Source organism: Setaria viridis, chromosome 6 (assembly GCF_005286985.2).
Source record: "Setaria viridis chromosome 6, Setaria_viridis_v4.0, whole genome shotgun sequence".
Lineage (NCBI taxonomy): Eukaryota > Viridiplantae > Streptophyta > Magnoliopsida > Poales > Poaceae > Setaria > Setaria viridis.
The window spans coordinates 27,389,099-27,461,001 of record NC_048268.2 but is presented as its reverse complement, the minus strand read 5'-3'; the positions used below and the strand labels follow the sequence as shown (position 1 = coordinate 27,461,001).

General features: G+C 48.1%; 1 protein-coding gene and 2 pseudogenes across 1 annotated transcript; 1 reads left to right on the top strand and 2 right to left on the bottom strand.

The window, feature by feature from the left end:
- Window positions 1-22,412: 22,412 nt before the first annotated feature.
- Window positions 22,413-22,957, bottom strand: LOC140223233 (uncharacterized; annotated as a pseudogene).
- Window positions 22,958-52,394: 29,437 nt separating this feature from the next.
- On the bottom strand, window positions 52,395-57,052 carry LOC117861869 (uncharacterized). Its single transcript, XM_072294764.1, has 5 exons — window positions 56,911-57,052; window positions 56,224-56,712; window positions 54,985-55,243; window positions 54,816-54,942; window positions 52,395-53,261 (listed from the first exon to the last, which is right to left on the bottom strand). Exons 2-5 carry the CDS (start codon window positions 56,697-56,699, stop codon window positions 52,627-52,629), a joined length of 1,497 nt encoding a protein of 498 aa, XP_072150865.1. The 5' UTR covers window positions 56,700-56,712; window positions 56,911-57,052; the 3' UTR covers window positions 52,395-52,626.
- A 3,852-nt stretch (window positions 57,053-60,904) lies between these two features.
- On the top strand, window positions 60,905-71,459 carry LOC117861868 (uncharacterized; annotated as a pseudogene).
- The last annotated feature ends 444 nt before the right edge of the window (window positions 71,460-71,903 follow it).

Genomic DNA, 71,903 nt, shown 5'->3' with positions numbered 1-71,903 from the left:
TGCGCATCTTGTTTCTTCCAAACTGTCTATATCTGTTCGCCGCGTTTCTATTGCAAGTTCTTCATCGTAGTGCTCAACGGATGGTGATTGCCACATTATGTCGGCGGGTAATATGGCTTCCGAGCCATATACCAGAAAATAGGGTGATAGTCCCGTAGTCTTGCATGGTTGGGTACGTAGGCCCCACAAGGCATTGGGTAACTCTTTGAGCCATCGGCCGCCTTTGGTGTTGCCGACGTCATGTAGTCATTTCTTCAGAGCATCGAGTATCATGCCATTAGCACGCTCGACCTGACCGTTGGCTCGCAGATGAGCAACCGAGACATAGCGGACGTCGATGTCGCTGTTCTTGCAATATTCCCAAAAGTCGTGATTATTGAAGTTTAACCCGAGATCTGTGATAATCCTGTTGGGAAAACCATAGCGGTGTACGATTTCATCCAAGAAGTCGAGGACTCGGTCTGCCTTGGGGCAAGTGACCGGTTTGACCTATATCCATTTGGTGAACTTGTCGATTGCCATGAGTACTCTGTTGAATCCTCCTGGCGCAGTTGGTAACGGGCCAATCATGTCGAGCCCCCAGCAGGCAAATGGCCATGTTGGAGGTATTGTGACTAGCTTCTAGGCCAGCATGTGTTGCTGTTTTGTGAAGAATTGACAACCTTTGCATTTCTGAACCAGTTGTCTGGCGTCGGCCAAAGCCATTGGCCAGTAGAAGCCCACTCTGAAAGCCTTGCCAACTAGTGTCCTTGAAGATGCGTGGTTGCCGCAGATCCCTCTGTGAATCTCTTCTAGGATTTCTTGGCCATCTTCTCTGGTGATGCACTTCATGAGTACTCCAGATGATGCACCTTTCCTGTAGAGCTTGTCTCCGACTAGAACGTAATTCTTTACACGTCGGGAGATTTGCTCAGCTTTATTCCTATCGGATGGTAGCTGGTGATCTTTGATGTAGTCGATGAAGGGTGTCCTCCAGTCGACCTCTATCATCATGATTTCTCGGGAGACGCCAATAGTCGGGACAACTAGTAGTGTGACCTGTTCAGGTATGGACGGCTTGCGTAGTTCGTGTACGAAAATTCCTGCTGGAACTTCTGCACGAGTTGAGCCCATTTTGGATAAAACGTCGGCGGCAACGTTATTGTCGCGGACGATGTGATGGAACTCCAAGCCGGAGAATTTGTTTTCCAGTTTACGGACTTCTTTGCAATAAGCGTCCATGTTGTCCTTGTTTCAGCCCCACTCGTCGTTGACCTGGTTTATGACGACTAGGGAGTCGCCGTACACCAGTAGTCGTTTGATGCCGAGGGAGATGGCGAGGTGAAGGCCGTGTAGCAGTGCTTCGTACTCAGCTTTGTTATTAGATGTTTCCCAGAATATCTGTAGCACGTACTTGAGTTGGTCTCCCTTGGGGGAGATGAGTAAGACGCCTACGCCAGCTCCTTCAAGTTTGAGGGATCCGTCGAAGTACATTACCCAATGTTCTGGTCATTCGACTGGAGTTGGAACTTGATTTTCGGTCCACTCAGCTATGAAGTCGACCAAAGCCTGAGACTTGATGGCTGTCCTTGGCTTGAAATTCAAAGTGAGAGCACCGAGTTCAACTGCCCATTTGGAGATTGTACCCGTGGCATCTCTGTTATGGAGAATTTCGCCGAGCGGGAAGTCGGAGATGACTGTGATGTTGTGCTCTTGGAAATAATGGTGCAGCTTCTGGGAGGTGAGCAGAATAGCGTATAATAGCTTTTGTATCGGTGAATACCGAGTTTTGGAGTCCGAGAGTACTTCGCTGACGAAGTAGACAGGTCGTTGGACCTTGTAAGCGTGGCCCGGTTCAGACCGTTCGACTACTATTGCCGTGCTGACGACATGAGTAGTAGCGGAGATGTATAGGAGCAAGTCTTCGTTCGGCGAGGGAGCGGTGAGTACAGGAGGCTTTGACACAAAGTCTTTGAGTTGTGTTAATACCTTGTCTGCCTCTTCCGTCCATTTGAATTTGTCCTGGCATTTGAGAAGCTTGAAGAAGAGTAGTCCCTGTTCTCCGAGTCTCGAGATGAACCGGTTGAGAGCGGCCATGCAGCCTGTGAGTTTTTGCACATCCTTAATGCTGGCTAGTGCCTGCATGTTTGTGATGGCAGATATCTTCTCTGGGTTGGCCTCAATGCCGCGATGGCTAATGATGAACCCGAGTAGTTTGCCGGAAGGTACTCCAAAGACACACTTAGTAGGATTGAGTTTCCATCGAAAAGCACGGAGACTGGAGAAAGTTTCCTCCAAGTCAGCAATGAATTCCTCTCGGTTCCTTGTTTTGACGACAACGTCGTCGACATAAGCTTCGACATTGCGATGAAGTTGTTTTTCAAAGCACATCTGTGTGGCCCTTTGATAAGTCGCTCATGCGTTCTTTAGTCCGAAGAACATTGTTTTGTAGCAGAAAGCTCCAAAGGGTGTGATGAACATTGTTTTGGCTTGATCTTCCTCTTTGAGGCTTATCTGATGGTAGCCGGAGTAGCAATCGAGGAAGCATAGCAAGGCGCACCCGGCGGTGGAGTCAACCACTTGATCAATCCTGGGTAGCCCAAAAGGATCTTTCGGGCAGTGTTTGTTGAGGTCGGTGTAGTCGACACAAATTCTCCATTCATTGTTTTTCTTACGAATAAGCACAGGATTGGCGAGCCAGTCAGGATGGAAGACTTCCTTGATGAATCCTGCCGCGAGTAGCTTGGCTAACTCTTTTTTGATTGCTTCTCGTCTGTCCTGAGCGAATCGACGTAGTCATTGCCGTTTTGGAGTAGCTTTGGGATCGACGTTGAGGGAATGCTCGATCAGTTCCTTGGGCACACCTGGCATGTCAGCCGGCTTCCAAGCGAAGATATCATGGTTACCCCGAAGGAAACTGACGAGCGCGAATTCCTATTTCGGATCTAGCCCTGTTCCGATCAGGGCTGTCTTGGAAGGATCACCGGTCTGGAGGTCGACTGACTTGAAGTCTTGCTCACTGGCAGGTTTCACTTTCGTGGATCCCGACTTGGTTTCCGGGATCTCAAGTTCAGTTGGATGAAGCTTTTTTGAGGCTGTGAAGATTTGCTGCATGGGACTAGGAGATTGAGTAGTCGCAGCAATTTCCATGGCTTCGGTGTCGCATTCGTAGCATCTCCGGAGATCTCCTCATAGCGTGAGCTCTCCTTTGGGACCTGGCATTTTGAGTACCAGGTAGACATAATGTGGTATGGCCATAAACTTGGCTAGTGCTGGCCGTCCGAGTATGGCGTGATAAGATGTCTCGAAGTCGACGACCTCGAATCTGATGTACTTGGTGCGGTAATGTTCCTTAGTTCCGAAGGTGACTGGAAGGACAACTTGTCCCAGTGGTATGGCCGTGTTTCCGGGCACAATGCCGTAGAAAGGTGAATCCGTTGGGGTAAGCATTTCGGTGACATCGAGGCACATTTTCCTTAATGTTTTGGCGAAAATAACATTGAGGCCGCTCCCGCCGTCGATGAGTACTTTGGTTAACTTTGAACCTACCACGACTGGATCCAGGACTAGTGGAAAACGGCCTGGTTCTGAAAATTTCGTCCATTGATCTTTTCTGCTGAAAGAAATTGGAACTTCCGACCACTTTAGCTGTGTGGGGTCCGTTGGCTCGATGGCCATGATCTCCCTGAGTACGAGTTTGTTAGCTTGCTTGGATGCAGTGCCAGGAATGCCACCAAAAATGACGTTGACGGTTTTTGAAGCTGGTTGGAAATCGCCATCCTCATCTTTGTCGTTGCCGGCTTTGTTTTTACCCTTATCTCTGTTTTTGGCGTACTCTTCAGGAGTTGGTGGTACGGGTAAGTCTTGCATGACTCGGCGCATGTTGTAACAGTCTATTGCGGAGTGCTTGCTAGTCGGGTGCCATGGGCACTGCTTTTTGAGTAGCTCCGTGAAGGTTGGTCCTTCGTCGTTTCTGCGATTTCCCTTTTTTCCGGAGCTGGTCATGGCAGCAATGGTGTTGTCGGGTTTCCTTTTGCGATTGTGGTTACCCGAATAGGAGTTCCGAGCATCGTTATGCCGAGTTTTATCTGTTTCATTGTTGTGGATGTTGTCGCGTCCGCGGTTACGGTGGGAACCGAACCGTTCTCGTTCTTTGTCCTCTTCATCGGCCCACTGTTGCACCATGAGTTTGAGTTCTTTGACATCGGCTGGTCATCGGCAACCGAAATCTAGGTATGTTCGTCGATCATAGAGTCCATTTTGGAAGCACTCAATGACGTCTGCTTCGGAGATGTCCACTATAGTAGCCTTCTTTTCGAAGAACCATCGCAGATAGTCGCGCAGGGTCTCGCCCTCTTTCTGCTTAATTTGTCTTAAGTCGATCTTGTTGCCTGGTCTAGCCATGGAGCCGGAGAAGTTGTTAGTAAAAGCCTTTGTCAAGTCTGCCCAAGAGTCAATGGACTTGGGTTTGAGTGACTCGAGCCAGGTCAGTGGTGCGAGTTCCATGCATATGGGGAAATGAATGACTTTGGTGTCGTTGTTACCCCTGGCTGCTTGGACGGCTAGCGAGTAACAGCATAGCCATTGAACTGGGTCTTGCTTGCCGTCGTACTTGGTAATGCCGGTTGGTTTGAAATTTTTGGGTAATTTTGTTTTCATTACCCAGTTTGTGAAAGCAGGAAAGTAGTTGTAGCTGTCGACTTCTCGTTCGCGTCGACTATTGAGGATTTCTCGTAGATCGCTGAAGTTGGACATCTTGCGGACCTTCCGAGTAGGGCGAATACTTTTAACCGAGTTGGTGCAGCTGACTTCACCCACATCCTTCTGTCGGGTAGGAGCTTTATGCTTGCTTGGACCTTGGCTGTGTTGCCGGGGTTGGTTGACTGCGTCATCGTTTCGTGGGGCAGCATTTTTATCTGCAGGCCCCCTGCTTCCATCTTGATGCGATGTAACGCGAGGAACGGATGGGATTAGTGATTCTTTGTCGAGTAGCTTTTAAGCTTGCTCCGCGAGTTGTGCGATTAGTCCGATGCCACGCTGCACGAGTTGAAAGGTTGATTGAAGCGATAGCTGCGAGTGGAGTATTGTGCTCCTGAGCCTGGACTGCGTTGAAAGCCCGTTCAAGATTTGTAATAGGAATATTTGTAGCCATTGACTGTCGTCGCTCAGCTCGAGTGGCATTGCGCGCCCTTCGTTGGTTGCGCTGTTCGGAAGTTTCATTGTGAGGGGCGTCAGCTGTAGACTCATCTTCAGAGATGTAGTCGACTTGTGCTAATCGCCTGGGGGTTCTGTTCTGGCTAGTGCCCGGTATGTTATTCTAGGTAATAACAAGTACCTTCTTGTCTGGGTAGTAGCTTCCGGAGCTTGATGTTGCAATTTCTGTGTAACTTTCTTCACGGTTGGAAGTGAGTGGAACACCTTCTTGAAATGGTAAGTTGTCTATATGGGCGACAAGGCGTGAGTCGTAGTCACGGTCGAGAAGAGATGGTCGCAATCCCAGCCAGTGGACGAATCTGCCTTGAGATGTCGAAGTTATTACCAACCCTTGGGATGGACCAGATAATGATATCTCTGGTGAGTAGGATGAGTCGGAGTCAACATCTTCATGCCCGAGGTCGACTCGGGTTTGAGCAAGAAAACCTTGGTAGACTTTTGTCGCGTTGCGGAGTCCGTGCGGGAACCTCTTTGAAGTCGAAACTGATTTGGATGCTGACTGGGGCTGCCAAATCCGAAGCGAGTCCGACCCTGAGTCAAGGGGTCGGCTGAGCCCGACCCTTTGGAGGAGTAGCTCCGCCTCGCCCAACCCTGAGTGGAATTCCGCCTCGCCCGACCCCGAGTCCTGGGGTTGGGAGTGCCAGACCCTTTGGAGGACTAGTTCCGCCTCGCCCGACCCCGAGTCCTGGGGTTGGGAGAGCCTGACCCCTGAGTGAGACTCCGCCTCGCCCGACCCCGAGTCCTGGGGTCGGGAGTGCCCGACTCCCGAGCGAAACGTTGGAGTAGTCCGAGGCGAAGTCAAATCTGACGCGTAGTCGAACTCGAACTTGTTGACTTTGAAATCTTGATTTTTTCTGGTCAAATCTTCTGGTTTCTTCTCGTGAATGTCGACGATCTGGCGCCGGAACGATCCCGAGCCTTCACGACGCAAAGCTAGGATCCAAAAACAAAGGTGGCGCCGGCTTCGATGAAGAAGACGGGCCTGATGATGACTTTCGCCATTGAGTTCACGCTGAGAAACTCGACGAGCTCCCCTACCTGGCGCGCCAGCTGTCGGTGTTTTAGACCGGCAACCCGCCCAGGGGTACCCTAGGTGGTCTTTTATGCGGTAAGGGTCGTCGAGAATCAAGGAATCAATGGTGACGCAAGGAACACGATTTAGACAGGTTCGAGCCGCTAGATCGCGTAATACCCTACGTCCTGTGTGTTGGTTTGTATTGATCTTGGGGATTGATGAATTGGAGTTGTTCTGAGGGGGGTCCCTGCCCGGCATTATATACGCAGGAGGGCAGGGTTACAAGTCTGAGTCCTAGTCGGGTACTATTACAGAGTTCTACTCGGTATTGGCCCGAGTAGTTTTCCATAAACATACAAGACTAGTCCGAGAAGGATACGCCTATCCTTGTTCTGATCTTGTCCGAGTACGTCCCTTAGTGGGCCGTCCAAGGCCTACTCGTGGGCCTAGGGACTATGCCCGACACATACATACATGGATTTTTTTGCGCGTTGAAATTATTTAATTGAATAATTTCTTGATCACGACGATGCAGTAAAATAATTATTTTAGAGGCTAAACAAACTGGTATAGAATTAATGACTAAATCACACTTATTGTCTATATACTCGCTAATTAAATATATTTTTGCATGTACAAAATATGTGAAGTTTTTTGTTTTTGCATCCTGAAATGAAGTGAAAACATAAAAAAAATCCTTTTCCAAAAAACAGGCGGGAGATGAAAGTGTGGGAAAAGGCCCTTTTATCCCGGGTGCCAATTGAAACTGGGACAAAAGGCCCCCCTTTTATGCCGGTTGACAACTGCAACCGGGATAAAATGGTAGTTTTCATTTCCCGCCGGGGACGTACCCTTTTATCCCGGTTACAGTTAGCAACTGGGATAAAAGGGGAGGCCTTTTATCCCGGTTGGTAATGGCACCCGGGATAAAAGGGTAGGTTTTCATTCCCCCCGGGTGGACGTACCCTTTTGTTTCGGGTCCCATCACCAACCGGGATAAAAGGGGGGATAAAAGGCACTGTAGCCTCTTCTACCCCCACGCCAGTTACACTTAGCCAAAATTTCAGCAAGATCCCGCGCTCCTGCTCCGTCGCTGCCCGTCCGCCTCCCTTGTCGGCCGCTGTCGTCGTCGTCCCCCATTGCCCCGGCCATCGTCGTCCCGCCACCCGACCACCTCACCCGCGCCCGGACCACCTCCTCCTCCATCGCCTCGGCCCGCCTCGATCCTCCTCCGTCGCGCCCCCTTGACCTCATCGCCGCCGGCATCCTCCATCGTGGGGCCTTGTCGCCGCCTCCGTCAACGCCACCTCCTCTATCACCGCCGCGCCCTCATCTGTCGCGGGGCCTCGTCGTCGCCACCTCTGTCACGCGCGCTGCCTCGTCGCCCCTTGTCGCCGACCGCCTCCACTCGGCGTTAATTGCTTCGCTCCGTCCTCGCCTCCGCCGTCCCGCTGCCCCGACCGCCGCCGTCCCGCCGCCTCAGCCACCTCGTCGCCCCGGCCACCGTCGACCACGCGAGGTCCGCCGGCACTGGCGCCGGGAACGTACTGCTCAGCAAGGGCCTTTTTTATTTTTTTAGTTAGAAAATAAATTTAAATTAGTAGTAATTAGTTAGAAAATCAATAGATATTTGTATATTAGTTAGAAAATCAAATTAGTGGAAATTAGTAGTAATTAGTAGTAATTAGTTAGTCTCAGGTTACGAAGGGCTCCGCCTAGGTTAGAAATTAGTCGTTACCGCGGCCACCTCGCTCCGTCCCCACCTCCGCCATCCCGCCGCCCCTCCCGCCGCCGTCCCGCCGCCCTGGCCACCTCGTCACCCAACCTAGGCACCGTCGACCGCGCGAATTAGTAGTAATTAGTAGTAATTAGTAGTAATTTGCAAGAAATTCCAATAAGTACGTATAAATTAGTAGAAATTTGGTAGAAATTCTTACAAAGTACTACTAATTTGTTGAAATTTGTATAAACATTCCGGACTTTGTGGGATTCATGTTATTGTAAAATTAGTAGGAATTATTAGTAATTTGCTAGAAATTCCAATAAATATGTAGAAATTAGTAGAAATTTTGTAGAAATTCGTACAAAGTACTACTAATTTGTTGAAATTTGTATAAACATTCCGGACTTTGTGGGATTCATGTTATTTTATGATTTCATGTATATACCCTTATGTACATATAACTAAGGCGATTTCTATGACTATCATGTATGATTCCATATATGTTTCAATCAATAGTTGAAATGGCAGATGACGAGACCGCAAGTATCTCATGGAGCAGATAATCGGTGGTGATGGTAGTGGCGACAACCTTCCAATATCGTACACCGATGAAGAGGGCACCCAGGCGGACATGTTCCTCAACATGTCCGCCGATGGGAATGAAGAGCATGAGCCCCAGCAACACCTTGCCGTGGCGAAAGTGTGGCGGAACACCTCGGATTAACTTAGCTAAAGCATATTTAATTCGCCTAAGATGCGATCATATGCTTTAATCAAGTTAACTCAAAGATCCATCGGATTTCATCTGATAAAACCACTACACAGGACCGAGTTAGCATAGCTCACACGAAGGTGAGTGGTTCCAGAGAATACAACAGATCATCCAAAGTAAAACAAGTTCAAATTTTATTACAACACTGGTTCGAAAATCAGTGTTTTACAAAGTTCAAAAGTAGCGGAAAAGATAAAACAGAACAACGGATCTAGCACCGGGGTCGGACGTCCTTGATGACGCCGATCAGGACATAAGTGATCCCTCTCCTTTCCATCCGAGGAGGGATCCCACTCGACCGTCCACCCAGGAGGAAGCTGGGATGGCCAAGTGCCAACAGCAGCAAACTCAGAATCTTCAACTTCACCTAAAAGAGATGCCACAAGCAAGGCTGAGCTGCTAAGCTCAACAAGACTTAACCGACCAGTGGGAAGACTACTCGACTTTTACCGCGTCCTGTTAAGCACTGCAACTACTCGGACTTATCACGCTAGTGTTCAGATCAAGGGAACTAAGTCATGCATCTATGGTTTCAAACAACTCCTATAACGTAAATGCACATACATACAAAAGAAGGCATGCGCAAGTTTAGAAAGATTGGGATATGCTCCGGGGCTTGCCTTCGATCGGGGTGGAGGCAAACTGATCTTCTGGGCGCTCGGCTTCAGCTCCTGCGGTCGGCGGCTCAGCTACCGCTCCGTCTTCTGGCACCGGGTGCATCTTGTAGGTGTCGTCGGCGAGATTTAGTTCTACACGGAAATGCATATGCAGGGGTTAAACATTTAGATGGTTATTTCAACAACACTTGTGAGTTTTAGCCCAGAAACTTGTAGCAAAACTACAGGAAAGGTGTGAAAAACCCAAGCTTCTGTCGATAGAGAACAAGGTAAAAGAGTCGGATCAGGAAAAACTTATGATCTGACCCTCAGACCTAAGGAATCACTGTACTGGGGTCCTCAGACTTATCACAGAGAAGCCCCTGAACTTTACACAGATCCCCTTGGTCAAAAGAAAAGGATACAGCCGAGCCCTTGGGCGAGGCGGACAAGGGTCGGGCGAACAGACAGCGTCGGACGAGATGGAAAAGGGGTCGGGCGAACCGGACAGGGGTCGGCAGCTTACCCTTGGGCCTGCTGGTGAAGTCTTAGGGTCGGGAAGGAACAGGCTCAGGCGGAAAGACTTAAGGCACTAAGGCTTGGGCAATGGCGAGGTCCGACGGTGCTCCGGCGGCGGCAGTGCTTCTTGTGGACAACAAGTAAGCTCTAGCACAGCGCGGATTAGCAAGCGGCTAGTGGGTTGGGAAAGGCGGGTGTAGAGCGGAGAGGGGGAGTTCCTCAAGAGCTTATGCGGCAATGCTTGAGCACAAAATAGAGGAAGGTGCAGCGAGGCAACGATGGCGAAAGGAACTCCGGTAGAGGCTCTGGTACTCCCTTTTATAGCTACGCGGAAGAGAAGGAGCTCAGGCAGTGCGAGGATCAGGTCGAAGAGGATGGAGTGCTCTACCATGGCGGCAATTGGTCGACGCCTCCATTGGCCGGTGAAGCGGAGCTTCGGGGATAGGGTCTTCGGTCATTGGGCACTGGAGACAGAGCTTATGTAGGCGCGGTTTTGCTGGAGGGAAGGATTGACGAGCGCGAGCGCGGGTCTGGTCGCATCAAGCGGTGGATTGGGTGCGGCGGCTCAGCTAGCGTGCGGCAGGAAGGAAGAAATAGGGGCACTGCAGGCGAGGGCGCTGCAGGCGAGGTGACCGGGCAGGCGACGCGAGCAGGCGCATACCAGCAGCTTTGCCGGGGCACGCTACTGGCGAGGCGGGAAAAGGAGTTGTCACTGCTGGAGCCGTGGTTGGCGAAGGCGGCATCATCGCGGGGCGCGCGTGGGCAGTGCGACTGAGGAGCGATGGAAAAGCCTGAAGGCATTGGGGCGCGCGGCCGGGGATCCGGGTGAGGAGATGTGCGCGGGAGGCGAGGTGGACTGGCGCAGCAGCGGCCAATCCTTGGTCGCAGCGGCGACAGGGCACCTGGCGCGGCCGGCGAGGTTGCGGGCGAGATGAGACGAGGCGGAAAGGGCTGAAGGAGGCTTTCGCGCGCGATTGGGAAGGAGGCGCGCTGATCCATCTTATCCCGGCTGGTGACTGGGCGGGACGGTGCTTGTCGGGGAGGTCCTGCCATGCGGCAGCGGGGCTCTGAAGCAGGGCGCACGCTTGCTCTGGTGCGCCTGACCCGAGAGATCCGTGGGATCCGTCGTCTGGGTCCACTTCCAGCCTCTGGCTCTCCCACAGTTTGGAAGACACTGGTTTCGGGACTTAGAGAAAAATGGTGGTTTGCTAGGTGTCAGGGGTCGGGGCTGAGTTGAACTGCAGATTTGGGAACTTGTCTTAAGATTAAGCTTGGCTGATTTAAAACCCGAATCGTTACAGCCTAAAGAATCTCGTCCCGAGATTCAAGTGTAAGGACAACCGTGGGGGTGTGCGGTTTTTACCTCCTTGGCTGAACAGAAAGCCTCTAAAGTGCTTGTTCAGATACTCCTCTGTTTCCCATGTTGGTTCATCCTCCGTGTGGTTACTCCATAGGATCTTGTACATTTTCACCACTTGTCGTCGAGTGTGCCTCTCCTTACGGTCGAAGACTTGGGTCGGGTACTCGGCATAGGTCAGGTCGGGTTCAATCTGAAGTTGCTCTTGTTCCAAGATCTCAGTCAGGACTTGGACACATTTCTTCAATTGGGAGACGTGGAAGACGTCATGAATGGCCGAGAGCTGCTCGGGTAGTTGGATCCGGTAAGCAACGGGTCCGTAGATTTCCACAATTTCATAAGGGCCAATGTAACGGGGTGCCAATTTCCCTTTTACTCCAAACCGTTGCACTCCTTTGGTCGGGGAGACTCGAAGGTATACGTGATCACCAGTATCAAATTGCAGGGGTCTCCTCCTTTTTGTCAGAGTAACTCTTCTGTCGAGATTGGGCTGCCTTGAGATTTGCCCGAATCACCTTAACTTGCTCTTCAGCTTCTACTACTAAATCAGGGCCATAGGTTTGTCTTTCTCCAACTTGGGACCAATTCAATAGTGTCCGACACCTCCGACCATATAAGGCTTCAAACGGTGCCATCTTCAAGCTAGCCTGGTAGCTATTGTTGTAAGAAAACTCTGCCAATGGTAAGCACTTAGTTTTTCTCTTGTTGATTCCTATTTCGAGGTGTAGTGCTTTTCTCCCCTATGCTGCCTATTGGTACTAGTAGAGAGGTTGGTCTTTTGTTGTACTCCTCAGCAACCTATAATTTTGGATAGTGGTGTAATAGGTTAGCCTTGAGTTGAGTACTTCTCTTATGTTAAAGGGCCAGCAATGAAATGATCTTGGTGAAATCAGTTCCTATTTTCCCCCTCGCTCTGGACTTCACTTCTGACCCTTTGGGAAACACCCTGAATGCCAAAGTTGTGTGTGAAGTTTGCACTGTGACCGCACGCAAAGTTTCTATTCTTTTGGGTCTGCCCAAAACTTGGCCGACCTAGGGTCACGAGGTCGGATGCGCCCAACCCCTCGCGGCAGGTCTTCGCCTCGCCCGACCCCTTGTTGCATGGCTCCGCTTCGCCTGACCCGGGCACTAAGGGTCGGACATAGCGGGACCCACCGGATAAAGTTTTGACTCACCCGAGGATGTGTGTGCGGACCAGCCGAGGAGAACAAGGCTCGGTTCGCCGCGCAGCAACTGCGTGGTTCTGCCCTCCTATGGTGGGATCACTACCACGCCATGCAGCCGGCCGACCACGTCGTCAGCTGGGAAGAGTTCAAGACGGAGTTCAGGGGCCATCATATCCCTGAAGGTCTCCTGGAGCGAAAGCTCAATGAGTTTCTAACTCTTACCCAGGGAAGTCGTGATGTCCTGCACTATGCGCAGGCTTTCAACAACCTGTGCCGCTACGCCGGATACCATGCGGACACAGATGAGAAGAAGCGGGACAGGTTCCGCAGAGGATTAAGCCTGGAGCTCAGGGAAAGATTGAACCTGATAAGGGTGAATACGTACAATGAGTTGGTCAACTTGGCCATCTCACAAGAGGACTGCATGAAGGCTCTGGCAGCCAAGAGGAAGAGGAAGGCTCCAATGCCGACGCCCAGCCTATCTGCATAGAGATACAAGATGGTTCCCCCACAAGCGCCCAGCCGACCCCAGTAGTCGGGAAGATGGGTTGCCCGACCCCCACCAGCGGCAGCACTTCGTTTTCTGGGATTTCAACCTCAGGCACCGCGGTCGACCCTACCACCGCCGCCGCGCCCTGCCAATGGTAACCGCTGCTTCACTTGCGGCAATGTGGGGCATTTCACCAAGGACTGCCCCAGAAATTAGAATCAGCGCCCAGGGAAGAGCAACGCGATGCTCAATAAAGGGAAGAAGCCCAAGATGCAAGTTCGCCAAGGTCGGTTGAACTTCACCAACGCAGCAGAGCTTCCCGAGGGTGCACCGATAATGACGGGTACCTTTCTTATCCAGAGTCGTTCAGCTTTGATTTTGTTTGACTTAGGAGCATCACATAGTTTTATTGGAAGAAAAACTAGTGACAAATATGGGTTAAAGGAATGCCAAACAGAAGGGTCTTTTAGGATATCCACCCCGGGTGGGGTAATCACATCAGATATGATGAGTGTCAATGTGCCTATCCAGCTAGGTCGAACCCTTTTTAAGGAGAATCTTGTTATCCTCGATCTAGAGGGGATTGATGTCATACTAGGAATGGATTGAATGACTAGGCACCAAGTTGTGCTAGATATCCCAGCCCGAGCTATCCATGTCAACTCACCCCACCAAGGCCACTCTGTTGTCCAACTGCCTCGCCGAGAATATGTGGATTCTTGTGCGTATCCCGCAGTTGAGACCCGACTAGAGGATATCCCTATAGTCTGTGAGTACCCCGATGTGTTTCCCGATGACTTGCCAGGCATGCCGCCCGACAAAGATGTGGAGTTTTCCATAGAGTTGATCCCCGACACAGCCCCTATCTCCAAAAGACCTTATCGGATGCCACCCGCCGAGTTGGCTGAGTTAAAAACCCAATTACATGAGTTGTTGGAGAAAGGCTTTATCCGACCTAGTACTTCACCCTGTGGTTGCCCAGCCCTGTTTGTGAAGAAGAAGGATGAGAGTCTACGCATGTGTATGGACTACTGACCCCTCAATGTGGTGACTACCAAGAACAAGTATCCCCTTCCCCGCATTGTTGTTCTGTTTGATCAGTTAGCTGGAGCTAGAGTGTTCTTCAAGATTGATCTTCGCTCCGGTTACCACCAAATAAGGATCCGACCCTGTGATATCCCCAAGACTGCCTTCTCCACAAGATATGGACTATACGAGTACCTGGTTATGTCCTTTGGACTCACCAACGCACCCGCTTACTTCATGTATCTCATGAATTCGGTGTTCATGCCCGAATTGGATAAGTTCGTCGTGGTGTTCATTGATGATATTTTGGTGTACTCGAAGAACGAAGAAAAACATGCCAAGCCTCTTCATGTGGTTCTTCAGCGTTTGAGGGATCATCAACTTTATGCCAAGTTCTCCAAGTGTGAGTTCTGGTTAGAGAGTGTTAAATTATTGGGACACACCATCTCTCGGAAGGGCATAGCAGTTGACCCTAGAAAGGTACAGGAGGTAATGGACTGGAAGCCGCCCACTTCGGTTCATCAGATCCGCAGTTTTCTTGGACTAGCAGGCTATTATCGGCGTTTCATTCCAGATTTCTCAAAGATAGCTAAGCCGATGACTGAGCTGCTGAAGAAGAAAGTTAAGTTTGTGTGGAACGACAAGTGTGAAGAAGCTTTCCACACCTTGAAACAATTGTTGACTTCTGCCCCAATCTTAACGATCGTACGAGATTTTTCAACACATTTCTTGCAAGTTTTAATTTTAGAAAAGGTGTTTTAGGACCTATTATGTTCTGTGTCCCGCTAAACCGCTCTAGTACCAGCTGTGGCAGAACACCTCGGATTAACTTAGCTAAAGCACATTTAAGTCGCCTAAGATGCGATCATATGCTTTAATCAAGTTAACTTGAATATCCGTTGGATTTCGTCCGATAAAACCACTACACAGGACCGAGTTAGCATAGCTCACACGAAGGTGAGTAGTTCCAGAGAATACAACAGATCATCCAAAGTTAAACAAGTTCAAATTTTATTACAACACTGGTTCGAAAATCAGTGTTTTACAAAGTTCAAAAGCAGCAGAAAAGATAAAACAGAACAACGGATCTAGTGCCGGGGTCGGACGTCCCTGATGAGGCAAATCAGGACATTAGTGATCCCTCTCCTCGCCGTTCGAGGAGGGATCCCACTCGACCGTCCACCCAGGAGGAAGCTGGGGCGGCCAAGTGCCAACAACAGCAAACTCAGAAGCTTCAACTTCACCTGAAAGAGATGTCACAAGCAAGGCTGAGCTGCCAAACTCAACAAGACTTAACCGACTGGTGGGAAGACTACTCCACCAACATCTAGACATGCAAGGCTCTTTGGCTGAGGGTTTGTTTTGCCAAAAGCAACTACAGTAGGTCCTTACTTTTAATATTTTAACTCCGATTCTAGGTTCATTAACCAGTATACATTAGCATTTAGGCTAAACAAACATAGTTTCCAAACAATATATATAGAGAACAAGCATCAAATTCATATCCTCCTCATGTTCAATCTTTACTCAGTGTAGCATAGCGATCAAGCAGTCTCAAACTATGAGAGGCATACGAATCGATTCAAATTTCTTAACCATGCATGGCGAACCTAATCTCACAACATCCGCGCACCACAGAGGATCGCTTCCTATGTCGGCCGTCCCCATCAATTCCGAGGCACGTGTCAGGTCCAAACTTCCCTTGGCATGCAATGCTCCACAGTCCCGACCTCTTGTCGTACTATGACCACACTTGCACCCACATGATACACCATGGGAACCTCGTTCCAGGGACAGCAAGGGTATAAGCCATGCCCTAGTTCAATTAGGTACTAGGCTTCCCCATCCCATACTACGTATGAGATTAGTATTTCAAACACTTGATCACGAACACCAACACTTTCCGACCTTAAGCAGTTTCACATAGGCAGACGGGGCAATCCACTGACCACCAAAAGAGTTCACAAGGCCCTAGCCCGTCCACCATCCTTATAGTTGTAACCAGAAGGAAAACAAGCAACTCCTATAACTCGCAAGCGATAGGAAATCGCTCGACTTTTACCACGTCCTGTTAAGCACTGCAACTACTTGGACTTATCACGCTAGTGTTCAGATCAAGGGAACTAAGTCATGCATCTATGGTTTCAAACAACTCCTATAACGTAAATGCACATACATACAAAAGAACACATGCGCAAGTTTAGAAAGATTGGGATATGCTCCGGGGCTTGCCTTCGATCGGGGTGGAGGCAAACTGATCTTCTGGGCGCTCGGCTTCAGCTCCTGCAGTCGGCAGCTCAGCTACCGCTCCGTCTTCTGGCACCGGGTACAGCTCGTAGGTGTCGTCGGCGAGATTTAGTTCTACACGGGAATGCATATGCAGGGGTTAAACATTTAGACGGTTATTTCAACAACACTTGTGAGTTTTAGCCTAGAAACTTGTAGCAAAACTACAGGAAAGGTGTGAAAAACCCAAGCTTCTGTCGATAGAGAACAAGGTAAAAGAGTCGGATCACGAAAAATTTATGATCTAACCCTCAGACCTAAGGAATCACTGTTATCAGGTTGGCGAAGGCGGCATCATCGCGGGGCGCACACGTGGGCAGCACGACTGAGGAGCGGCGGAAAAGTCGGAAGGCATTGGGGCGCGCGGCCGGGGATCCGGGTGAGGAGATGCGCGCGGGAGGCGAGGTGGACTGGCGTGGCAGCAGCCAATCCTTGGTCACAGTGGCGACAGGGCACCTGGCACAGCTGGCGAGGTTGCGGGCGAGACGAGACGAGGCGGGAAGGGCTGCAGGAGGCTTCCGCGCGCGATTGGGAAAGAGGCGCGCTGATCCATCTTGTCACGGCCGGTGACTAGGCGGGGCGGCGCTCGTCGGGGAGGTCCTGCCACGTGGCGGCGGGGCTCTGAAGTAGGGCGCATGCTTGCTCTGGTGCGCCTGACTCGAGAGATCCGTGGGATCTGTCGTTTGGGTCCACTTCCAGCCTCTGGCTCCCCCACAGTTTGGAAGACACTGGTTTCGGGACTTAGAGAAAAACGGCGGTTTGCTAGGTGTCAGGGGTCGGGACTGAGTTGAACTGCATATTTGGGAACTTGTCTTAAGATTAAGCTCGGCTGATTTAAAACCCAAATCGTTACAGGAAGGTTCCGGCGAGGTATATATAAATTGTATTGTTAATTTCACGCCACCGTTACTACTACGTACTAATTAACGAAACTTGAACTGTTAGCCCTCTAGATCGACGCAAGGGCAGAAGACCCGAGGTCGTACACAGGTGATGGAAGGGAGGCTTGTCATCACGGAAGTGACAGAAGAGGGCAGGCCGGTTGCTCCCGAGAAAGTAGCAAAGAAGTACGTGAGTCAGATCGGGGCAATCGTCCGGGACAACGTGCCTATCATCATCAGAGAATGGAAGGGCAGAAGCACTAATCCGTACGCCCTCCCGGAGATAGAAAACAATATGTTGTGGGGAGATGTCAAAAGACATTTCACATTCCCCGAAGGATATATTGAATGTTGGAGGAAATCAATCGTCGAGTGGCCCACGCAGTTGCGGAGTTAGCCCAATCTGGAGCATTGCCGAATCCAAACTACGCCAGCCCTTCTCAACACCTCTTGAGCAGTTGTGCTTCTACAGGGTCCCCGATGCGCAGACGCCCAGGTTACCCGTGGAGGAGCAACAGTTCTCCATGGATGCCATCACGCAACGCACCACATGTGAGCTGCATGCACCGGTCGGCAACCTCACTATTAAGGTATACTTATACATAATATTTATTCAATCTTGTCAATTGATCCACGCCTCGTGATCGGAGTTTAATAACTTATTTACTTCTGCTATATGTACAGGTAGCGTACGGGAGTGCGTTAGCAACCCTAGCGGGGCAGAGCAGTCATGGCATGGAGATTCCACCTGGCTACACCAGCGTCTTCGTAGAGCAAATTGTTGATAGCCAATATGAAGGCCTAGAGCTCAACCTCCAAGGAGGTGATGGGGAAAGGACATTGGCAGATGCGCTTCATGGGATCATTCTATGGCGAAAACACTACATCATCATTCCCAGCACGGAGCCATCTCCTCAGAGCTAGAGACCGCTCCCGGTAGATCCCCAGCAGCGACCTTCTCCTCATAGCTCGAGACTGTCATCTCCTGCACAACCTGCTCCAGGACCGTCGCTTCCTGCTATATCAAGGTTTCCATCTCCACCACATCCTAGTGGTGGGAGCGATGACGACAATAACAACACCCCTCCCCAATCACCGTCGCCGGGACCAAGAGCAGCCCCGATGAAGGAACCTGCAGCACCACTAAAGAAGTCACGAGCACTACCTCCCAAGCAAAGACAGAGAAAGAAGAAAACAAAAGAGCCTGAAGTGACTCATAAAGAACGCTGGGAGGCAATGTCTCATGCGGAATAGTGGGCAGAAATCCAACGAGAGGCCAGTGAGTGGTTCAAGAAACAAGTCGAAGAAAAAAAAAGCAAGGGAGATGGAGCCACCGCCAGTAAATCGAAGAGATTTAAACTTTTTTATCAGGATGGAAGAAGGAGCCAAGAAAAGGATACCACTCTTATCAAACTATGAACGGGCTTTAGCAAAGGCTGATGACAAGGACAAAAGGAAAGGAAAGTCATCTTCCAGTGGTGCTGTCCCCGACCTCGGGCATTTATCAAAAAAAGACGCTCAAAGGGTAGGAACAATGCCCTTGGATCAACAAGCAGAAGTATTGAAATTCATGCAAGAAACTGGTCAGGGACTTGATGAATGTTTAGGGCAAGTTGAGACGCCAACTACACCACCCCCTGAGCCGAGATGGCCTTATGAGCTAGGCAAACCTCTTGTAATGCCTTTGTTAGTATGGAAGCTATCAACAAAGATGTATGAATTCCATCAATGGTACATGATGGCGTCCGCCGACTTGAGGGAGATGTTCGGCCTTAAGGTAAAACCGATAGATTGTTACGACGAAGGCGAGAAAGTGTTGTGGCTAGACTTCAAGGATATATACGAAGTGTACCATCATGATGCCCTGGACGTCTCTCTGATCAGCGCTTGGGTTCTATAAGTGTCCGTTTATCTCTACATGTAAATTTTGGCGTGCGTCACCGTACTAACTTCGTCTTCCATTTTATATAGGATGCTAATTCAGACGTGCCGACGAGAGGCGTACCTACATATAGGCTTCATGGATCCATCCGTAGTTAACCAAAAACAGATACAATTATCGCCGAAACAAACCTTGGTGGAAGTATACAATTTCCTAGACAAACAAACATTCAAGGATTTCATACTACTTCCATACAACTTCAAGTAAGTGTGTGTATACGTCTACTTTCGTTGTCTTTTTCCTTACCTGATTAATGTTAGTTAGCTGTAATATGCATGAACATTTTACGTACGCAGCTTCCATTGGATCCTTATTATAATTGAGCCTGAAAGAAGCCACGTCACTATCTTCGATTCGTTGAGGAAAGATCCGGTGGAGTACCAAGACATGCTAGGCTTGTAATAATTCTGGATTTTATCTCTATGCAAAAGTTTGTTTCCTAAATTTTATCCCTGTTACACTATATCATTCATTATTCTAATCCGCAGCGCATGGAAACAATTCATCAGGACACACAAAGGTCCATTCAAAGAAAAACTTACATAGAACACAGACTTCCCGATACGTATGAAGTCTGCACATTTATTATATTGTATAACACGAATATTTCATAAATTATTTTTTTTCGCACTGAAGTGCTTAAGACAGGAACCCGGTAATAATCTATGTGGCTACTACATCTGTGAGCACATGCACAGTATTATGGGACCCAAGGGACTAAAGATGACGCCGCACAACTTTAAAGTACGTAAAATAAAACTATTACTAGTTAATTATTTTCTAGCTCCTTATATTTAATTGTTCGTGTAACATTCACAAATTTCCAAATTATAGATGTTCAATATTCAACAAGGACTCTTGAAGGAAGCAAGAGTAGCGGCAATATATGAAGGTCTCATTGGATTCCTAATGGACGAAGTGGTAAATCTAAAAGGAGAATTTTATTACAATGAACGACAATTAGACGCTCCGAGCAATACCTCGACGGGATTGTAGATATATAGTTTGACTTATTTGTATATATAATACGCGCTAATGAAGATCGATTTGTGCTAGTTGAATTGTGTATATGAATTGTGTATATATATAGTATAATTACAAATTTTATTCGTTTAAATACTAGTTGATTTCATTAAAAAAATCTCAACTACTAAAGGTTAACAAAAGGGCTTAACGTACGTGATGCATGAAAATTTCAGGCGCCATGCAGGACGTCATTTAGTCCCGGTTGGGAAACCCAACTGGGACTAAAGGGGCACCCTTTACTCCCGGTTGCTTTTACCAACTGAGAGTAAAGGGCCTGTCCCGCGCCTGGCGTGGCATGCCCTTTAGTCCCGGTTGACCAACCGGGACTAAAGGGTGACCTTTACTCCCGCTCGAAAGACCCGGGACTAAAGATCCCCTCTTTTGTCCCGGTTGGTTTATCCCGGATGGATTTTCGGGAGATATGCATCCTACCAACCGGGACTAAAGGTCAATTCTCTACTAGTGAACTTAAATGAGGTCTAACCATTGCCAGCATCTTTAACTTCCAGAGTTTGCTGATGGCAACGCTGGTTGAAGCATACTACAAGATGCACATTCCGTTGCATAAGCATGGGATGGCGCCAGGATGCAGCTTCTCGTAGTCCATGCTGGGCTGGCGGTTAGGCACCCTGCCCGAGAGATTCTACGACATGGTAAACGAAGGCAGCATCGAGCTGATGAAGAGAAGCGCCCCATTCAACTTCTGCGCTGACGGCCTGGTGCTGGACGGTACAGGCGAGCGCGTCGACGCCGACGTGGTCATCCTCGCCACCGGCTTCGACGCCGACCGGCTGCTGAGCAGCGTGTTCGTGTCATTCCGGTTCCGTGAGATCATCGTATCAGGGGCTTCAGACACCATGCTTCCTCTCTACAGGTGATCATCAATTCCTTCTTTCTCTTTTTACACATTCTCTTATTGGCATGGCACATCGCTGGGCCGGGCCGGTGCGGTGGCTACCGTCGATCTCGGCAGGCAGTGCGTGTCGGGTACGTGGAGTGCGCGGCAAGCACCTACCCCTACGACGACATGATGGCCAAGTGGGTGGCGCACCTGCTCGACGGCGCGGTGCGCCTGCCCAGCGTCGCGGCCATGGAGCGGAGCGTGGCGGAGTGGGAGCGGTGGGGCCGGTGGACCAAGCGGTGCAGCGGCGCCTCTTCTTCCTCAAGTCGTGCATCGGCACCGTGACGACGTGGTACCACGACCAGCTGTGCCGGGACATGGGGTACAGTCCCAGGAGGAAGAAGGGGGACGAAGGGCTCGCCGAGTGGCTGCAGCCGTACGGACCCACGGACTATGCTGGCATCCAGTGAACTGAGTGATTTGAAGTCAAGTAAGGCGAGCCCCCAAGTTATGAGCTAGGTGCATTTCGTGATTCCTCGTGATTTATCTAAGTTGAGAAAAATTATTCCAAATTATCATTTGTTCATTTATGACAATTTCATTTGTTTAGTTGCTCCAAATCATTGTATCGTTTAAATTCTTCCCAAGTTCTTGAGCATTAAAATTATATAGAATATAGGTGGAGATACGAAACTCGTGATGTGGCACTAAAGTAAAAGCCACTGCATTCTGTGGTGGCCACTTTTCTCTCTCCACCCACTTATACACCTCTCATCCACTTTAAACTTTACTAGGGTAAGACTGCTTATGGTCAAGTGATACATAAGCTTATTGTCTAGGCTACTAGCTCGATTTCAGTAGTAAAAAATAATACTATGTGCATCATTTAATTTGCACCAAATGAAATAATTTCACACTTTTGTAATACTTGAGGGATGAAAAATACACTTTTTTTTCAAAATATTACAGTAAACATAAAATGGCACTTCAATAATTACGGGACTACAATTGGTCAATTCAGTTTAGTATCTTCTAGATTTCTTCACAATAATAACTTTTCCGGTTGAACAGTGCGCTGATTCCAGTTACCCGGTGTTTTCCATTCTTCTGGGTCAATCCAATGACAAAATATCGACTAAACTAAGAATGCACTAATTGATATAAGCTCGATCTTATAGCTAAAGGGATCGTGTTAGAAGCAAGAATGTAAACATTCCGAGACAAGTTTTGCAACACGAGTTGATGGATATTTGAAAGCAACAAAACGTTGATGAATAATACCTCTTCATAAACAATTTCATCAGAACATATTGGGAGCATTTATTTAGACTATACAAAATAGCATTATCAGGATAATCAAAGGATTGAGATAAACAAGCAGACTAAGAGGCAACAGCTCGCGAATGCCATGATCAAGCCCTGCTGTTTCTGGAACCTGTATTATTGCCGAAGTTGCAGCACACCCAGCCCTTCTCTTCATCTTCCGCCATTGCCGCCCGCACGTTGAGTTCGTCTTCCTCGGAGATGCGGTTCTTCTCCCTGGCCCGAGCAGCCTCTCATGCCTTGTCCATGCTCACGCTTACGCTCCATCGCTCAATGCCACTGTGGCGCGACTCGCCACGTCCGGCGGGAGCTTCTTGCCCGGCGTGTAGTCCACGAGATCACGGTGCGACGAGGGCTGCCCGGCGAGCCCCAGCGCTTCCGCGTGCGCGAGCTGCTCCAGGAACGACGGCGGCGGGGCTCCGCCACCGCCGCAGCCGTCGAGCCTGAACTCGAACTCGGTGAACTTCCGCCACGAGACGGAGGGCGGCGTGCCGACGTCGTAGGTGCGCGCCACGGCCCGCCACAGCGCCCTGCCGGTGCTGTGGCGGACGTAGTCGGGGAAGATGGCGTCGGAGAGGCGGCGAGGATCTGGCCGCGGCACACCGCGTCGTCGCGCGCCCATTTCCTGGCCGCCGCCGCCACCGCCGCCTCGGGAGAGGCGCCGTCGCCTGACGACGACGGCGGGTCCTCGGAGAGGACGTGGGCGACGCCGGCGGTGTTGAGGAGCAGGAGCATCGACTCCTTCCACCGGAGGTAGCTAACATAGCCGTTCAGCGGCGTGATGCTGGGGAGTGACGCCATTGATCAAAGTAACTGGCAGGCACGATCTCGGAAAGAAGAGGCGGGCGTGCTCTCCTTGGTGGTGCACGAGGCCAGGAAGATCACAGCTGATGGAAATGTACCATAACTAATCGAAAGATACTTTTTTGGTGGCAATAATGGAAAGATACTTTAATTGAGTAATATTGGGGTATTGATTAAAGGATCCGGCTGTTATAGCAACATAAGATTTGATAGGATCCATTATTATAATCGTTTTCGATACCATACCATCTTATCTCTGGGATATATTTAATTACTATTGTGAGTTGTGACTCTACTTATCACAAATACTCCTACCCTATATAAAACACCTATGTCACTCAATAAAAAGAAAATGTCCACTTTGCTATCCGGACAATCCATTGTACTGCCAAATACCCATAATTTGTTCAATGGGTTATACATATTGTTGACGCAAAATCTGAGCTTCGGATTTTTGCATCAGCAGCACGTGAGGATCTAGGAGATCTTCTTAACTCCAGTGCAGGCTGCAAATCTGCTCGCGAAGATGCATGGCGTGCCAGCCAATTTGACATGTAATTGACAAGGAAAACATTAAATTCCTAAGCCGATCGGCTACAAAGCCTTCGAGCTCATCAGTGGCGTTACTTTGAATAAACACCGTTAACATCAGATTTAATTTCAATGTAATCATGTGGTGCAATAAAACAGAAATATTAATGACATGTGTCATCGGCTGTACGAGCCGACGGGCTAAGATAGCAAAAGATTAAAGCAATAGCCATTAAAGGGTAACTTGTCTACCATATGCATATTAATTAAACTAACAAATCTAATTAATGTCATGAGTTGATAGATCAGACTTAACCAAGACAGTATGGCTGAGAGGACATTAACTTTGACCTGTTAACTTAAAAGACTAGAACACAGTAGCAAGGCCTCGCGGGCATAGACATCGGCTCCATGACATCATCCTACTACTGCGAGGGATAGATCAGACCCAACCGAGACAAAATAACGTCAAACAAAGATGTTCCACATCCTGTTCATGCTCATGCCACCATCGCCAGATCTCAAGGACTTGGCTAGGTGCATGCCACGGCTTGCCACAGCGCCCTGCCGGTGCCACGTCGGACGTATAGTCCGGGAAGATGCGGTTGGAGAGCTTGTAGAGGGTGTGGATGCAATACACTGCATCGTCGCAGGCTAACTTCTTGGCTGCCGCCGCAGCGGCAGCAGCGTCTTCTTCCGGGGCCGGAGCCGGCGGTGGTTCGTCGGGCGACGCCGACGCTGTGCAGGCGTAGGGGCACCGAGCCACCGACTCCTTCCACCGGAGGTAGCCATCGGCAACGTCCAGCAGGGAACGTCGCCATCGACCAAAAGAACCTGACGAGCGAAAGTATCAGCACAGCATTTACCGAACTGAGGATTCGTTGCTCCATTGGGGCATTTGCACGAACGCTCGGCGTGCAGCGAACCCGGACGGCGATGAACAGATGAAAAATGCGTAGGAGACAGATGTTGACTGGGGTCTAGGTAGAAAAGAAGAGGTCGCCAATCCCTGGGTCGTACCTCAGGGTTGGCGCGCGTTCTTCTCCTTTCGCTGCGTTCTTGACACATCGACAGCAGCCAGAACTGCAGCAGGGGAGAAGCTGATGGGGGCAAGGGTAGCGTAGCAATGGACCAATGGTTGGCTCTGTCCCGGTTGGGACGAATCTGAACTTCTGGGCTAGCGGTACCTTGTAAGGCCAAAAATGCAGCCCAAGGCCCAATTGGATTTGATCCTTGGAACGTTTCCAATGGCCGCCTCTACATGCTCCAGTTTTCTCATAAAAAAAATTGCTCCAGTAAATATAATCAGTCAATTAGGGTGTTGGATTTCAATTTTTGCCGAATCAAAATCTTGGCATGCCCTAAAAACTTTGTCTATCAATTGGTTCATTACCAAAAATTGATATGTCAATGTTTATAGCCAAAACTAAGACAAATCATTAGACTTCTAAAACTTAAAAGGGTGGAGAGTATTGGTTGCCATACATTGCCACCAAATCAAATAAATACCAAAATTTTTTGCTCTAACTTTAGCATACCCTGATTTTGGTGAGCCTTAATTTTGGCATGTCCTAATTTTAGCTTGGCACGAAGCAGAACCGAACCAATCAGGCTCTTGATTTTCGTCCCACAAGGAACAACTCAACAAGGCCTTCCACTGACGGTCCCTCACTCCCTCCCTGCCGCGCTATCTACTTCTTTCAACTAAGACAAGCCTAAAGTATCTTTGCTTGGCTCTCCACCCACTAGTAGAGAACTGACTTTCGATCCGCCCCCTTTTATCCCGGTTTAAAGTTGGCCCGGGACAAAAGGGGGTGCGCCGGGGTGCGGGAATTTGGAGGGGAGCATTAGTCCCGGTTGGTAATTGCAACCGGGACTAAAGGCCCCCCTTTAGTCCCGGTTGCAACGGCTAGCTGGGGGGCGTCGGTGGCAGGACCTTTTTATCCCGGTTGGATCCTCCAACCGGGATAAACTTCCAACCGGGACAAAAGGTGTTTCCTTTTGTCTCGGTTGGAGTTTTTAACCAGGATAAAAACTCATCCCCCACTATATCCCGAGACAGAGACTTTCTTCTTCCTCCAGCCCGAGCAGTCCAGCACATTGATAGAGAGCTGAGCTTCACCTACTCTCCGGTGGTGCCCAAGCAAGGGAGGTGCTGCCCGAAGTTTTTTCCCTCATTTTCGTGGGAATTTGACTCAGCCAACAAGTGCTGCGAAGGTTTGCTACTTCATCCTTGTGTTATGCTTTGATTTATGCTTTGGAGATGGAAAGATTATTTGCTACAATGTGATGATGAAGTAGAAAAATGGAGAGGTATTTTGAGCTAGAATGTGAGGGAGATTGATGTGTCATATATAGTATGCATTATTTCAGTGGTTTAAAAATGATGCTACCTTGTCTAGACGGTTTATCTTATCAAATTCAATATGGTTTTTTAAATCCATATACTTGTTGAACTTGCATACCGTGTTCATTTCTGCAACGATGTTCTCCGCCGAGTAGCAACGTATGTCAAGAAGGAGGTTCGATTCTACGAGAAAGAGTGGATACGGACATCGTGACCGTGTCCCCTTTTCCGTAGCATCTAACCTCTTTCATGACGAAGTGCGGTGCCGCCCAGCTGAGGACATCCTCGCGAAATGAACACGGTCTTCAAGTTCAACAACTTCTGTAGTGGTAAGGAAAGAATTTTTGTACATAGATGACTTCTGCTACTTGTTGAACTTGCATACCGTGTTCATCTCTCCGAGGATTTTTTCCACCGAGAAGCAACGTATGTCAAGGAGGTTCGATTCTACGAGAAAGAGTGGATACGGACATCGTGACCGTGTCCCCTTTTCCGTAGCATCTAACCTCTTTCATGACGAATACCGGTGCCGCCCAGTTGAGGACATCCTCGCGAGATGATCACGGTCTTCAAGTTGAACAACTTATGCAGTGTTTGGGACTTTAATTTAAATATGTGTATTTGGATCTTCATGTTGTTGTATTGTACCATGTTGTTTGGATCTTTAATCGATTTTCACGCGTAATCCATTGTCAAGTGTAATCCATTTTCATGCGTAATACGATGCAGATGGACCGGTAATGGATGTATAATGCAGACAGGCGGAGCAAGGTGTTTATTGATGGCTTGCATTATTTTCTCGAAGTGGCAAAAGCGAACAAGCCAGAGAATGGGTTTGTATGTTGTCCATGCTTCCAATGCAATAACAGGAAGGAGTATTCAAAGGATTCCTGGGGGACTATTCACAGCCACTTGTTTAAATACGGTTTCATGCCTAACTATTTGGTTTGGACCAAGCACGGTGAACTAGGGGTTGTAATGGAAGATGGCGAGGAGGAGGAGGAAGATGACACCATTCCGGACTGGGTTGCAGGCCAAGCTTTTGCAGGTACTACAATGGGCGAGGCTGATGAAGATGAGTTTGCAGAAAATGACCCTACTGATGGCCTTGGTCAGGTGATACGAGATGCATACAGAGATTGCGAAACTGAGAAGGAAGCAGCAAAGTTGCAGCGCATGATAGATGATCACCAAAAATTGTTGTACCCAGGTTGCCAGCAGGGCCATAAAAAACTAGGTACGACACTAGAATTTGTGCAATGGAAGGCAAAAAATGGTGTGTCCGATAAGGCATTTCAGGGGATGTTCAACATTGTCAAGAAGATTCTCCCCGAGAATAATGAATTACCGTCCACAACATATGAAGCTAAACAGATTATTTGCCCTCTCGGATTGGATGTTCAGAAGATACACGCATGCCCTAATGACTGTATCCTCTATCGTGGTGATGAATACGAGAAATTGGATGCTTGTCCCGTCTGCGAAGCCCTGCGGTATAAGATCAGGCGAGATGATCCTGGTGATGTCGAGGGGCAGTCTCCCAAGAAGAGAGTTCCCGCGAAGGTGATGTGGTATTTCCCTATAATACCACGCTTGAAGCGCTTGTTCAGGAACAAGGCGAATGCTAAGTTGATGCGATGGCACAAAGAAGACCGTAAGGAAGATGAGATGCTGAGACACCCCGCAGATGGGGCACAGTGGAGATCAATTGATAGAACATTCCCAGACTTTGAAAGTGAAGCAAGGAACATAAGGTTTGGTTTAAGCACTGATGGATTCAATCCATTCGGTGAGTTGAGTAGTGGTCATAGTACTTGGCCTGTGACCCTTTGTATGTTCAACCTTCCTCCTTGGCTGTGCATGAAGCGGAAGTTCATTATGATGCCGGCGCTTATCCAAGGCCCAAAACAACCCGGCAACGACATTGACGTGTAGCTAAGGCCGTTGGTTGATGACCTTTTACAGCTCTGGAAGGAAGAAGGTGTACGTGTGTGGGATGAGGATAGACAAGAGATCTTTAATCTACGAGCACTGTTGTTCGTAACCATCAACGATTGGCCTGCATTGAGTAACCTTTCAGGACAGACAAATAAGGGATATCGGGCATGCACCCACTGTTTAGACGACACAGACAGCATGTACTTGAAGCACTGTAAGAAGGTCGTCTATATGGGTCATCGTCGATTTCTCCCTGCTCACCACCAGCTGAGAAAGAGCGGGATGCATTTCAAAGGGACGCCAGACCATCGTAAAAACCTGCACACCGTAATGGAAAGCGTGTGTTCGAGATGATGAAGGATGTATATGTAGTCTTCGGAAAGGGACTTGGTAGCCAACCTGTTCCGAACGACGATAACGGACATGCACCCATGTGGAAGAAAAAGTCAATATTTTGGGAGCTACCTTATTGGGAAATCCTAGAGGTTCGCAACGCAATAGACGTGATGCACCTGACGAAGAATCTTTGCGTGAACGTGCTAGGCTTCATGGGTGTTTATGGAACCTCAAAAGATACATTGGAAGCACGACAGGACCTGAAAGCCATGGGGCAACGAGATGACCTACATCCGGAAAAGAGAGATAATGGACAGCACTACTTACGTCCTGCCAGTTACACTCTCAGCAAGGAGGAGAAGGATAGCATGTTTGAATGCTTGAATAGTATGAAGGTCCCGTCTGGGTACTCCTCGAATATAAAGGGAATAATAAATATGAAACAAAAGAAGTTTACAAATCTCAAGGCTCATGACTGCCACATGTTGATGACCCAGTTGCTTCCGGTTGCACTGAGGGGTGTTCTACCAGAAAATGTCCGGTTGCCGCTCGTAAAGCTATGCGCGTTTCTCAATGCGATTTCGCAGAAGGCAATCGATCCATCCAAGCTATCAAAGCTACAGAACGATGTGGTGCAATGTCTTGTCAGTTTTGAGTTGTTATTTCCACCATCCTTCTTCAATATTATGACGCACTTACTGGTTCACCTAGTAAAAGAGATTGGTATTCTCGGACCTGTATACCTGCACAATATGTGGCCTTTCGAGAGGTTCATGGCAGTCCTAAAAAACTATGTTTGTAATCGTGCCCGTCCAGAAGGAAGCATCGCCAGGGGATATGGAATAGAGGAGGTGATCGAGTTTTGTGTTGATTTTATTGATTCAATTGACTCGATTGGGGTTCCAACTTCACGCCACGAGGGGAGGCTCCGAGGAATGGGCACCCTTGGAAGGAAATCAAGTTTGAGCAATGATACTGATTTGTTCGACAAGGCACACTACACTGTTCTACAACAGTCATCCTTTGTGTCTCCGTATATCGAGCAGCACAGGCAGATGGTAGCTTCCAAAAACCCGACCAAATCCGATGCTTGGCTTACCCGTCATCACATGGAAACTTTTCCCTCCTGGTTGCGCCAACAACTTATGGGTAACTCTGAGATTCACCCACAGCTTGCCTGGTTAGCCAGGGGACCTGCTACCACAATCGTCAAATTCCAAGGCTATGAGATAAATGGTTACACATTTTACACGAGAGCCCAGGACCAGAAAAGCACGAACCAGAATAGTGGTGTCCGCATAGATGCCATGGACAGAAATAATAGCAAGGAGTCGTATTATGGTGTCATACAGGAGATATGGGAACTCGAATACGGACCGCTGTACATCCCTCTATTTCTTTGCAATTGGGTGAAGCTAACTGCCGTCACCAAAGATCAGTACGGAATGACAATAGTAGATCTGAGCAAGACTGGATACAGTGATGACCCATTCGTACTTGCCAATGATGTGCATCAGGTGTTCTATGTGAAGGACATGTGCAGCAAACCCAAGAGGAATCCAAAAGAGACATGGGAGCCAAAGTGCCACATAGTTCTTCCAGGTAAAAGAAAAATCGTGGGAGTCGAGGATAAAACAGACCAATCAGATGATTATGATCAGTTTGATGGCATGCCTCCATTCGCCGTTGAAGTTTATCCAAGCATCCTGCTATCCAAAGAAGAGGCTCCGTACTTACGCCGCGATCATGATCAAGGAACTTTCGTGAAGAAGAAATTTTACAACGTTGTATTGTAATACGTTAAATGTACATGACCTTTGTGTATTAATTGATACAATTTGTAATTTACCCTATGTATGATTTCATGTGTTATTAAATTTGTTAGGTGAAGATTTTTTAGATATACATGAACATTGTTAACCACATACTAACATGGATTTTTCTGCGCATTCAAATAATTTAATTGAATAATTTCTTGATCACAGCAATGCAGTAAAATAAATATTTTACAGGCTACATGAGTTGGTATAGAATTAATGATTACTTCATACTTATTGTCAATTTACTCGTTAATTAAATATATTTTTGCATGTACAAAATCTGTGAAGGTTTTATTTTTCATCCTGGAATGCAGTGAAAAGGTAAAATAAAATCCATTTCCAAAAAACAGGCGGGAGAAGAAAAATAGGAAAAAAGACCTTTTGTCCCGGGTGCTAACAGCAACCGGGACAAAAGGCTCCCCTTTTATCCCGGTTGCCAAGGGTACGTTTCGTCTCCCGCCCGAATGTACCCTTTTATCTCGGTTGCCAACTGCAACCGGGATAAAAGGCCCCCCTTTTATCCCGGTTGGTGACGGGACCCGGGATAAAAGGGTGCGCTCCCAGCCCCACCTGGCGGGGGCACCCTTTTGTCCCGGGTCCCATCACCAACCGGGATAAAAGGCCCCCCCCTTTTATCCCGGTTGGTGACGGGACCCGGGATAAAAGGGTGCCCCGCCAGGTGGGGCTGGGAGCGCACCCTTTTATCCCGGGTCCCGTCACCAACCGGGATAAATTCTACCCCCCGCCAGTTCCACACTTAGCCAAAATTTCGCAAGTCCCGCGCTCTCCGCCGTCGCCGCCTGTCCACCTCCCTCGCCGGCCGCCGCCGTCGTCGTCCCCCATTTCGCCGTCGACGTCCCGCATTGCGCCGTCGTCGTCCCCCGGCCGGCCCTCCTCGATCCCCTCCTCGTGCGTCGACGGGCCCAGCCCCCGGCCACCTCGTCGCCGGCTGCATCCTCGTCGCCCCTCGTCGCCGGCTCCATCCTCGTCGTCCCTCGTCGCCCCTCGTCGCCGTCCCTTGTAGCCGCCGTCGTCGTCTTCGCCTCGGCCGCCGTCGTCCCGCCGTCGTCGTCTTCGTCCTCGTCGCCGCCCCGGCCGCCGCTGTCCCGCGCGCCGCCCGGCCGCCGCCCCGGCCGCCGCCGTCCCGCCGCCCCGGCTGCCGCCCCGCGCGCGAGAGGTCTGCCGCGCCGGCCGGCAGCGCCGGGAGAGGGTTTTCTTTTTAAGTTAATTAGAAAATTAAGTTTTTTTTGGATAGAATTGTAATTTTGTTAAGTTAGATTTTTAGATTTCTAATTTTGTTATGTTAGATTTTTAGATTTCTAGTTAGTTTGTTAAGTTAGATTTCTAGTTAGTTTGTTAAGTTAGATTTCTAGTTAGCTTGTTAAGTTAGAGTTGATACAGAGATCGCCGAGTAGCCGTCGTGATCGCCGCCGTCTCGCCGAGTAGCCACCGTGATCGCCGCCTTGTAGCCGCCGAGTAGCCGCCGTGATCGCCGCCGTCCCGCCGCCCATCACAACCTAGTAGGCACCGCCCGTGGTTCCGGTGAACCGCCTCCGCCGAACCGCCGCCCTGACCGCCGCCGTCCCGCCTCCGCCGCCCTTATCGCCGCCGTAGAAATTCGTCAAAATTTGTAGAAATTCATAGAAATTCGTAGAAATTTGTAGAAATTCGTAAAAAATTGTAGCAATTCATAGAAAATCGTAGAAATTTGTAGAAATTCATAGAAATTCGTAGAAATTTGTAGAAATTCATACAAATTCGTAGAAATTCGTCAAAATTTATAGAAATTTGTAGAAATTCGTAGAAATTCATAGAAATTTGTAGAAATTTGTCAAAATTCATAGAAATTCATAGAAATTCGTAGAAATTCGTAGAAATTCATAGAAATTTGTAGAAATTCATCAAAATTCATAGAAATTCATAGAAATTCGTATAAATTGGTATAAATTCGTAGAAATTCATAGAAATTTGTAGAAATTCGTCAAAATTCATAGAAATTCATAGAAATTCGTAGAAATTCGTAGAAATTCGTCAAAATTCATAGAAATTTGTATAAATATTCCGGACTTTGTACGATTCATGTTATTTTATGATTTCATTATATACATGTATGATTCCGGACTTTGTAGGACTTTGTACAAATTTGTATTAAGACGATTTCTATGACTGTCATGTATGATTCCATGTATGTTTCCATCAATAGTTGAAATGGCAGACGATGAGACCGCAAGGTATATCATGGAGCAGATAATCGCTGGTGATGGTAGTGGCGACAACGTTCCACTATCATACACGGATGAAGAGGGCACCCAGGCGGACATGTTCCTCAACATGTCCGCCGATGGGAATGAAGAGCAACAGCCGCAGCAACAACTTGCCGTGGCGGAAGGTTCCGGCGAGGTATATACAACCATTCTTGTATTGTTTCACGCCACCGCTACTACTACATACTAATTAACGAATCTTGAACTGTTAGCCCTCCGGATCGACACAAGGGCAGAAGACCCGAGGTCGTACAAAGGTGATGGAAGGGAGGCTTGTCATCACCGAAGTTACAGAAGAGGGCAGGCCGGTTGCTCCCGAGAAAGTAGCAAAGAAGTACGTTAGTCAAATCGGGGCAATCGTCCGGGACAACGTGCCTATCAGCATCAGAGAATGGAAGGGCAGAAGCGATAATCCGTACGCCCTTCCAGAGACAGAAAAGAATATGCTGTGGGAAGACGTGAAGAGACATTTCACATTCCCCGAAGGATATAGCGAGAAGGATGTCAAAGCGTGGACGCTTAAGAAGATGGCTACTCAATTCCAGACATTCAAGAAGATGCTGGACACCCACTACATCAAGAAGGGCAAAACTCCAGACTTCAACGCGTGGCCAAAGTTGAGGGACCACTGGGATGCATTTGTTGAATACAAGAGGAGTGAAGAAGGTGTGAAAAAGATCACGACCAACACAGCAAATGCTAGTCAGAAGGGCTACCACCATCATTTGGGGCGAGGTGGGTATGGCTCAGCAATTCCCAAGTGGAGGAAGATGGAAGAAGATCTGATCGAACGGGGAATCGTACCTGCAACTATTGAATGGCCCGAACGATCAAAGAACTGGTACTACGCTCATGGAGGCTCCCTAAGCCAAGAGGATGGGACGCTGATTTTCAATGACACAATACGTGAGAAGGCCGAACATCTCATGAAGAACATTGAAGATTCCAAGGCTGGGAGGTTGAGGGTGGACCGAGAAAATGATGAGCTCACATTGGCCCTCGGTAATCCAGAGCACCCAGGACGTTGCCGGGGGTTCGGGGTGGTTCCGTGGAAGTTCGCTTTCCGAGGCGACAGCGCCTCTTACAGAAGCCGGAAGCGAAGAAAGGAACAGATGGAGGAGAGCTGGCGGCAGATGCTAGAACAAAGAATGATGGATGAAATCAATCGGCGGGTGGCCGACGCAGTTGCGGAGTTGGCGCAATCTGGAGCAATGCCGAATCCTCACACCGCAAGCCCTTCTCAACGCCTCGGGAGCAGTTGTGCTTCTACAGGGGTCCCCGATGCGCAGACGCCCAGGTTATCCGTGGAGGAGCAACGGTTCCCCGTGGATGCCATCACGCAACGGACCTCATGTGAGCTGCATGCACCGGTCGGCAACCTCACTATTAAGGTATACTTATACATAATATTTATGCAATCTTGTCAATTGATCCAGGCCTCGAGATCGGAGTTCAACTTGTTTACTTCTGCTATATGTACAGGTAGCGTACGGGAGTGCGTTACCAACCCTGGCAGGGCAGAGCAGTCATGGCATGGACATTCCAACAGGCTACGCCAGCGTCTGCGTCGAGCAAATAGTAGATCCCCAGTATGAAGGTCTAGAGCTCGACTTCCCGGGAGGCGACGGGGAAAAGACATTGGCAGATGCGCTTCATGGGATCATTCTATGGAAGAAACGCTACATCATTATTCCCCGCACGGAGCCATCTCCTCAGACCTCAAGACCGCTCCCCGTAGATCCCCAGCAGCGACCTTCTCCTCATACCTCGAGACCGGCATCTCCTGCTCCAGGACCGTCTCTTCCATCTATATCAAGGTCTCCATCTCCACCACATCCTGGTGCTGGGAGCGACGACGACAATAACAACACCCCTCCCCGATCACCGTCGCCGGCACCAAGAGCGGCCCCCTCGAAGGAACCTGCAGCACCACTCAAGAAGTCACGAGCACCGCCTCCCAAGCAAAGACAGCAGAGAAAGAAGAAAACAAAGGTCGACCCTGAAGTGGCTCGCAAGGAACGCTTTGAGGCAATGTCTCATGCGGAACAGTGGGCAGAAATCCAACGAGAGGCCAGTGAGTGGTTCAAGAAACAAGCCGAATTAAAAAAGGCAAGGGAGATGGAGCCACCGCCAGTAAGTCGGCGAGATTTAAACTTTTTTATCAGGATGGAGGAAGGAGCCAAGAAAAGGATACCACTCTTGTCAAACTATGAACGGGCTCTAGTAAAGGCTGATGAAAAGGATAAAAGAAAAGGAAAATCATCCTCCAGCGGTCCAGTCCCCGACCTCAGCAATTTATCAAAAAAAGATGCTCAACGGGTAAAAGCAATGCCCTTGGATCAACAAGCAAATATATTGAAGTTCATGGAAGAAACAGGTCTGGGACTTGATGAATGCATAGGGCAAGTCGAGACGCCAACTGCACCGCCCCCTGAGCCGAGATGGCCTTATGAGCTAGGCAAACCTCTAGTAAAGCCTTCAATGCTACGGAAGCTATCAACAAAGATGTACGAATTCCATCAATGGTACATGACGGCATCCGCCAACTTGAGGGAGATGATCGGCATGAAGGTAAAACCGATAGATTTTCACGGTGAAGGGGAGAAAGTGTTGTGGCTAGACTTCAAGGATATATACGAAGTGTACCATCATGATGCCCTGGACATCTCTCTGATCAGCGCTTGGATTCTGTAAGTGTCCGTTTATTATCTCTACATGTAAATTTTGGCGTGCGTCACCGTACTAACTTCATCTTCCATTTCATGTAGGATGCTAATTCAGACATGCCGCCGAGAGGCGTACCTACATGTAGGCTTCATGGATCCATCTGTAGTTAACCAACAACAGATACAATTAGCGCCGGAAAAAACCTTTGCGGAAATATACAATTTCCTACACAAACAAACATTCAAGGATTTCATACTACTTCCATACAACTTCAAGTAAGTGTGTGTATACCGTCTACTTTCGATGTCTTTTTCCTTATCTCTACATGTTAGTTAGCTCTAATATGCATGAACATTTTACGCACGCAGCTTCCACTGGATACTTATTATAATTGAGCCTGAAAGAAGCCACGTCACTGTCTTTGATTCGTTAAGGAAAGATCCGGTGGACTACCAAGAATTGCAAGACATGCTAGGCTTGTAATAATTCTGGACCTTTATCTCTATGCAAAAATTTATTTCCTAAATTTTATCCCTGTTACACTATGTCATTCATTATTCTAATCCGCAGCGCATGGAAACAATTCATAAGGACACACAAAGGTCCATTCAAAGAAAATCTTACATGGAACACAGACTTCCCGGTACGTATGAAGTCTGCACATTTATTACATTGTATAACACGAATAGTTCATAACTTATTTTTTTCCGCACTGAAGTGCTTAAGACAGGAACCCGGGAATAATCTATGTGGCTACTACATCTGTGAGCACATGCACAGTTTTTTGGGACCCAAGGGACCGAAGATGACGCCGCACAACTTTAAAGTACGTAAAATAAATATATTACTAGTTAATTATTTTCTAGCTCCTTATATGTATTTGTTCATGTAACATTCACAAATTTCCAAATTATAGATGTTAAATATTCAACAAGGACTCTTGAAGGAAGAAAGAGTAGCGGCAATATGTGAAGGTCTCATTGGATTCATAATGGACGAGGTGGTAAATCCAAGAGGAGAATTTTATTACGATGGACGACAATTAGACACTCCGATCAGCAACACCACGACGGGAAGATCGTAGGAAGATACTTTGATTTATTTGTATATATAATACGCGCTAATTATGATCGATTTGTACTAAGCTAGTTGAATTGTGTATATGAATTGTGTATAAGGATTGTGTATATATATAGTAATTGTATAATTACAAATTCCATTCGTTTAAATACTAGTTGATTTCGTTCTAAAAAAATCTCAACTACAAGGTTAACAAATTAAAAGGGTCGCGGTACTACTATACGTATACGTGATGCATGCATGAAAAATTCAGGCGTCACGGCAGTGCCATGCAAGCGCCATTTAGTCCCGGTTAGAATCGAGCCGGGACTAAAGGGGACCCCTTTAGTCCCGGTTGGGAAATCCAACCGGGACTAAAGGGACCCCCTTTAGTCCCGGTTCGTGTCACCAACCGGGACTAAAGGGCATGTCCCGCGCCTGGCGTGGCAGGCCCTTTAGTCCCGGTTGGTGACACCAACCGGGACTAAAGGGGGTCCTTTACTCCCGGTTAAAAGACCCGGGACTAAAGACCCCCCCCTTTTGTCCCGGTTGGTTTATCCCGGATGGATATCCGAGAGATATGCACCCTACCAACCGGGACTAAAGGTCAATTCTCTACCAGTGACCGGTTACACTAAAATACTAAATACGTATATAGATATAAATCACTTTATTTTCAAGTTCATGAACAGTACTTATATCTATATATACACCTTGTAAGTCATAACAAGGCTACGTTTGTCTTACATTATTTTCCACAAACACAAAGTATATTTGTAAAATGTACTATTTTCCAACTAAGACAAGCCAAGCCTAAGGTATATCAGTGGTAGTACTTTTTTTAACATGAATAAAATCTCCAAGAAGTAGTAGTAGTACACCTTTCGCACACAACATAAGTGACGTCTAGGAAAGTAGGAAATCAAGCTGAGTCTCAAAACATAACTTCGACTAATACTTTTCGTTACAAGAAAAAATTCAAAGTATAGAAAAATTATACATGTATAACGTACACTACATTTATAGACAAATACACTCGTATCGTTTTCAAAATATAGAAACTTAACACAAGAAAAAAAAGGTAATATATAACCTATATTTAGAATCACTTCCATCCACGTGAAACATATGCATCATCCTTGAAGAACTTGTTACAATCGCACTGGCATACTACTAGTAGTCTACTTTTTTTTTTACGGACGGCAAGAGCTTTGCCGAATTTTTATTAGATGAAAAAGCAGAAAAAAATACAACTAGCAGGGCCAACCGTCCGCAAGGAACAACTGATACTCCACTAAAAAACAGAGAGAAAAAGAAAAATGACTGAACAACTCAGGAAAATTGCAAGGGGTTTCGACCTGCGCTCTACTTGATAGCTGTAGTTGCTGATGGTCTTCCTTTATGAGATAAACTACCTCCTCCTCGGTCTTGCTTTGATGATTAAATGTCCTACGATTTCTTTCCTTCCATATGTTCCGCCAAAAATATATGACCAATCCATCAAAAAGTGATCTGTTCTGTGTCGATATGAGTTTCCGGCCTTTTTTCCACCATTTGTGAATCGAAGATGGTTCGTTTGTGACTGGTAGATGCTGTAGGGTAAACCATGTTGCCAACTTGTTCCAGACCGCTGTGGTGTAAGTGCAATTTTTGCATAAATGTGCCAGCATCTCCGGCTCAGTGTTGCAAAGTTTACAGAATTGTGCGGCCATCCCCTTTTTGCTAAATTATCTGTCGTAAGAATTTTCCTATGTAAGAGAATCTAGGCAAATATCTTGCATTTGGGTTCTGCTTTTGCTTTCCACACCGAAGTAATGTTCATTTGCTTTGTTCGTCCTTGCAACTGGATGAGGTATGCACTTTTGGATGAGTATTCGCCGTCCGCTGTCCAGCACCATTGGATGTCATCATCAAAGTCTGGGTTGCGCTGTTGCGCGTTGATTTCCTCCCATAATTGGACATACTCTCGTATTTCCTCTCCGGTTGTGAGGGGGTAGATTTGATCCAACCAATAGTTGTTCTCTAGCGCTTTTGTGACTGTGAGATTTTTTCGTCTAGATTTCTGAAAGAGTTTCGGCGCAATGTTTTTGGGAGCTGATCCATTAATCCAAGAGGAGTTCCAGAAAGAAGCCTTCTTGCCATTGTCCACTGTCACTATTGTTGAAGCATTGAAAAGCTCCCTATCAGCTTTGGTACATGGGATATCAAGTCCTTTCCATGGTTTATTATTATTTTTCCATTGAAACCAACACCACCTTAGTCGAAGGGCCCTTGCTAGTCTTTCTATGTTCAAAATGCCCAATCCTCCCCACTCCTTTGGCATACATGTTGTTGTCCAGTTAACCAAGCAGTGTCCCCCATGGACTTTCTCCGGTTTTTCTCCTTTCCAAAGAAAACCTCGCCGCAACCGATCAATCTATTTTATGAGCCATTTGTGTATCGGGAAGACCGTGAGGTGGTAGATTGGTTGGGACGTTAGCACACTTTTAATAAGTGTCTCTCATCCTACCAGCGATAACATCTTTCCTTTCCAACCTGGTAGCCGACCTCCAATTTTGTCTATGAGGGGTTGGAATTCAACTTTTCGTAGCCGGCGTGTGTAAGGGTAGTCCTAGGTATTTTCCTAGGAACGAGGACACCTTGCCCGGGAATTTTGTTAGCGCTTCATTGACAACTTCGGCTGTGCATCTTATGGGAAAATTTCCATCTTTGCCATGTTTATTTTGAGTCCTGAACATTCCCCAAAAAGTTTTAGAATTTGGTTTATGCGTTGGAGTTCTGTCTGGTTCGGGTTTGCAAAAAGTGCAGCATCATCGGCATAGAGGGAGCAACACAGTTTCGCTACCGCAGGTAGGACCGGTTGGATAATGTTCATTCATGCTGCGAGCTCTAGTAATTTGTGCAGTGGGTCAATGGCAAGGATAAAGAGCATAGGTGACAATGGATCCCCTTGTCTTACTCCTCTGGCATGTCGGAATTTTTTCCCAGGTGTCCCATTGAGCAGCACTCTAGATGATGACGTGGCTAGCAGCATGGCGATCCAGTCCCACCACTTTTGTCCAAACCCCAACGCTTGCATTGTGTCGAGCAGGAAGGTCCAGTTGAGAGAGTCGAAGGCCTTTGAGATGTCAATTTTTATGAACAGGGCCTGTTTCTTTGCTTTATATAGTGCCTTGATTACACTCTGGACGTATATGAAGTTATCATGAATACACCTTTTCTTGATAAATGCGCTTTGGCAGCTTGAGACGAGATCATTTAATTTTGGCACCAGCCAGTCCGCTAAGATTTTAGTGATAATTTTTGCGAGACTGCTTATGAGGCTGATAGGTCGGAAGTTTGTAACTCGCATGGCCTCCTCTGTCTTTGGGATAAGGACAATATTTGCCTCATTTATTAAGTCCAGTCGTCAGGTCCTGAGGGAATGGAATGCCTGTAGGGCTGCGACGAGATCCGCGTGCACTATTGCCCAACATTTCTTATAAAAAAGGCCTATGAAGCCATCCGGTCCTGGGGCCTTCTCAGATGGCATGCTCATGATCACTCTCTTGATCTCTCCTGTTCCAAAGGGGCTTTCTAGTTCCCGTAGATCATGTAATTGGTAGCCTAAATTGGCCCAATTTAGACTTTGTGTTCGTATTTGCGGCGTGCCCATTAGTTCAACAAAGTGGTTATAGATGATTTCCTCCTTCTGTTGGTGATTATTCGTCAGTCCTTGTGCTCCCATTAGTGCCGGAATATGCAGTCTGCGCTTCCTATTGTTTGCGTGGAGCATGAAATAGTGTGTGCAGGCATCCCCTTGTCGTAACCATGTTAGTCTGGAGTGCCGTCGTGCTCTTGCTCACTGGATTGTCGCCAGGCCTACTATTTTTGCTTTCAGATATTTACGGAAGTCCAGCTCCGCCGGTGTGAGTGATCTTTGTTCCTGTGCTGCATCTAGGAGGAGCAAGGCTTCATTTGTGATGGCTTGTCTAAGGGCCAAATTTCCTATGGTTTGCCTTCTCCATAACTTTACTGCTTTTGCCGTTCTGATGAGCTTGACGTGTAGGCGTAAAATTGCATCTTGTGTGTTCACCTGTTGGTTCCATACCGCTTGCACCGTTTCCATGAAACCTGGCATTTCCACCCAAAATGATTCAAATCTGAACCCTTTGTAGTTTTGTCGCTCTACATCTCCAGTTAGGAAGAGTGGGCAGTGATCCGAGCCTCTTGTAGCCAGTGCCTGGAGGTCTACGTTTGGGAAGAGGAGGTGCCATTATGGCGTTCCGAAAAATCTATCTATTCTTGTTAACGTTGGATTTCCCTGCTCGTTACTCCATGTATATCTCCTACCACGCAATTCAATTTCCATCATCTGCATCTCGTCTAGGGCTTGTCTAAAACTATTCATGAGGTGCATATTGAGCCTATTGTTATTCTTATCATCAGCTTTATAGATCAGGTTAAAATCTCCTATGATTAACCACTCTTGGTGGGATCGTTCTTTTAGTCCTTTTAGCTCTTCAAGGAAGGCCAATTTTTCCTGGTCACCCTGTGGTCCATAGACGCCTGTGAGTGTCCAGGCTGTGTTGTTATCTTTCATTGTTATGGTAGTTGAGACCGTGTGCTCGGTGGTGGAGCTGTTGCTCATATCAAAGTGTTGCTGTGCCGCAGCTATGAGGATGCCACCTCTCGTGCCTATCGCAGGCAGAGTTGTATAATTCGTTGCAAACTGCGGGTCCAATGTTTCTGTTACAAGGCGTGTGTTCCACTGGCTGATCTTTGTTTCCTGTAAACAGATGATTGTTGCTCCGGTCGAGTGGACTATATTTCGAACAGTCGCTCTACTGGATGAGGTATTAAGACCTCGCACGTTCCAACACAGGATATTACAATTTTTTGAGACATGGGGAACAACAGACCAACTTGAAAAGAAACGACTTGGCTTGCTCTTATAGTGAAGCAAAGCCTGGACGGTACCCAACTGGGCTGACTCACAGCTTCTACTTGGGCCCTGGTTAACAGGTTCATCGTACAACAAGTAGGCAGTCACAGACCCCCTAGGCCACACCATCCTATTTGGGATTACATGCCAGCATAGTTCATCTAATTTTAAGACTGACATCAAAATAACAAAAGCGATTGGATTGAGGCTCAAAGCCTGTCTACACTTCCTGTGCCTGACCGATGCATCTGGGCTTGGGTTGATCCTGCTGCGCTTTTTCTTGCTTCTCGCCTGGTTGCCTTGTTCTACCAAAACTCTGATAGCCTCCATCTTGGCATCATTTATTGGTTGCGGAAGGTGTTTGGCAAGCTGATTAGTATCATGGAGATTTGTATATTTTTTCTGAGGTGACAATTCTCCCAGTTTGTTGACAAGAACCTGCTGGGCCAATTGGATTGTGTCTTTTCCTGGATTTAGCTTTGCTTTACTGGCTATTCTGGAGCTTTTCCTTTGTGTTGGTGCTGTGTGATGAGCCACTGGTGGAATTGGATTTATGCTTGGTGGAGTACTGAGCAAAGGTTCAGAAGGCTTGCCTGATACAAATTGTAGGAATGTGGCTAAATCATCTATCTGAGCCACTCTAGGAGTTGGGGTGTTTTCGGTATAGGTTATTGTGTGTATCTCTGGTTCCTGGGTGTTGTTAGGAACTGTGGGTGTCTCAAGCTCTTCACAGTCAGGGATACTCTCTGTCTCAAGTTCTTCACCGTCAGGAAAACTCTGTGTTGGGTTGCTGTACCGTTTCTGAACGAGGTGTGATTTTGGTTGCTGCAATTGGGTTGTTTTGCTCCTCACTGAGACTAAGACCTGTGCCATCAATCATCATCGCCACGCCATGATCATCTTCAAGACCTGCGCTGCTTCTTCCTCTCCTCCTTCTCGTCCCTAGCATCCCTTATCTGCATCCACAAGCGTGTGCTCTCATCAACGTGGCACTCCCTCCAGAGTCAATCCATAGTGGCCTTGTCAACCTCCATGAAGGTGCGGCGGAACACGTCCCTCGTGAGCTTCACGGACACCGCCTCAGCCAGCCTGCTGCCGTCGCGGGGCCCTACTACTCTGGACCTGGACCCGGCGATGGCGAGGGACTCCGCGCGCGCGAGCCGCTCCAGGAGGGTCTCGTCGTCGCGGAACTCGAGCTCCCAGGAGTGAGCTAGGGTCCGGCTCGTAGGTGCGCGCCACGGCCTCCCACAGCGCCCTGCCGGTGCCGTGCCATGTAGCCCGGGAGCAGGCGGTCCGAGAGCGCCCGGAGGATGTGGCCGCGGCACAGCGCGTCGTCGCGCGCCCGGAGGAAAGAACCGAAATGCAACTACATGACTCCACGTTACATTGCTCGATTTATATAGGCTCACCTTTACTTTTATGTGCAGCAAAATTTAAGAGACCTTTATGAACAAGTCTTATCTCATGCTACATAGACTTTCCTTGCTTTGAGACCAACCGCCGACGATCTTGCTACTCCGAACTTAAAGATAAAAAGATTTAGATCTAGGAGGTGGCAATGGATCTCGGGAACTATCTATTTCAAAATCATAAAATATTATAGTCCAATCTTCTTGAGCTCGAGGAGACTCAATTAAAGAGTCCTTTACCGCCGGGAATCCTATCCAGGATATTGAACCTTCCAATATCTAAAGATTAGTGCAAGTTATCTTTAACCGTCCGATTTATATAGCAGTTACTGTCCAGACTTTTTCGTTGTCCCTTTCTCCGTTCCGCTTCGTCTCGTTCCCCTCCGGATCGTCAAGGAGGCGATTCCGAAGGCAAGTCCTCCTGGTTCATTTTGGGAGGCGAACTCGAGGGCAAGCTAGGGTTTCCCATCATCGTTCGTCAACGGAGGCAACTCTTTGAGGTGAGTTAGGGTTTTGTTTTGGCGGTCGATTTCTTCAGGGATTACTTCGATCCATTTGTTTCGGCAGTGGATTTCCACTCCTGCTACTGACTCTTTTGTTCTGATATCCGTAGCTTCTTCATTCCTTTTTTAAAGATTGGTCATCAAAAGTCTGTGGTTCCGTTACCTGCAAATCTGTTCGTTCAAAAAAAATTACCTGCAAATCTGTGTAGAAAGGATGAATTTGTTGCTGGGTTCTTCGTAGGTTCTGGATTCCCAAACCGATAGGTAGCATTCGTTCCCCAATCTATGTTTCATTCGGTCCTGGTTGTGAGTCATTCGACGAATTCATGGCTGGTTTCTTTCTTAGTTTCGCTCCCCCAATCGATAGCTATGATTCGTTCCCCATTTCCCACTCAGTTGATCCTGGTTGTGTGATTCCTTGATCCTGTGGCATGTAGAACATCGATTCTTAATTAGCATGGTGAACTTTCGTACCGTGGGGAGCTCGCCTTTTCCCCTGGTTGTTTTAGTAAATCCCAACCTGTGTTACTGTACGTAGTGGTATGCATTGCTCCGTGGAGTTTTATGGGGCCATGCGGGAAAGGTGTTTGTGGAAATGAATAGACGAGCCATTATTTAGTTTTGTCAATTTTGGTTATCTAGCAACAAGTCTGATATCTTCTCCACTGTTTTTGTCCCCGCTGGACTGTGATTTGGCTTTATGTGTGCCTTCTAGGTGCGTCTCATGCTTGGTTTATGCTAGGTCGCAAAATTCTAATTACCTGCTATCTCATTCCATTGGGGTTGCTTGATAGTTCTGTTTATAATGGCCCACTTCACTAACTCCATTTTTTTAAGTTTGGTTCATTTCCCATGTTGCCCAAACAATTTTATACTTCTTAACCCTCCCAATCATGAGTGGTTCCCTAATTATTGGTTTTCCCTAATTATAGGTCTTTTCTTTGTTTGTATCAGACTTGTCTATTATGTTCTATGGTCATCATAGTTTTGTAGTATTTCTTAATGTTCCCATTGGGTTTACGTAAAGTTTTAGTTGGTGAGATTGTCACTAACAGAAGACACAATAGATACCAAGAGCCTTTGCATCGGATTCCTCTGCACTAGAATCTTAAAGTGGATTAAGGTAAGCAAGTAACATTTGTTTGACATGCACTAACATTTTTTCTATGTTTTTCTAACTGTTTTTATACTCTAACCAATATTTTTCTTGAGAATGACCAACATTTCTTTACATACACAAACATTTTCCTTTAACTTATATCTGAACACACACCAACATTTTCAGATTTTGATCAATATGTTGTAGAACATTTTTCCACACTCTCCAACAATTTATTTGACATACACCAACATTTTTCTTGATACACTAATTCAACATCTATTGATGGTTTCCAACATTTTTTTCAGCATATATCATTATATTCTTAAAACTGTTTTTCAACTACTACCAACATTTTAGAATCTGCTCAACTTATTTTTGAACGTGTCTCCAACATTTTCTTTATGTTTCCCAACATTTTTTACCTAAATCAACATTTATTGACAATTGCACACGATTTTTCCATAGTCTCCAACATTTTGTTGACCACTGTCAACAATTTTTTCATACACATGTTTTTTCTTTAACTTAATTTTTAGATATTCACCAATATTTTTTAATATTATCCAAATATTTCATTGACATATGAACATTTTTTTTACCTTATTCCGGTGATACTGACCAACAATTTATTTGACATTCGCCAACATTTTGCTTGATAGACCAACATCTCCTTTACATAATTCAACATTTTCAACATATACCAATATATTCTTAAATATTTAACCAACATTTTTCTACACTCTCCAACATTTTCCCAATAATAGCCAACATTTTTGTTGACATGCATAGAACATTAATCAGGAAGCCCAAGTCACATCACCAACATTTCTTAATATTGAACAACAATTTTTTTTGACACACTTCAACATTTTTCTATAACTTATTTTTGGACACATCACTAACATTTTTTGATATACATTTACATTTTTGTATAGCCTACTTTTGAACAAAGCACTAACATTTTCTTGATAGTGACCAACAACTTCTTGACATACATTAGCATTTTTACACAATCACCAGTTTTTTGTATACAAACAAAATTTTATAGATGTTTGCCAACATTTTTCTACACGAACCAACATTATCTTTAGAGTGATCAACATTTTCCTACATACAATAACTATTTTATTTAACTTATTTTTAGGACTCACCAACATTTTATTGATGTTGACCAACTTTTTGGACAAATACATAAAAAATTTTCTTCAGAGTGATCAACATTTTATCACATGCACAAATATTTGTGTATAACTTATTTTTGGATAAATCAACATTTTATTGATGGTTGCTAATATTTTTTGGTACACTCACCAACATTTTTCTTTGGAGTGATCAACATTTTATCATGTACACCAACATTTTTCTTTAACTTAGTTTTGAGACACTGACCAACATTTTCTTGATATTAACCAACATTGTTTCGAATACACAAACATTTTTATTCAAAGTGATCAACATTTTATCTCATACACCAACTTTTTTCTTTCCCTTATATTTTAGACACTCAACATCCTTTGTTGATATCCTGAAAACAAATTGGACATACACCAACTTTTTTATAACTTATTTTGGACACACTAATAATTGTTGATGTTATGCAACATTTTTCTAAACTCGCCAATGTTTTATACCAGGTTTGTTACAAATTTTCTTTCCATGTTTTATTTAAAGTTACCATTAGTTCTCCCTAGTTCAACATTTCTGTCTAACCACTTCAACATTGTTGAGAATCATGAGAAGATGGTCGGTCACAATTGTTGTTTCCAAAACTGACTATAATCTTACATTTATAATTAACAGGTGGAGTAACACTTCATGAGAAGATGGTAGATTTGTGAGGACTGCTCTTTCTTAGGGGGTGTTTGGCTCAAGAGGGGCTAAAGTTTAGCCCTGTCGCATCAGATATTTAGATACTAATTAGGAGTATTAAATATAGTCTAATTACAAAACTAATTACACTGATGGAGTCTAATTCGTGAGACGAATCTATTAAGCCTAATTAGTCCATGATTTGACAATGTGGTGCTACAGTAACCATTTGCTAATGATGGATTAATTAAGCTTAATAGCTTCATCTCGCGAATTAGCCTAGGGGTTCTGCAATTAGTTTTATAAATAGCTAGCTAGTACCGGGTGCAGCACCTAAACTCCACCTGAAGCTAATGGGCTTAATTAGACTTTATACTTGTATCTCTTATATACCTTCCGGAATATAAATAGGGACCCCCTTTACCACCCCTATTTAGATCACAGCTTGATTGCTCACATGCTTGTGACCTTGTAATAAAAAGACATTATTATAACTTAGATTAGTCTCAGACTCTCAGTGCAATGTTTCATTGTACAATTACCAAGATCAGGAACTAGGTAACCAACTAAGTGTCATGGGAATAAAACTCCTCTACCTGGCCCAACCCCACCATTACCGCCACCACCCCACCATTGCCGTCGTCACCCCCACCCCTACCTAGCCCTACCGGCCTCCTCCACCGCCTAGGCGGCGGCGCCACTGCCGCCGGCCTGCCGCCCCCGTGCCCACCACCTCCGTCGGGCCGTCCTGCCACCCCCGACCTTCCCTCTAGGGACGATGAGCTCAAATCCCATAACCCCTGACACCCGAACCAAGAATCCTCGAACTCCTAACCTTACCGGTGCTTACCAAAGATCACCAGAGATGGAGACGATGGGTCGCAGTAGAGGAAGGGAAAATTCAAGTGTCAGCAAGCTTCAAAATGCTCGAGTACATTTTAGCTTTCCCCAAAGGGATTTAGATCACATCTTGATTGCTCACATGCTTGTGACCTTGTAATAAAAAGATGGTATTATAATTTAGATTAGTCTCAGACTCTCAGTGTAATGGTTTATTGTACAATTATCAAGATCGGGAACTAGGTACTGTCGTTGTCAAGATTTGCGAATCGAGACTCTAGACTAGTAAATTTTTTTTATGCGCGTAAGGCTTCGGATGGTGGCGTGGGAGACACGGGGTTAGACTGGTTTGGGCCAAAGGAGGCCCTACGTCCAGTATCGGGGCTCCTCGTGTTACCCACGCGGGGTTCTGTAGTAGGGGTTACAGATGGACGAGAGAGGGAACTGATCCCAGGTCTCTTGAGTATGCTTGTGCTCTAAGGGAGTGTGAGTGTGTACTGTTTTTCTTGAGAGAAGGAGTCTGAGTCCCTCTGTCTCAAGACCCTCGGTCCTCCTTTTATAGCGCAAGAAGGAGCTCGGGGTTACAGTTGAGACAGGCGTCAGGAGGAGAGGTAGAAAGGATAAGCTAAGTAGAAAAAGAATACAAGGGGAGGGTCCCAAGGCCGCCGCTCTTGCTTCCGCCTCCGGTCCCTGTCAGCACGTCTGGTGAGGGAGGGCGATTCCTTCCCGATCTTGTCGATGATCTCCCTGGTCGCCGTCGCCGTCGAGCGTGATGATGATCCTCAGCCTCGGCACCCATGCCCGCCGGGGAGGAAGTCCGATTCTATTGCCCCGCTGATTACCGTAAGACCTGGACGTTGCATCCCTGAAACTGCCATTGGGAGCATGGGGCGCGAGAGCAAGCGATGCGCCCTCCTGTGCCATTCGGCGCAGCTCATGAGTGCTCTGTGGCGAATTAGAAGGAGCCGTGGCCACTGCAGCTCGCGCCGCACGGCCGCGCATCGGTATTCAGGACTGATTACGTTGGGGACACCGCTCCCTTTTGGCTTGAGAGGGCCGCAGCGCATTTATGGCGAGGTCGATAGGGGGACCCACGAGATCGTCATCCTGATCCTCCAGTCCGCGCCCGAGGCGAATATTCGTCTTGTGGACCCGAGCGAGTCCGACCCCCGCGCCCAGGGTCGGGCAAGGCGGAGTTTCTGTGGTGGGGGTCGGGCGCTCCCGACCTCAATCCCCTGGGTCGGGCGAGGCCGGGATGGGTCCGACCCACTACGCCCGGGGTCGGGCGAAGCGGAGCCTTGCGGCGAGGGGTCGGGCGCTCCTGACCCTGGGACCGCGGTCGGGCGAGGCGGAGTCCCGCCATCAAGGGGTCGGGATTGTCCGACCCCGGAGCCCTGGGTCGGGCGAGACGGAGTGGGATGTTCTCTGCCTCTACTGGGTCGGCGGTAATCGTAATTACCGCAGGTGGGCCTGGGCCTTCATGACTGTTGCTTTAAGCGGCATTAGGAGGTCGTTAATATTTCCCCCCAACAATAGCCCCCCGAGCCTGTGGTGGAGCAAAGATGCTCCTCCAGAGGCTTTTTTCGTCGCTCGTCGGGGATGTCTGCTCGCCTTGCAAGCTGCGGTTGATCAGGGATAGGGAGTGTTGTTGGTCCGGCTTGGCCAGGGAGTTTGATCAGGAGAGGTGTCGTGTGGATGACTTGGCGCGGGAGGACTCCTCATTGCTCTATAGGGCGCTCCCGCCTCGAGTCCTCAAATCGCGACCACACGCGTGGTCATTGGTTGCGACGCTAGCCCCCGAGCCCCCGCACGTTGCAGGAGACCGATCGGGAGGCTAGATCGGCTTTTGATCGTTACCCCTCAAGCATCCGTTCACTGGGACGGAGGGGATGAGCCATGCCATGCTATCCTCGTTGGACGAACCGTGGTGCTCGTTGAGCTGCGAACGGGTCGGTTCGACTGGAGTCCCGGTCCCCGTTCGGGGGGGTCCGGCTTGGGCCAAGCTGGTGGCGTACTCCAGATTTCGGCTGGCCAGTTCATATAGTTCCCGAGTCCGTTCGATCAGATTCGGGGGCTCTTTGCCTTTCTTCGGGGAAAAACCATGAACTTAGACGCCAGCCCGGGCTCGAACGTGAGGTCGGGATGCCCTTGGCTTTCGCTCGCCTGGGTGGTGGCCGCTAGCGGACCCGTCCCTTCTCACCCCTTGCTCGGGGGATGTCCTGGGGTGGCTGTCGAACCCTCTAGAGGGCCAGCCTTCGAACCCCTGGACCGTAATGGGCCGTAAGAGTGATTTCAGCTCTATATCCCTTTTTTACCCGGAGCGGGTCCTGGTCCGCTTGCAGAGGAAGTTGTGCGCATGACCTCCGGGAGTTGAAGCGGCAGAAAACGTCGAGCTCGTGGGGTAGGAGGCACGGTGGTCTCTGCGGTTAAAAAGAGATCATGCGTACGGTTTCTGGAGAAAGACGGAGGTGACGGGATGTACCTGACGTCGCAATAGATGCGGTCGACTCGTACTTCGTTTGCCGCGCACTCCTCATAGAGCGGAAAAGCTTTCTTCATCATCATCCTTATCTTCATCGTCATCGTCCTCATCCGTCGTCGTGCTTGAGCCCCTCCGCAGCCTTCGGGGTTCCGCCGCAGCCTTTTTCTTCTTCTGGTGAGTGAAGGCGCCTTCGTCGGCATCCTCCTCCCTCTTTGCCTTGCCCTTGGAGCGATCGAATATCGCCCCGACGGCCTCTTCGCCCGAGGCAAAGTCGGTGGCGATGTCGAGGAGCTCCTTGGTGGTCTGTGGGCCTACATGCCCCAGCTCGTGGACTAGAGATCTACAAGAGGTCCCTGCCAGGAAGGCGCCGATGACGTCGGCGTCGGCGATGTTGGAGAGCTCGGTGCACTTCCTGGAGAAGCGTCGAATGTACCCTCAGAGAGTCTCACCCGACACCTGGCGGCAGCTCCAGAGGTCCCAGGAGTTCCCGTGGTGCTTGTATGTGCCCTGGAAGTTCCCTACAAAGATCTCTCTCAGGTCGTTCCAGTTACGGATCCGACCTGACGGGACGTGTTCTAGCCAGGCTCGCGCCGAGTTGGCCAAGAACAGTGGGAGGTTGCGAATGATGAGCAGGTCATCATCCGCTCCACCGACCTGACAGGCAAGCCGGTAGTCGATGAGCCAAGGCCCGGGGTTCGTCTCCCCAGAGTATTTGGCCACATTGGTGGGCTGTCTGAAGCGCACTGGGAACGGCACGTTCAGGATGCGTGCGAAGAAGGCCCTAGGCCTCGCTGGGTTGGGGCTCGGGCTCCGATTTTCTCCACCGTCGTGGCGACCACCACGGTGTACGCGGTAGCCGCGGTCGGCTCTATCCTCCCTGACCGCACGGGAGCGCCTCCGCGCGTCCAAGGCGTCACGGGCATCGCGGATGGGGCTGACGCGGCGGGGGACGGATGAAGCCCTATTGCCCGCATGTGTTGGAGTCCGTCGAATGGGCGAGGCCCGGTTCCCCCCATGGGAGGAAGGTTGATGGACAGATCCTCCACGCCTCTTGATAGGCGCAGAGGGTGTGACCCTGCTGGCGCCGTGTGTGCGGCGTCGGGACGCGGAGCTTTCTGCCTGCTGGACTGCTGCACACTCAAGCAAGTCGCGTACCTCCTGGCGGGCCCGTCCCTCCTCGAGCATTGCCGGATCGGGGAGTCATCGGAGTAGGGCTACCGCGACGGCGACATTCTGGCTAGCGCGTGCGAAGAGTTGGGGATGACCCTCGTCTCCGCAGATGCGCCGCTGGACGTCGCGGGCTCGATGACGCGCCTTGCCCTCGTTGCGGTGGTGCTCGTCCTTCTGGTGGGGCACCGGGACCCTGACAAGGGCCTCAGTCGTAGCTGCGGCGCGCGGTGGGGGAGCGCGCTGCTTCCCTTCGGCGCCGTCGTCGTTGGATCCCTCGGAGCGCACGTCGGCCCGTGCGAGGGGTGGTGACTCTCGTCGTTGGAATCGGCGTCGTGGTTGGCCATCTGAAGCCGGTGATGTACGCGCAAAGGTCCCCTACCTGGCGCGCCAACTGTCGTTGTCAAGATTTGCGAATCGAGACTCTAGACTAGTAAATTTCTTTTATGCGCGTAAGGCTTCGGATGGTGGCGTGGGAGACACGGGGTTAGACTGGTTCGGGCCAAAGGAGGCCCTACGTCCAGTATCGGGGCTGCTTGTGTTACCCACGCGGGGTTCTGTAGTAGGGGTTACAGATGGACGAGAGAGGGAACTGATCCCAGGTCTCTTGAGTATGCTTGTGCTCTAAGGGAGTGTGAGTGTGTACTGTTTTTCTTGAGAGAAGGAGTCCGAGTCCCCCTGTCTTAGGACCCCCGGTCCTCCTTTTATAGCGCAAGAAGGAGCTCGGGGTTACAGTTGAGACAGGCGTCAGGAGGAGAGGTAGAAAGGATAAGCTAAGTAGAAAAATAATACAAGGGGAGGGTTCCAAGGCCGCCGTTCTTGCTCCGGCCTCCGGTCCCTGTCAGCACGTCCGGCGAGGGAGGGCGATTCCTTCCCGATCTTGTCGATGATCTCCCTGGTCGCCGTCGCCGTCAAGCGTGATGATGATCCTCAGCCTCGGCATCCGTGCCCACCGGGGAGGAAGTCCGATTCCGTTGCCCCGCTGATTACCGTAAGACCCAGACGTCGCATCCCTGAAACTGCCGTTGGGAGCATGGGGCGTGAGAGCAAGCGATGCGCCCCCCTGTGTCGTTCGGCGCAGCTCATGAGTGCTCTCTGGCGAATCAGAAGGAGCCGCGGCCACTACAGCTTGCGCCGCACGGCCGCGCATCGGTATTCGGGACCGATTACGTTGGGGACGCCGCTCCCTTTTGGCTTGACAGGGCCGCAGCACATTTATGGCGAGGTCGATAGGGGGACCCACGAGATCGTCATCCTGATCCTCCAGTCCGCGCCCGAGGCGAATATTCGTCTTGTGGACCCGAGCGAGTCCGACCCCCGCGCCCAAGGTCGGGCGAGGCGGAGTTTCTGTGGTGGGGGTCGGGCGCTCCCGACCCCGGTCCCTTGGGTCGGGTGAGGCCGGGATGAGTCCGACCCCTACGCCCGGGGTCGGGCGAAGCGGAGCCTTGCGGCGAGGGGTCGGGCGCTCCCGACCCTGGGACCGCGGTCGGGCGAGGCGGAGTCCCGCCATCGAGAGGTCGGGATTGTCCGACCCCGGGGCCCTGGGTCGGGCGAGACGGAGTGGGATGTTTTTCTGCCTCTACTGGGTCGGCGGTAATCGTAATTACCGCAGGTGGGCCTGGGCCTTCATGACTGTTGCTTTAAGCGGCATTAGGAGGTCGTTAATATTTCCCCACAACAGGTACCGAGCCAACTAAGTGTTATGGGGATAAAATTTCTCTCTCATTTGATGAAACTGCCCCTCATCTAAATAATATTGTGACCTTGTAATAAAAAGACATTATTATAACTTAGGATAAGAAACCTCTTAGAAGTACTCCCTCCGTTTCAAATTCGAGGTCGTTTTAGTTTTTCTAGATACATGATTTTGCCATACACATACATATACGCTTATGTCCTTGAACAACTTCAATCCAAATATAAGATCGTCCTCGAACAAGTTACAAGCGCTCTTGACTCCCTAGAAGCATGGACAGTGTTACCTTAACGGCGACGTCGACGCTGTGGAGGCGCAGGAGCACCGACTCCTTCTATCGGAGGCAGCAGGGTAGTTGATTGCAGGATGCAGGGGGCAGCAATGGGAGCTCTGCGCCTCTACCCATATTTCTACGGTTAGTAGATTTCAAAAGATAGCCTTTTGTCACCATAGGCTTCACTTTATGCATATCAACATCTCTTCCTAACATCATGACAGCGATGAACAAAATCTGAAGAAGATATCTACAACTTGATCGGATTTGAGGGCATCCTTGCTGCAACAAAACAAAATGATATCTTTACCACAACAAAAGAAATCTTAGAAAAGGCTTGATTCAGCTGATTCGGCATCTAAAGTGTTAAAGCTTCCCATTAATCAAACACTATACCAAGATTCAGATAACAGCCCCGATTGGCCTCAGGCAGTCAGGCCCCTTCTTTGAACATCCAAGGTAAGCTCACAGATAGTTGGTGCCATCACCATGCCTTGATCACCAGCGCTTCTTCTTCACAATGTGCCCCCACTTGCCGCTGATCATGATCTCCTTTTCCCGCCTAGCCACCCTTGCCTGCGTATCGTTGCGAATCCTCTCCATAGCCTGAGCAGACCTCCAGAGCCCATCCATGCTGGTCTCGTCACCCTTCATCTGCATGATGGCGTCCTCGGCCACGTCCGGAAGCTTCGAGCACACCATGTAAGCCACCAGTTCGTCGCGCGGCTCCGGAAGTCTGCATGTGGCGACGGCCAGGGACTCAGCGCGCGCCACCCGCTCCCGGAGGGTCTCGTCCTCGCGGAACTCGAGCTCCTCGAAGCTCAGCTCCCACGAGGTGGCGTCCGGTTCGTAGGTGCGCGCCACGGCCTGCCACAGCGCCCTGCCGGTGGCGTGCCGGACGTAGACCGGGAGCAGGCGGTCCGAGAGCACCGCGAGGATGTGGCCGCGGCACAGCCCGTCGTCGCGCGCCCACTTGGCTGCCTGAGAGCCGTCGCCGCCGGCCCGAGACGGGGGCTCGTCGAAGAGCACGTAGGCGACGTCGACGCTGTGGAGGAGCAGGAGCACCGACTCCTTCCACCGGAGGTAGCCGTCAGCGCCGTCCAGCAGATTGATGGGGAACGTCGCCATCGATCAAAAGCACCTGACGAGGAAAAAGATCAACGAACGATTCATCAACTGGGGGGGTATCCGTTGCTCACTTGCTCCACTGGGGCATTTGCGCGAACACTTGGCGTGCAGCGAACCTGGACGGCGATGCACAGATAGAAATGCGTAGGTGGCGGCGTACCTCAAGGGTTTTGTCGATCGACGGTGATTTTTCTTGCTCCGGAATCTGGCCGCGCGTTCTTCTCTAGCTCTCTTTTTGGAAGTGCGGCGCTCCTGCAGGCTGCAGCAGCCAGCACTCCAGCAGGGGAGTGGGGAAGTAGATAGATGTACAGGGGGCACAAAGGGGAGCATGTCTACATGGGCCGTAATGTGGCCATTTCAACTTCCGGGCCGGCGGCGGCCTGCCACCCATCAATCATGGCCTTGTGAGCCCAGATATGTAGCCCGAGGAACAGGCAAATAAAATGGCCCCAACTTCACACTAATGAATGCATCAGTAAGCCATCGATCAAATATTGTCTGGCAATATCGCTAATCCTCTCCATTTATTTATGTCACCTGCAACTGCAAGCTACTTTGTTTATGATAATCATTGTGTCCACGACTAAGAAAAATTTTGTCCTGCCCAAAAGTCAATTCATATGGCCCGCTAGGATGCACTGATTTGGCCGGTCTGCCACCATGGCCTGTAAGCCCAGATATGCAAGGAACATAGTATTGCAAAGGACTGCAGCAGGATTTTTTTTCCCCCGAAAGACACAATAATGCTGCAGAAACAGTAAGTATCGATCAAATGGATGATTTTTTTTAAAAAAAAATTCAAAACGATGATACTGGACAAGCTTATTTTAGAGTACCGCTAATCCTATTATCCTGTAAATCCATTTATTTGTTACAACTGCAAGCTGATTTCTTTATGATAATCGTTATATTGTTTCCATGACTACACATATTTTTGTTTTGTCCAAAAGTCAATTTATATGGTCATGTTCATGGCAATCATCAAGCCTTTGGATCCAAGAGAGACATGTAAGCTACCTTCTCAATTGCCACATGTCACCATAAGCTTCACTTTATGTATGTCATCCTAAGATCATGACCGCGATGAACAAAATCTGAAAAAGATATCTAGAAGTTGATCGGATTTTGAGTGCATTCTTGCTGCAATAAAACGAAATGATAGCTTTACCACAACAAAAAAAAACTTGATTCATTAGTATGGTCTTAATGTATGGTTTTATAGGGATTATTAGCCGTGAGATATCTTGGAAGTACCTTTTCTCATACGCAATTTTCTCACAACATAGTAATAATCTCGGTCACCCAAACTCACAATTTTTTTTTTACTTAGAATGGTTGATTTAAGACAACCACCGAAAACGTACGAATAACTTACAACTGGCTGGCTGGCCTCTAGCCCTCTGTTTCCGGGATATTTAACTATTTGCCACTTTTAACTATTTACCATGGTCTCCTCCAACGCCGTCGTCTTCCTCCTACGTCGCCTCTAACGCCGCCGTCTTCCTCCCGTTCCTCCTTGCCATCGCGCTCCTCTATGCGGCGTCCGTGTACTGGCTCACCGGCCTGGCTCGGTATCCTCAATGGCATGGCACACTCGTCGCCGTTGAAGAAGACCTTGGACGGGAAGCCATCTCCGGCAAGGACGTCGATGCCGGGGGTCGTCTTCTTGGTGAAGGAGAGCATCGACTGCAGCTTGCTAGGCACCGGTTAGTCGAACCCGGCATAGGCCTTGTCCATGACGACGGCGGTGAACCACTCCTGCATGTCCACGTCGCCCCAGTTGAAGAGCGTGAGCCGCGCGCTCCAGCCGCCGGCGAAGTCGGTAGCCATGTGCCAGTTGATGCTGACGCCGCAGGGCATGGGGTTGGGCACCGCGAAGCGCTTCTTGTCCGCCCACGTGAGCGCCTCCTTGGCCCGCCTCTCGAATGGCATGAGCAGCGTGACACGGCCCGTCGTGCTGCAGGACGCCGACACGGCCAGCTGCTGGCTGGCGGGGCAGCCACACGCGCATGTCCGGCTCATCGAGGCACTGGTGGTGAACGAGTATGGCGGCGCGCGCAGTGCCAGGGAGTGCCTCGCCTCGGTCGGCGGCGCGGGGGGCATGTGCTCGACGGCGCGGGGCTGCTGCGGCAGCAGGGGATGCGGGAGAGCATGCGGTGGAGGGCAACTCGGTCATTTCCCGTGCCTGATACACGGTAAACGGAGGATGTGGCGCGACACGTCAGCAAAAGTGGCAAATGTGTAGCATCATTTGTTTCGCGATGGCAAATATGTGGGAGCCAACGTAAAACTGGTAAACGAAAGAGTGACATCCGTAAAAGTGGCAAATAGTTCAATATCCTTCTATTTCCAACCTTCTAAACCAGAGGTGCAACGTCCAGATGCCCTCGCAGCGCTCAGTTAGTTGTCGCCTCGCCGGAGACGACTGAGGTTGAACAAGAACGTAAAAAAGGGTGTTTGAGACATCATTCAATGTGATCTAGGCAGTAAAATGCAATTCGCTAACAGTAGGATGACGCTCTGATTGAGCTCCATTTTCATCCATGTTAAGGATCAGGAATTCAGGATATATTTGTGCCTGGTGGTAATCACGACTTCCATCCACACCAAACATCATCCCTGAAGAATGAACGTACGTACAAGCACCATACAAGGATCTAAACCGTTAAAGCTGCCGATTAATCAAACACTATACAAGGATTCAGATAACAGCCCCGATTGCTCTCAGGCGATCAGGCCCTTCTTTGAACATCCAAGCTGATGCTAAGCTCGCAGACTGTTGGTGCCATCACCATGCTTTGGATCACATGCGCTGCTTCTTCGCAATGTGCCCCGAATTGCCGTTACTCCTGCTGCTCCTGATCCTGCGCTCCTTTTCGTGCCTAACCACCATTACCTGGGTATAATTGTCAAGCGTCTCCATATCCTGAGCAGACCTCCAGACCCCATCCATGCTGGTCTCGTCACCCGCGCACGGAAGCTTGGCGCGCACCTTGCGAGCCAACATGCTGTCGGGGTCCCAGGGAAATCCGGCGATGACCAGGGCCTCGGCGCGCGCCACCCGCTCCAGCCTCCATGAGGGTCTCGTCCTCGCGGAACTCGAGCTCCTCGAACCTCAGCTCCAAGGAGGAAGCGTGCGGTTCGTAGGTGCGCGCCACGGCCTGCCACAGCGCCCTGCCGGTGGCGTGCCGGACGTAGACCGGAAGCAGGCGGTTCGAAAGCGCCTCGAGGATGTGGCCGCAGCACAGCGCGTCGTCGCGCGCCCACTTCTTGGCTGCCTGAGCGCCGTCGCCGTCGCCGCCGGCCCGAGCCGGTGCGGGGGGGTCGTCGGAGAGCACGTGGGCGACGTCGACCATGTGCAGGCCGAGGAGCACCGACTCCTTCCACCGGAGGTAGCCGCCCGCGCCGTCCAGCGGCTTGATGGGAAAGGGGAACGACGCCATCGATCAAAAGCACCTGACGAACAAAAACATCAACGAACATTTTATCGAACTGGGGGTTCGTTGCTCACTAGCTCCACTGGGGCATTTGCACGAGCACTAGGCGTGCAGCGAACCTGGACGGCCATGAACAGATAGAAATGCGCAGGAGGCAGATGTTGATTGGGATCTGGTGGGAGAAACGAAGCGGACGCGAATCGCTGGCGGTGTATACCTCGGGGTTTTGTCGATCGACGGTGATGCTCTTGCTCCAGAATCTGGCCGCGCGTTCTTCTCTGGTGGAGAGGAGTAGATGTGCTACGCGCTTGCGGCAAAGGAGTGGTGTGGGTTTTTTTTTTTGGAGAGAGAGAGAGAGAGAGAGAGAGAGAGACGAGAGGGCAGCTGCAGCAAGGGCCAAGATGAGCCTTTTTGGAGGTCCGTTTAGATGGGCCATGATGTGGCCATTTGAACGTATGGGCCTGAGGCTTTCCTATGACCCCAGATTTGTAGCCCAAGGAACAAGCCACCATCTCTAATGCAGCAAGCCATCGATCAAATCGATGGTATATTGGAAAAGCTTATTGTCTGGTATCACTAATCCTCTTTCCATTTATTTGTGTCACCTGCAAGCTACTTTTTTTGCGACAACCATTGTTTCCATGACAATTTTTTGTCCTGTCCAAAAGTCAATGCATATTGTCATGTTCATGGCAATGATCAATAATCTAATCCACAGGTGCAAAGAGACATGTAAACAGCCTTCTTAATGCCACATGTCACCATAAGCTTCACTCTTATTCACTCTTATTCATGTGATCATGTCAACATCTCTTCCTAACATCATGACAGCGATGAACAAATCTAAGAAAGATATCCAGAAGTTGATCGTATTTGAGTGCATCCTTGCCGCGCCTCGTTGTCGACGGACATGTCACCTACCACTGAAATAATAGCTCCGTTTAAATCTTGAAATAGATTTAGAAAAATGCGAGCACTAGTGCTGAGTCGACGATTTGAATTCTGATGGGTAAGCTCTACCACAAGAAACCTTACCAGCTGAGCTATGCTCTGTTTGCATGATTAACATGATCTTGAAAGTACTTTTTTCTCATACTGCAATTTTGTTTAGATGGGTTTGCTGATCAAATGTATAGCTGACAAGTGGGGGGTATAGTATTTTTCATTGGCAGGTGCGACTGGTCACCTCTTTTAGGGCAGATACAACTACACTGTTTAGTTTAAGTCGACATCTTGTCGATGCATTGTTTGCTTTGGCATCGAGACGGTCGCCTCTCGCCTGTGAACAAGCAAGTGGAGCAAAAAAAAAGTAACAGGGAAATGATTTTCCTCTTCTTTCTGCCTTTTTGAAGGCCCGTCTGGATGGGCCATGATGTGGCCATTTGAACTTATGGGCCTAAGCCTGCCACCATCATGTCTTGTGAGCCCAGATTTGTAGGCCAAGGAACAGTCAAATGGTCCCACCCAACTCCCAACTACACTAATGTAGCAAGCCATTGATCAAACTGATAATATTGGAAAAGCTTATTGTCTGGTATCACTAATCATCTATCCATTTATTTGTGTCACCTGCAAGCTACTTTCTTTACGATAATCAGTGTTTCCATGACTCAGAAAATTTGTCTTGTCCAAAAGTCAATTCATACGGTCATATGTCATGGCAATGATCAAGCATCTAATCCACAGATCCAAAGAGACATGTAAGCAACCTTCTTAATGCCACATGTTACCATAAGCTTCACTTTTATTCATGTCAACATCTCTTCGTAACATCATGACAGCGATGAACATATCTGAGAAAGATATCCAGAAGTTGATCTGGTTTGAGTGCATCCTTGCTGCAATAAACAAAATGATACGTAGCTTTTACCAGAAAATTAAAACGGCCGCTTGATTAACATGATCTTCATGATGATTAACATGATCTTGAAAGTACTTTTTTCCTCATGCTGCAATTTTATTTAGATGGTTTTGATGATCAAATGTATAAGGGTGTCAATGTCCAAAAACTGCTTGCTCTCTGATAATTGACAAGTGGGAGGTATAGTATTTTCACTGGCAGGTGTGGCTGGTCACCTCTTTTAGGGCAGATACAACTACACTGTTTAGTTTAAGTTGGCATCTTGTCGATGCATTGTTTGCAGCTTTGGCATTGAGACGGTCGCCGCTCACCTGTGAACAAGCAATTGTAGCAAAAAAAAAAAAACAAGAAGATAAGAGGGAAATGGTTTTCCACTTCTTTCTTTTTTATTTTGACCTATATTGGGTTTGTTTTGCTCCCCTAATTGGCTCCTTTCGGATGCAAGGTTCTCAAAAATAGAGGAATAGGAACCCTATCACCTTGAATCATATGGAATGGAGGGAAAACATCTAGGAAGAATGAATGGATATTAGATGCAATGCAGGGAAAAGGATAAAAATAAGAAGAGAGACATAGTAGACATAAAGGAATTTTCCAAGATGTTGGGCCTCATGTTAGAAGCCCTCCAAAATTCATATGAAGCAAGCCGATCCATATATAGCAATTCTTGAGGTTGAATCCTTTGTTCCAAGTGCCTCCAAAGGAATTCTAATGAACTGTGCCGGCCGGCCGGGCTGCGAGCTGTCTGTCCGGAGCAGTTGTTGGTTGGGAGCTGGAGTACGTACGTGATGCTACGTGCAGTGTATCGGCTGACCAAGGAGAGCCATTTGTATATATGTATATATACTTATATAGTATATACTGCATTTCTGAAGAATGGCGTGGAAAGCTGCTTAAATAGACAGAGAAACATGCTGCGTGCTGTGCAGGGGCGGGCGGCAGCGTACGTGCCCCGGCGTGCGCCTGGTCAGGGCGCTGCCGGTGTGGGCGGTGGCGGCCGTGCACCCGCCATTTGGGCGCTACTGGTTGGACACGGGACCGGACCGTGCCCATTCCGGCGTCTGAGATACAGACTGCTAGTCGGCTTGCGAACGAAAACATGGGGTTTTTCGATTGTGACCAGAAAAGGCGGAAGGAAGTTGGAAAGATTTGTGTCTTGGCTGTAGCAGTGGTTTTATCTCTCACTCGGTGTGTGCGTGTCGCTGCTTTTCCATGATCTCCCCGTACCAGCCCCATATATCTGATAACCTACCTTTTCCTGATTGATGCTGCACGCACCAGCCGGATCTTTGCTGGCCGGAGAAAGCCGATGCTCCTCTTTCCGGATCCATGATTCATTCCTGCCCCTGCCCTTTCATCGCCGCTCCCTTTTGCATCACGCGAACGCACGCACACGCACCAGGCCATGGCGGTCTACCCCTTTTGGCGCTCCCATCCATCATTGCTCGCTCGTCACGCACGGGCACGGCTAGACGAGGTGCTGAGGCCATGCGTCGTAGTGCTCCCAGCGATCATTGCAAGCAGTAGCAGCAGAATAAGCACAATGTTACAAGTACACACCTGACCTGAACAATCAGATCGATCGCGGTATCAGCAGCAAGCGGCACGGCAATTCGGCAATCGCCTGCTGCCGCCACGGCACGGGCGCGCGGCTGAGGGTCTCCGTCCTGTCCGTCTCCCTGTAAGGGTTTGTTGGATGTGCTATTGCTAAAGTTTAGCAAGTACTAAAGTGCTAAACTTTAGCTGGCTAATGGGTTTAGCACCCCCTGTTTGGATCTAGTGCTAATTTAAAGTTAGCATATGGAGGAAAGTCCTTTCTGCTCCTGCTTTTGCCTTCCTGGTCCCCTCCCATGCTTTTTCCATCTCCGGCGACGGCGAACTAGGCAAGGCAGAGGTGGAGTGGAGTGAGCGGGGGGGGGGGGGGGGGGGGGGACAGCGGCGGCGTAGATCGAGCGTGAGCGGTCGGGCACAGCGAGAGAAGCAGTGGCAGGTAGGGGAGCAAGCAACGGCGGTGGCTAGCGAGGGGAGGAGGGAGGGCGCTGCGGTGTGAGTAGAGGTGGGGAGAAGCTAGCGGCGGCAGCAAGGAGCACGCCGCGGCGGCGGGGAGGAGCAACTGGCGGCAGCGTGTGGCGAGGGGAGGATGGAGGGCACTGCAGTGCGACTAGTGGCGGAGAGGAGCACGCCGTTGTGGCATCTCGTGAGGGGGAGGGAGAATGCGGCAGCGGTGGGGAAGAGCAAGTGACGGCGTGTGGCGAGGAGGTGGGAGGGTGCCACACCAGCGGCGAGGAGCACGTGGCGGTGGTAGCATCAGGGAGAGAGAAGAGCACGCGAGGGAGGAGACGAATCCGGTATGGATAAGGTTGAGCTAGAGGTATTTCAATCTTTTCGTGAGTTCCAAATGCCCATTAGCACCCATTAGCTCCTTCCCACCAGTTAATGCTTTTGCAATTTTTTGAGGTAGGCTAAAGTTTAGCCCTCCCCATTAGCCCTCCCGTTTGGATGGACTAATGCATCAAGGGTGCTAAACTTTAGCATTTTTACCCATTAGCACTTGGCTCAAAATAGACCCTGAGACGAACGAGACGGCGCATTGGGCTACATAAAGGGAGCAGTAAGCGTAGAGCAGGCTGGTTTTTAAAATCGCTCGCGTGCCGCGCTGACGAACGGACACCGCTGTCACCTGTCAGCGAAGCCGAGGCATGGCACGCGTCTGGATCCGGGATCTCTTCTGCCTCAACAATCGTCGTCTCTCTCTGTGTCTCTGCAAATGGAGCCGTGGAGAGACATTGCCTAGCCACTGGAGGTGGTGCTGGCCTCACTGCCTAGCATTGGCGGAGCTACAGGGTATGCCGGGGACTCCCAAGCACATTTCCCCTCACGCCTGGATTCAACGATTCAGCAGGCCGCGCAGGGCGCCAGGAGCCTAGGACCCTGACCGATTCTTTATCTTTTCTCTGGAAAAACAATTCCTTTCCTTCCTGACCGATTCTTTCCTCTGACTGATGATGATTCCTTTCCTTCCTCTGCCACGGAGCCCCGGTGACCTCTCAGCTCTCACCTCTGCCGATCTACGGACTGCGCACTGCGGCTCTGCGGTCTGTCGTCTGCGCCTCTGCCACGGGCCACGGTGCCCAGGCGGCTTCCAGTGGCAGTCTAGCAGATCGCACTACGCACAGCACACACGGCACACCGCACACGACTACACAAGTCCTCCCACGGCACCACGACTCCTCCGGTGACCGACACCTATTGACCGGTCCTACCGTCCTCCACGGCAACGACAACGGCCACAGCACAAATTTCTGATCGGGAAACAAAGAGGTTTAAGATGAATCTATATTCTATTTTTTTCTTATTTGACAAGATTTATATTCTTAATTTTATTTATTTATTTATGAGTACTTTTTTATTTCAGTTCATGAGTTTATTGAACAGACCATCAATCTATCAACATTCTTAAATTAATATTGTGTGAGGTTGTGATTTGTAAGTTTTCTACCCGAAAATTTAAAACATGATTCTATCATTACATGTTTGTTTTGCTATAATGTCTAGTTAGTTGTTGTACTTACATTACATAGATATTGTTTTTTTCAGAACGGTTGGATTATGAAGAGAGGCGGAGATATTGCATCTCTTTTCTCTTTTTCACAAACACGCATCGAAGAAGGTAGCGACAAATGCTGCTTCAAACACTGTCCCATCTCCAGTTGAAACTTTTGTGGAAGAACAGAATCAGGAGCAGGATAGAGTGGTAGTTGAAGAAATCGCGGATCCTGTGCCCTCGCCTCCACCACTGCAACCACCCGCATCACAGCCGCTGGTTTATGACAGCAATCGCCTTCCACATGATCCAGGTGAAAGGCAGCCCATTGAAAGTTATCATGTTAATGATCAAGATGCAATTCGAATAGCATATATTATTAAATACCGATTCAAACTTATTAATCATGATTTTCCATCAAGAAAAATTGGAGGTAGGGATTGCCAATTCAATTATGTATGGATGTATAATCATGAGTGGCTTGAATATAGTATCAAGAAGGATTTCGCATTATGCTTTATATGCTACTTGGTCAAGAAGGGTGTTGGCTCAAATACATTTATTGTTGGAGGATAGAATAATTGGAATATAGGAAACAAAGCACTTCTCAAACATAGTGGTTCTATGGCACACAATGCAACTTAGGAGAGATGCATTGGTTTTATAAATCCCAAGGTAGCAATTGATTATCACATTGAGAAGTGAACTGATGAGGATCTTCATCTTTATAAGAAAAGGTTGACATATTCACTTAGATGTATCAAGTTTCTTTTGCATCAAGGATTGGCATTTCATGGACATGATGAAAATGAAGAGTCTAGCAACAGAGGAAATTTCATTGAACTTTTGAAGTTTCTTGCAGGAAATAGTGATGAAGTGAACAAGTATGTCTTGAATAATGTTCCAGGTAATTGCACCTTAACTAGCCCAGAGATACAAAAATAAATTATTCATTGTTGTGCCATAGAAACTAGAAAGAAAATAATTGAAGAACTTGATGATAAGCCCTATGCAATTTTAGCTGATGAGTCCAGTGACATATCACATAAAGAACAACTAGCTCTTTGCTTGCGTTATGTTGATAAAACTGGAAGACCTTGTGAACACTTTATTGGAGTCGTTCATGTAGATGATACTACCTCTTTGTCACTTAAGGAAGCTATTGAGGGTTTACTTATTTGTCATGGATTGACTATGACTCAAATTAGAGGTCAAGGTTATGATGGGGCCAACAATATGAAAGGAGATATTAAAGGGCTAAACACATTGATCATGCAAGAATCACCTTCTGTGTATTATATTCATTGCTTTGCACATCAACTCCAACTAGTTCTTGTTGCTGTTGCCAAGAGAAATGCTGATTGTAAGAGCTTTTTTGATCAAGTATCTATCTTATTGAATATTATTGGAGTTTCTTGCAAGCAGCATGGTGTGCTTCGAACTGCTAGGCTTGAGAATATCAAGAAAGCACTTGAGTGTGGTGAGCTTGAATCAGGGAGTGGATTAAATCAAGAGATGAGTTTGCCTAGGCCTGGTGAAACTCGATGGGGATCTCATTACAAAACTATATGCAGCATCATTACAATGTATTCCTCAATCCATGATGCGCTCATTGATCTTGGTGATGATATTTCACATAAGGATGATTGGACAAAGATACATTTTGTGCTTGGAGCATTTGAAACTTTTGAGTTCATTTTCTTTGTGCACTTAATGTTTGTTATTCTTGGATACACAAATGAGTTATTGGAGTGTTTGCAGAGGAGGGATCAAGATATTCTTAATGCAATTTCCCTTGTTAATGTGACAAAGAACAAAATGCAACAGTTAAAGTCTGATGGTTGGGACCACTTCCTTGAGAGGGTTACTTCTTTTTGCATTAAATATGATGTTGAAGTTCCTGCTATGGATGGTGATTATGTGCCATATGGAAAATCAGCAAGGTATGCTCATGCTCGAAACCAAACAAATGATGACCATTTTAGAAGAGAAGTATATATTGGTGTCATTGATCAAATTAGTCAAGATCTTGATAATCGGTTTGATGAGATCAATATGGAGCTACTTTCGTGAATGTCAGCCTTCAGTCCTTCCAATTCATTTTCTTCGATTGATGCACAGAAGGTACGCAGATTAGCTGAATTTTATCCTACGAACTTCTCCAACAATGATTTGCTAAAACTTGAATTGCAACTTGATAATTATATTGATGACATGCGACGAGATGATAGCTTCAAGGGTCTAGACAGCATCATTGATCTCCGAGTTAAGCTTGTTCAAACACGGAGGCACAATGTGTATGATATGGTTTACTTGCTTCTCAAAATTATATTGCTTTTACCAATGGCAACAACGAGTGTTGAAAGGGTATTTTCTGCAATGGTTAAAGTTAAAACAAAGTCAAGAAATAAGTTAGGTGATAGTGTTTTGGATGATTGTCTAGTCAAATTTATTGAGCGGGATATTTTCTTCCAAGTGAATGAAGAAGATATAATCAAGACATTCATGTCATTCAAAAAGCGACGGGTAAACAAAGCAGACAAGTAATATTGTAAGTTTCTTTTTGTGCTATATTTCAAACTATTTATATTGTGATTTGTTATTGTTTCTAGCTTAATCTTTGAATTTATTGAATTGTAAATGATTTTATAGAATTGCGTAAGATTTTTTTCGACATACCCTATAGTAAAATCCTAGACCCGCCACTGCTGCCTAGCCATGGCAGCGTTGGAGCCCTGTGCCTCTCCTGCTCCGCATCACGACGCAAGACAAAAATCTATAACAAACACATCTATCTCTTTGCCAACGGCATGCGCGTACGAATAGCAGCCTCATCAGGCCGTGAAACCGCAGCCAACTATGACGAACACGCACAAATTTCACAAGGATCACGAAAGATGAGTTTGGTAGGCCGTACTGACCTTCAGCCAAGCCCGCGGGGTGCAACTGGCCCTATTCAGTAGGCTGGAGGGGGTCACGGGCCAGGCCCGCGCGGTGCAAAAGTGGCCTGCCAGGTTGGACCATGTGGAACACCAATTTCAACCATTTCATGCGGTGCAGGCCCGAGCAGGTACCTCTCGCGTACGTGGAGAGAAAGGTAAGAGACCTTGCAGGCCTTGGCGCTAGTTTTTGGACCGGCTAGGGTTACCTCCCACACCTTGCAGGACTTGGCGCTAGTTTTTGGACCGGCTAGGGTTACCTCCCACCGGTATATAGTGGAGGTTTCCCAGTCGCCTTCCCTCTCCTCCCCCAGACGCCCCGCCTTTACTCGCGACTCCTCTGCTCTCCTCTCTCTCGTTCCCACTCGACTCCTCCTCTCCTCTCAACCTGGCGAGTTAGGCAAAGGCGACGACGCTGCTGGTGGCGGGGCGGTTGTTCCAGAGGCGTCCGTGGTCGCCTTCACCGGTGGCCGTCGGTTCTTCTTCCTCGGTGAGGGCAGGGTCTTCTTCACCGGTGACATCGGCGTCTCCGTCACCAACCAACCCTGAAACCGTGATTCATCTTCATCACCGAGCAGATCTGCTTCCTCTTCGTCCTGAGCCAGTTCACCAACCTCTTTGTCCCAATCATGACCTACTTCTTCTGCTTCACCGAGCAGATTTGCCTTTTCTACTTGTTGTTCGAGTCGTCACTCATGTTCTCCATCGGCATGCGCGTCTTCCTCCTGTTCCCCACGACGATCGTCTTCGTCTTCGTGGAGAGATGTCCTCAATTTGCTCCCCTCATGTCCTTAAGTTGTCGTTTCCAAGCTTTTGGCGATGGGATTTAGTCTCCTACGATGGATCTTTGGTACTGTTCTTCGATCCGTTGAGTTCCAGGGAAGGGGTTGTTTACGCACTAGGGTTTCCTTTCGCGCTTAGTTTGGGATCCTTGCCGGATATGTATGTGTACTTGTAGATCTATCATGTTTCTTGTTACTTGAACTTATTTACGATCTGTTCGTATGGTTCTTGGATCTGTTCCGATTCATTAGTTCCAAATGTACATGCGTCACGGGTTGGGTTCTGGGGAAGGTGAATTGATGATAGGATTTCCTTTCGCGCTTAGTTTGGGATCCTTACCAAATATACATGTGTACTTGTTTATATGTCATGTTTCTTGTTATTTGCAGTGCATACATTAACTTATTTAGGGTCTGTTGCACCTGTTATTTGATCTGTCACAATTTATATCATCTGTTAACATATCCTGTGTAGATAATACGTGGATGTGGAGTTGTTGGCATGAATGTGTCCCTATTGCAAGTTCTATTATGTGCACTGAGCCTCTGGGAGGCTACCATTCGGTAGCAGCTGTGGCGATGATATGTTTTGCTTTATTTTAATTTGATCTATTGAATGTTGTTGTAACACCGAAAATTTCTTTATGAAAATAATGTAAGCAACTTGCGGTCTAGTTTTTCTTCTCTAAGGTTTAAATAAATTACTTTAATTAAATTACGGTCTTTAATAAATGAAAGAGCACTCGAATTTAATTTTAGAGGCAACAAGTGCTTGATAAGGTTTTATCTTTCGTTTTATTTTTGTTTGAATTGTTGTTTGCAAAAGTTTCAAAATTTATAAACCTTTTCTCCTCCGATCCAATCTGCGGGCTAAATCTCCCTGTTCTCTTTTTTGGCCCAATCTATCTCCCTCTCTCCTTCCTTTTCCAGCCGGCCCACCCCCTCTCTTTCTTTCTTCCTACATAGGCCTGCCTCCCTCCCTTTTCTTTGGTTCGCCAGCAGCCTTCCACCGGCCCAGTTGGCCTACCAGCCAGCTTGCTTGCACCCCCTCCACCGACAGGCGGGGCCTACCCGATAGCTCCACCCCCACCTCCAGACGCACAAAGCGCCAGGAACGGGCGCACGCACGGTGCCTCCTATGCGCCACCGGCCCCTTCGGCCCCCTCGCCTCCCGGCAACCTTTGGCCTTCCCGACCCCTCCAATCCCTTGCGCCGCTTTCCCTTCCCCAACTCCCGGCCTCAAACCACCGCCCCCTCCTTTCTTTTCCCCAAAAACGGCCGCACCAAGCTTCAAGTCCATTAATGGCCGGCCGGCTCTCGATCTCCCCCGGGCACCCCTTCCGCTCCTCCTCGCGCCCTATAAATCCCACCATTTGCCCCCATCGGGGTTCCCTTTTCCGTTTCGCTGCCCACCCACCACTCATTCGCATAGCCACGTTGCCGCCCAAGAGCTTCACGCCGCCGGTTCCTGTTCGCCGGCCCGAGCGCCTGTCTCCTCCAGCTCGCCGCCGTCGGTGAGGCTCTTGCCCCGTAGCTCTCTCTTCCCTCTCCCGTGCTAGTTCCCCTCCTTGCCAAGCGCCGGTGATGCGCCGCCCCACCGGCCAAGCAGGCCTGCACAAGGCTCTGCCTGCTCGAGGAAGAAGAAAAGGATAAGATGGTATTTTTATGTTCTAGCCCCTGGATATCCTGTTAATCTTTCTTTCAATTTCATGTGTCTTGCCACTCTTCCAGAGAAGCCCCTGAAGTTCCTGTATTCCTTCTTTTCAACCCAAGCTATGTAATCTTGCATATCTAACCTTGTACCTTTCTGTATTCGCAAGCATTGTTCTCTGAGTCTTGTGAAAATTCCTTGCTAGCCCCTGAAGTACATAGTTAATTCTGTTTTAGCCCCTCGAACTTGTTTACTCCATATCTTCATCATTTTAAATCCAATTTCAGCGATTCTCGCGCTCACGTGATCGTTTCTGCATGAACGTTAGTTTTAGGAGTTTATTGTAAGCTTTTGGACATGCTTGGTGTACTGTTTTATTTATTCTTGTTTGTTTGCTTGTGTGATCGTGTAGACGACATGACGTTCGCGGAAGGTCAAGTTCAGGAGCAGCCACCGTTCGAAGAAGAGTACTCACAGTTTGCCGAGGAAGGCAAGTGGTATTCTCCCCCTGCATATTCTTTTTCATTCCAATAATATCATTATTTAATCACTTTATTAATTCCATGTATGTGCATAATTTGACGGGAATGCCTATTAAGGACTTACCTAGTTTTAATCCTGATTCCTTGAAAACCTGTTTAATCATGTTGGGTAGACTTGCTAGTCGCTTAATTTGGGTTGGTAATGTCTTAATAATGAGAAGAATGTTAAACATGTTTTATTTATGTTACTATACATGTTTAATTGCAAGAACACTTGTTTAAATCAGAACATGGAGAACCACCCAAGAAAACAGTACAACTACAATATCACATGGCTCTGATCTTAGCCGAATAATTAGACATGTGGTTAGCTGGTGGCCTTACCGAAAGGGCAAGGAGGGGGAAGGTGTTGGGCACACGATCTGGAGCAGTAGCCTTCTCTAAGGTGCTATCTCATTAACGGGTTGTGGTCTGCATCGCTACTAAAACTCTAGCAGGCTACCAGTTATCTGCGTGTCTTTGTAAAGGCTTCATAGTGGACCCCCCAGCCACTCACCAAAGGAAGTGTTTAAGGGCTTTGCAAACCCGGGCGACACGGGGGACCATGAGTTGTGGGTAAAGTGTACAACCTCTGCAAAGTGTAAACTGATAGATCAGTCGTGCTCACGGTTATGAGCGGCTTGGACCCTCACATGATAATTGAACTTAAAGATAAGAATAAATTGTGTTACCTTTACCTTTGGGTTAATGTTAATGCTTTATGCTTAAGTGGGTTGGTATAAACTTACATCTAGTAATTAGGTGCTGCTAAATAAAATTTGACCAACTAAAATGCTAACCGCTTAAAGCCTTGAGCTATTCCTTGTGAGCCTTGCATGTTTCCCCCACTTGCTGAGTACCAACCATAAGTGTACTCACCCTTGCCCAAACGCTGTTCAGAAGGCTGTGACAACGTGGAGTTCTTCGACGACTTTGAGGAGTTCTAGGCAGGTATTTACTAGTCAAGCCTATGGAGAAGCTGCGCTGTCTGTGTGTGTGTGTTTAAGTTATCGGTGAACGATCAAAGACCTTCGTGTCTATCTCATTGAGTGTAATAAAGTTCCTACTGGTTTATGTACGTTTTTGAACACTGTCTTTGATGTATTCACTGATGACGTCAACATATGTGTGAGAACGGATCCTGGCACACATATGCCATGCATTCGGTTTTGTCCAGAATCCGGGTGTGACAATTGTTGAGGAGGAGCCTCTGGAAGGCTATGTTGAGTAGCAGCCGTGGCTATGATCCCTGATTCACCTTTTCAACTGGATTTGGAGTTTCTGTGCTCCATGATGTTGTGGAGGAGCATATGGATGGCTAGTTTCACTAGTAGCATTGGCTATGATCCCCCTGGTGTCTCTTTATTTGGATAAGGGGTTCATTTTGTGTTGATGCTGTTGAGGAGGAGCCATTGGGAGGCTAATTTTGTAGCAACCGTGGCTATGATCCCTATTTTGCCCATCATGTTGTCCTTTGCCACACTATAAGAAGTTGAGTTCCATTGTTGTACTGTAAGTTCTAAAATTTGTTCCTTTTCATGAAACAATGTAGATGGACTTGCATGAGTACCATGCTAGGATGGCTTCTCAAGCTGCTGCTCCTATTTTATGCATTGCATTCTTGTACTCTAGGATTAGGAGGGGCAAGAGTGATTCAGATGAGGATGAGTGCTCTGTTTGGGTCCCTAGGGCAATGGTGGATACTGAGAGGCAGGCAAACCAGGATAAAATTTGCAACTGCACAGAGGTAGAGTCTGTAAGCATGCTAAGGATGCATAAAGCTCCTTTCTTTCAGTTGGTAAATCTGTTTAGGGAAAGGCACATTCTAGAGGACAGCATGCACACTAGTGTTGAGGAGCAGGTGGCTATATTTCTTCACATTATGGGACACAACCAAAGATTTCAGGTGGCTCATCACACCTTTAGGAGGTCCATAGAGACTGTCAGTAGGCACTTTGTGCAGGTGCTTTATGCTGTTGGTGAGCTGAGGGGTGAGATGATAAGGGCCCCTGATGGTGATGGTGCCATACACCCTAAAATCCTTGGGAGCTAGAGATGGAACCCATACTTTAAGGTACTTGAGATAGTTTGTAATGTCCATAACTTCTTATTCTTTACTACCTTCATGGTACCTGATGCTTTCATCTGCACTATCTTAGGATTGCATTGGAGCTATTGATGGAACCCACATTTTGGCTTGGGTTCCATTTAAGATGCAGGCTGCATTTAGAGGGCGTAAGCAGAGCCCAACACAAAATGTGCTAGCTGATGTCGATTTTGACATGAGGTTCGCCTATATTCTTGCTAGGTAGGAAGGGTCAGCTCATGATGCACTAATCCTAACTGATGCTTTAGAGAGGGATGATGGGTTGAGGGTCCCCCAAGGTACACTGCAAACCCACATTGTTATTTTGTTTTGTATGCTGTGGTGGCTAATTAGTCCTAATTGCATTCATGTGTAGGAAAATTTTACCTCGCCAATGTTGGCTACGCACTGTGGCCTAGCTTCTTACCACCATATAGAGCTACTAGGTACCACATGTTAGAATTTGAGGGTAGGAAAACTCCAAGCAATGCTAAGGAACTGTTCAACCTTAGGCACCACAGTTGAAAGGGCTTTTGGGGCACTTAAGTGCATGTTTCGCATGTTAGATAATAAGTCGTATCATCCATATCCCTCCCAAGTTAAAGTTGTAATTGCTTGTTGCATTCTGCATAACTAGATTTTGGGTTTTGGGGTAGACGAAGTTGTCCCACGAGAGGATTTCTCACCACCTCCTACACGATCACAGCCTGCACCCACACATGCTGCAATGTCACAGGAAGCACATGCCTGGGGTGTTCAGAGGGATGAGTGGGCTTTGGCTATATGGCAGAACAAGGGATCCTCTAGGGTTTAGTTTCTTTCTGTGATGTATTAGAACTGTAAGGAACCATGGTGTGGCATTGATGTGATGAATGCGGCAACTAGCTAAGACAACTACTATATTGAATATTATTTGCTGTCATCCTACTTTTGATGTTTTTATTTGCCTATTTTTTCCTTAACAGTTGCTTTTGATATGATTTGTTGTACTCAACATTTGCTATTTACATCCTCCTATTTATCTATTTTGTTGTTTTCTTGGGAAATTAAGGGCTGCAATAACCTAACCTATCATGTGTTCTGTAATTAATGGTCATAATTGTCGTCTGTTCTATTGGTTACCTAGCCTAATGGCTGAGGAGGATGTTTTTTTTGGTTCCGCTGCTGCTGGGTTTGCTAGTGCAAATCAGCTACTTGCTGGTCAGGTTGCTGTTGGTGGTGCCTCTGGCCTGGGTTAGGGCGGTGATGGTGCTAGTGTGGGTGATGTTGTTGCTGGTGCTCTTGGTGGTGTTGCTCAGGCCTTGGTGGTTGCTGGTGGTCTTGGACGGGAGGGTGGTGCTGGTGGTCTTGGACAGGGGGTGGTGCTCCGCGTCCTCCTATGAGGTGGACCAGTGCCACCTCCAAGTTTGTGTTGCATCGCATGTGTGAGCTGATTGGGACTGGTGTGAGATCTGAAAAGGACTTTAAGGAGGTGCATGTGAACAAGGTGGCCAAAGTCCTCCGAGAGTGGACTGGGGAGCATGTCACCGCCACTCAGGTGTACAACCACCTGCGTAAGTGGCGACAAAGGTGGGGCAGGGTGTGCAAGCTCAGGGACCTCAGTGGTGCTCTCTGGGATGGTGACACATGCAGCATCACTCCTGAGCAGGAGCACTACCTTGGCCATTGCAATGTGAAGGCTTTGATCATGCTATATGTTTTTTTTTCAATACTTATCAATTTTTTTCTTTTTGCTAAGTACTGATAGTAGTTGTTTTTTGCTGTCTATTTTGTAGGATCACCCTAAAGATGTTGAGCTGTTGAATAAGCCCATTGAGCATTACGCG

What these genes read in the sequence shown, in the direction of transcription:
- LOC117861869 (XM_072294764.1), bottom strand. Translation starts at nt 56,699, where the DNA reads ATGGCGTCGTTCCCCTTTCCCATCAAGCCGCTGGACGGCGCGGGCGGC. An exon ending in CGCCAAGCTTCCGTGCGCGG is followed by an intron (nt 55,244 to 56,223) that starts GTGACGAGACCA and finishes CTGCCCCGCCAG; the next exon opens with CCAGCAGCTGGCCGTGTCGG. An exon ending in CCGCCGTCGTCATGGACAAG is followed by an intron (nt 54,943 to 54,984) that starts GCCTATGCCGGG and finishes AGCAAGCTGCAG; the next exon opens with TCGATGCTCTCCTTCACCAA.